This window comes from Sorex fumeus, unplaced genomic scaffold, assembly GCF_029834395.1.
Source record: "Sorex fumeus unplaced genomic scaffold, SorFum_2.1 ptg000008l, whole genome shotgun sequence".
NCBI lineage: Eukaryota > Metazoa > Chordata > Mammalia > Eulipotyphla > Soricidae > Sorex > Sorex fumeus.
Window position 1 is genome coordinate 27,159,883 of NW_026606065.1, and position 72,089 is coordinate 27,231,971.

The window sequence follows — 72,089 nt, forward strand, 5'->3', positions numbered from 1 at the left end:
TCCCATCTGCTACCTGCTTATGTCTGAAGGAAGACATCTCTCAGCTCCTGCATTTTAGTATATCTTCAAAACAAAACAAAAATGAACTTGCATTAATTTGCCTGCATTGTTTCCTCAGGTAAGGAAAACCCAGGCATGGCCCATGTTGTGTGTGTGTATGTGTGTGTGTGTGTGTCTGTGTCTTTGTGTGTGTGCTGCTGCTGCTGATGCTCTTCACAGCCTTTCCTGACTGGCCCAGTACAATCGTGGGAACAAGATGTGTATGTTGAAGGTCACATAAATCATGTCTATTTTAGATTATTCTCCATTCATTTTTTATTAGTGCCAGGGTTTGATATATCCCTAAGAATCTTTGGTGTTTTTCTATACAATAATGCAGCATCAACTTATTAAAATACATCTTAAACCTTTTAAATATACATACCCATAGTTAAAGTACACACACGCACACACATTTATGTAACACCACACCACATTCCAATACTCACATCCCTCTGCCATTATTCACAGGAACCTGCACTCCATTTTCACTTCATCCCCACTTGCTCCCTTGGTAACTTCAATGCTGTGGTCAGTCTAAGTATTTCTCCTCAATTAATATTATCTGCTTAATTTATCTCTTCTCCACATCCCATATATGAATGAGATTGCCTGGTATTCTTCCCCTATTTGCGTTTCACTTATCATCACCTCCATCCACTTGCATCTATGCTGTGACTGATAGATAAGGCAATGCAGGGATTCTCTCAGCTGACTAATATTCTGTTCTTCCTTACGCCACATTTTCTTTAGTCAGTCATCTGCCCCTGGGCACTCAGATTGATTCCATAGCTTAGCTATTGTGAATAGTTCTTAAATAAACATAAGTGTTCAGGTAATTTTACTTTGTATTTTTATGATCTTGGGATTAATTCCTAGGAGAGGAATTGTTGGATCACATGGTAGTTCTAATTTTAATATTTTGAGAAGTGTCTATACTGTTTTCCACAGAGACTGGGTCTATTTAAGTTCCTATCAACACTTAGAGAGGTGGGAATGCACATTCTCTTTTTCCACCCCTAACTTACAGCATATTCAATATGTCAAAAACAGCAACAACAAGTCTCACAATGGAGACGTTATTGGTGCCCTCTTGAGAAAATCAATGAGCAACAGGAGGACAGAGCTACAGTGCTACAAACTTTTTATACTGACCATTCTCATGGGAAAAGAGAATATACCATTGCTAGTTTCTTATTTTATATTTCTCTGGTGTCGAGTGATAATGATTATGATATACAAAACGTTCTTTTCCAGTCAGTGGAATATATACTGCTCCTTACTGTGATGCCTTTTCTCCCCACTTTGGAGTCTACTGTTGGAAATGTAAAGTAATTTACACCTTAACATAAATGTTTTTCATATGTGAGTCCTGGGTTCGATCCTCTTCCCTGAAAATAAAAAAGACACAGGAGAACAAGCCCAAGAGAACACACAATAGAAGGAAAGAGTGTGGCACAAGTATGAAATAAAATAAGGTCAAAGGGGAAAGGCATGAAAAGACTGGCAAAGGCTGTCCACCATAGCTTTCTCATTCTGCGGCCACCACACAGGCTCCTACAGAACAATGCAGGAGGTCTAGAGCCCTGTTTGGCTTCAAGTGTCTTCAAAGTGCCCACCTGTTTGGCTTCAAGAATGAACTAGTACAGCACAAGCAAAAAAAAAATCATATCTTAAAAAAATATCCTTCTGTACATGCAACAAAAAAATTCAGAATTCTCTCAATGATTACCAAATGTGAAGATAATCCTTAGTGAAGCAGATGGAATGAATTACAGTGGAATATTTAAATGTTTATTGGGGCTGCAGCGACTTTCCAGACAGCCCCCAAACTCCAGAGTAATATTCCTCAAGATATGGGAGCAATTTGGGGAGTGGTTACCACAGCTGAGATGTTCTGTTCTTTCTATTATGTCCTCGGGAACAAGGAAGGGTGTTCTGATGGATAATTTCCAAATCAATGAGATCTTCTGTTTGTTGAAATGAGATATGCCATAGGAAAATCAAGCCCATGTGTGAGTGAATAATGGCTCCTCCACGTCTATTTATGGGCATTGACAATCACTGATTTTTTTAAAGTATACGTTTAACCAGAACTCAAGCTTTCTTGCACAGTATCCTCACTCCTTAATTAGATTCAATTAGCATGTCCCAAATTGCCAACGGGGTTTGAAAATGGTGACAGCATTTAGTACAGTTAATGCATAAAAATTAAAATGTTTTCTCTCTGTTGCGTTCAATTATATGTTATATTCCTTCTTACTTCTCTAATGTTTCTTCGCAGGAACCTTGGAAATTATGGTTGGACCATGCATTTCTACATATTTTAAAGACAAGCTGACTGACCATTACACAGCAGAAAGGCCAGATAAAAGTGAGAAGTTTCTATACCCAAACTCTTCGTTTCTGTCAACTTTCTTGTTAAATTAGGCTTCCAGAACAAGATCATCTTTGAGGATAAAACTAATTTGAAATGTTGGCATGTAATATCTTTTGAGATATGCTCTATCAGCCTCCACTCTGTCGAAGAAGAAGGTAGATAGGATAAAATAAAACCTAAATAAGGCATGGCTCTAATGTGCAGTGACTACATGAATATGTTATAAGATACAATGATAAGGATGAAAGAGAAATAAGACATTCATAAACCTTAGTGTGAGCTTTGATTAGGTATTATTATAACCTACAGCCACATTGTTTTTTGAAGAAATTTTGTACATGGATTACCAATTCTAAAATGACTAATTCACTGACAGAAAAAAAGTCACCTATAAATATTTATCAAGGAAACAAAAGTACAAAAACAAGCAAAAAGTAAAGAAATACTTAACAATTCAAAGTTACCACCGAACAAGCAACTTTAATCCACATTCAAATGAAAGTGAAATAAGTGTTAGTATCTTCGGAAAGCCTATTTGAAGATGTGTCAGTTAATAAGATAAGAGGTTTAAAAAGTGCTGGGAACCACTCCCGCCCCGCCTCCATGTGCCTTGAAATTCTGGAAGAGAGAACGGAATGATGAATTCACAATTGGCAGACTTTTAAGAGTAGAAGACAGTGAATGGAGGCCACATAATACAAAATAATAGTAACTAAGATCAAGGTCATAATACAACCTAAATGAAATCCCATACAAGGGGGAAAACAAGGTAATGGAATCAGAACTAGCTAGTTCCAGATTGTGGAAAGAATTTTTTAAAAGAAGATTCTTACCTCTTTTTGTAAAGCAGCAAACAATACTTGATGGCTATCATCATAGAATTGAACAAAATAAAAATAACAAAAAATTCAGAAATTAAACAGTAACTAAGATTAGAAAGATATGAATCAATTTAACAGAAAAACAACTAATTGAAAAGAGAATTGATTGACTGGGAAATAGGGTAAGATAAAAGATTTAAAGTGAAGGATGAAGGAAATATTTTTTAATATGTAGGCATAAGTAACTGGGAAAAACACAATGAGAAGGCTCAAACATATATTTCATATACAAGAAGAAAATGGAATGCTTAAAAGTACAATGGCTGAAGACTTGACAAAAATGAAGAAAGATATTCTGCAACATATTTAAATGCATTAGTAAGCTCAAGCAAGACAATTTTTTTTCAATTTTATGAAACATATCATGTACCCAAGAGAAGGAAAAAATAGATGTAACAAGGTTCTCAAATCATCATCAATTTATTCTATAGAAGTAGACAATAACCTAAAATTGGTCAGTAATATTCTTAAATATAAGAATATTATATATTTTATATAATGTGAGTGTGAGCTTTGATAAGGTATTATTATAACCTACAGCCTTTTATTTTATTTTCCTCAGATATTTTAAAGAACACTTTTTCTATTTTGCATTTCAGTGACAACTAAAACACTAGTGTTGATTTTTAAGTTTTTGTCATACAAAATTACTGCATCTGCACCCCTTTCAAATGCCCAGGAATTCCTACTACTATTCTCATCTCAGTTTTAATCTGAACCTTATCTGGCTTCCACTAATGCTTGGTAATTTCAATTTCAGTTTTGTGCTCAAAAGTTTAAGTTTTATCATTATTTGACACTATTTGTTCCCTTGTTTGTTCTCTTTATGTCACAGAGGAAAGAAATTATCTGACATTTATCTACATGCTGACTTATTTTACTTAACACGATGACCTCCAATTCCGTGCAAGTTGAACCATGTTTCAAGATTCCAACTTTTCTTATACCTGTGTACTATTCTGTTGTGTATCGATGCCACATCTTTATCCATTCAGCTGTCAGGTTCTTCCCATATCCTGCCTACAGTATTTAGTGCTTTCATGAATATAAATTTTCATGCATCTTTTCAAGTTAATGTTTCTGTGTTCTGAGGCAGATAGATGCTAACAAGTGGAATTGTTGGGTGATGAGAAAGCTGTAGTCTTACTTGTTGATATGCCCTCCTAATATTTTCCATCAAAGAGCTCAGCAATAAGCCCATATATTTTTTGATAGCTCATCTATGACAAAAAGGTGGGTGCATAGAACAAGGCAAACTTCAACAACTGGTGTTAGGAAAACTGGACAGAAGGAAAAGAAGAAAGAAAGAAAGAAAGAAAGAAAGAAAGAAAGAAAGAAAGAAAGAAAGAGAGAGAGAGAGAAAGAGAGAGGAAGGAAGGAAGGAAGGAAGGAAGGAAGGAAGGAAGGAAGGAAGGAAGGAAGGAAGGAAGGAAGGAAGGAAAGAAAGAAAGAAAGAAAGAAAGAGGGAAGGAGAGAGGGGGAAGGAGAGGGAGAAGAGGAAAGGAGGTTAGAAAGGAAGGAAGGAAGGATCCATATTCCAGAAAATATGCAGAAGATGATTAAAGACCTCCTAATGAGACTTAAACTCAAAGAAAGTGCAGATATAGGAATTAAGGAACTTGCCTTGCGTGAAGTCAACCCCAGTTCAATCACTGGCACTACACTGTCCTCTGAGCATCTTTGAATGCAGCTCTGGGAACCCCAAGCCCCAGCATGGCAGAGTCTGAACAGCACCACTTCCATGGGCCTATGCATTGAACCCCTGACCCAGTTGGCCAAGAATCTCTGGGAGTGGGTGTTGGGTCTTCCGAGCATAGCTTGGGAGACCCAAGTAAACAAATAAGTTAAATAAATTGAGGGAAACTTGGGTAAAATCTAGATTTAAATTTCAGAGGTAGCTTCTATGATTCAACTCTTTTGACCAAAAAAATAAATAAATAAATGAACAAATGGAGCTGTATCAAACTGAAAAGTTTTTGCATGACAAAGAAAATTAAAAGACATCCTATTAAATATTTGCACCCCACAGTCTGATAAATGTCTCATATCCAAGATTTATAAATCATTCACAAAGCTCAGCACCCTAAAAGAAATAAAACCAATCACCCATCAAAAAATGGGAGAGGAGATGAATAGACACTTCTCCAAAGACATATGAAAGACTAATAGTCATACAACAGGCCTTTGTCACTTTCTTTTTCACTTATTCTCTGGGAAATGCAAATCAAAACAATTAGTTATCACTTCTCATCAGTGAGAATGGCACATAGCAAAGAAATGGGAAATAACCAGTGTTGGTGAGAATGTAGTGAAAAAGGAACCCTCATTCACTATTGATGAGAATGTCTTCAGATTTTCTAAATCAGTAACACAGAGAATATGAATTACGCAGCACTATGTCAGCATGTATACTTTAGAATATAAACTCTAAGTGTGCTGGAGAACAATCCAAACTTTGTTTTTTTTTTTTTTTTTTTTTGACAATTCGAAGTTGAAGGATAAAACGTGACTTCTTTAACAAGTAGAATAGATTCTGTCAAGGATTAGTCTGTATAATCTAAAAACTAAATAGAACTAAGGATTTTAATGTAGTAACAACAAAGTCTCCAATGGAGACGTTACTGGACCCGCTCGAGCAAATTGACGATCAACGGGAGGGCCTTTACCTTCAATAAATAAATAAAAAAAAAAATTTTAAAAAAAAGTCTTGAGGTTATCACAAGAAAAAAGTAGTAGAGAAGAGAGCAGAAAATAAATGGATGAGCCATAGATTTAGTCTAAATTAATCACTTAACTTCCCGTTAGTCGTCGATTTGCTCGAGCGGGCGCCAGATACCATTGGGCTAGTCTAAATTAAATAACTGAATTTCCTAAATATAGAAGTTAAAATGTGAAAACATGATGGTTATCCAGAGATTTCATTTCATTTCATTTCATCATCCTGTTATTCGTCGATTGCCTCGAGCAGGCCCCAGTAACGTCTCTTTCATCCTAGCCTTGAGATTATATTCAAGGCTCTTTAGGAGAATGAGACCCATCATTGTTACTGGTATTTGGCATATTGGGTACGCCACGGGGAGTTTGCCAGACTCTGCCCTGTGGGCAGGCTACATTCGATAGCCTGCAAGTTTGTCCAAAGTAGGAATGAGACAATAAGATGTCATAAAAAAAAAAGTTCTGATAAGATGTCTGATAAGTTCTGATAAGATGGTTCCGGGATCTGGATTTTATAGTCTCTGAGTCTTGGCCGCTGATGGGATTACACGGCACCAGGGGTCCAGGTGGTGGGTGTGACCCCCGCCTACTGGAATTTGGAGGATCTGGGTGGAAGATGCTCGGCTCCAATCCGAGTAGGCTTGGAGGTCTCGGCCCCGGAACCCGCGTGGCTTTGTCCCTCTGCCAGTACCTTCATGTGTGCGGAGAGTGGTCTCAGCATGGTGGTGGCTGGTCCTAGAGGTCTTCGGCTGCCAGAGCCCTGGTCGGGGCGGGGAGGAAAGCTCAACCCGCTCCCCTCCAAGGGGCCCCGGGAAGGAACACCCAGGCGCGGGGGCAGAAGACTGCACTGTTCTCGTCCAGAGATTAAATATGGTTTAAAAATCTAGATCAAAATAATAGAATGTCTGGGTCTAAACTTGAAGATCATAGTGTTCAAAGACATATGTCAGTATATAGCCAACCTAGAACTATACTCTCATTGTATTTCTAAACTTCAAAGACACTGAAAAATTCTTCAAGTATTGAGGCAGGAAAAGAGAAATTACTCCTGATAAGGAGGAAATAAATACCAATCTGAAACTCTGCCACAGCAACCTTCAGTACCAGGAAATGATACGGCGATGCCTGTAAATTTTGTGGTTAACATTATTGATAATAACAAGAAATTAATGTGAAATTAGAGTATTTTTACCTAACCAACCTATTCCAAAAGAAAGGCAAAAAGATATTCATTCTCATATAGAAAAGAATAAGAATCCAAGCACTGTAGGATAACACTGTTTTTGTCCTTCCTGCATAGCCTCAGATAGTTTAGGTTTATTGGGTTGCTCCCATCACAGTACTCCCATTTCTCTGTATTTATTTGTAACTTCTTTCTTTGTGTTCTGTTGACTTGTAAATATTGATTTTCTCTTTTCCCTAAATGCTTTGCATAGTTTATTCAGAGTAATGTCCTTTTCGTATGGACACAGTAAGAGATACACTGAAGCTTGTAGGGCACTCTCCTGGGAACATCTTGCCACAGACTCAGACTATAGTACTCAGGCCAGATTAATCATTCCTAACCCTAGCAGGGTCCGAGTCTTGTTATTACTTTTTGGATCATGACAGCATTTGTCCATGACCAAGCTCTTAACTTACAGTTAAGCATTATGGCACTTTGGCCAGGACCATCTCAATGCCAGAGTAGCACATAGCTTACTGCTTGCCCTAGTTCCATCCAGTCCCTCCTCAGGACCCTGCTTTGGGGGGGGGGGGTGCTAAGAAGTAAGGGCAGCTGAGGCTTAGGTTGAGAGAGCAGATGCCCAGGAGGAAAATATCACTGAGAGTCATGTTACAAAAGCATAGCATATACTGTCTCTTGTGTCAATATTGCTCTGAATAAAGTGTGCAAATGATTTAGGGAGAAGAGAAAAACAATATTTACAAGTCAACAGAACACAAAGACAGAAGTCACAAATAAACACAGAGGAATGGGAGTACTGTGATGGGAGCAACCCAACCAGCCTAAACTACCTGAGGCTATGCAGGAAGGACAAAAACAGTATTACAATACAAAGCACCATGAACCTTTCAAGATTAAATCAATGAATTTAAAAAGATAAATCAAAATACACAAATGGAGAAGTCAAAAATTTAAAAATGCTGGACCAATAGTACAACAGGTAAGGCTCTTGCCTTGCAAGAGACCAACCCAGATTTGATCACCATCACCAAATATGGTCCTACTGACAGGAGTGAATCCTAACAGAGTCAAAAGTAAGCTCTGAGCACTGTCAGGTGTGACCCAAAATTCCCCACCAAAGAGGGAGAGAGAGAGAGAGAGAGCGAGAGAGAGAGAGAGAGACCCAAAAATAGACTAGTCATCAGTAATGTACTATCTTAGAATTCAGTTTCCAAGACAGACTGTCACCATGAAGGTATTTCAGCAACAGTCAAAGGTGTGTTTTGCCATTTGGGGGTTCCTCAACCAGAAGAACCATGGAGGATAATGTTTTGGTATTGTTTGAATGGCATTTTTCCTTTTGGTGGGTGGGAATTGGACCATACCCAAAGATGCTCAGAGGTTACCCTTGGCTTCATGTTTGGGAAACTAACCAAGCAGTGCCAGAAATCAAAGCAGGATGCCCCATAGTCTAGTCCCTTAGACTATCTCCATGCTCCTATGCTGTTATTGGGGTGGGGGGGGGGGGGGTGGAGGAATCTTTTGTTTGTTTCTTGTTTGTTTTTTGATTTAGCATCACACTGGGCTATGCTCAGGGGTTATTCCTGGCCCTGAACTCAGGAATCATTACTGGTTGGTTTGCGGTTGCGGATACTATATGGGATGCAGGGAATTGAATCTTGGTCAATCACATGCAAGGCAAACACCCTACCCATCGTACTATCTCTCCAGTTTTCTGATATTGTTTTAAACCACTCTGCTTTGGAGTATTTTTCCATAACAGATTATAAAATACAATATTATTGTTGATGGTAAATGGTAAATTCACTTTTAGTGATTTAAAAAAAAATCTAGCAATGATGGCTCCATTTCACTTCTGGTATAAAATCCTTACAGTGACTCATAGGGCTATTCATAACTAGACCTTCTATCCTGTTCGAGGCTGTGCAACATCTTATTATCTCATTCTTGCTTTGGACAACCTGGCAGGCTACCGAATGTAACCTGCCCACATGGCAGAGTCTGGCAAACTCCCTGTGGCATACCCAATATGCCAAACATCAGTGACAATGATGGGTCTCATTCTCTTAACCATGAAAAAGCCTTGAATATGGCACTTTTTAAACTCTCAGGGCTAGGATGAAGGAGACATTACTGGTGCCTGCTCGAGGCAATAGACAAACAACAGGATGATCGTGATCGTGATTGTGATCCTGTTATCCTGTGTCCTATTTCTTCCCCCACTCACTCTATTCCAACCAGTACCCTCCTCAATGGCCATAGAAAGAGCAGGCATGCATGGAGATCTCATGCAACTTTCCTGGGCCTGGGACAGTTGATCTGGGTATCTGTCTCCTCTACTCTCTTTTTTACAGCCTTGCTTTTACAATGGACTGTTCAAGATACAACCTTCTTCTCACCCTCTACACATGCACCTTCTTGGTTTTGCCAATTTTCATTAACTGTCGTCCCCTGATTATTATCCTGTTGTCCTTCATGGTGATCTGTCTTGTCCAGACTATACCATCTGCTCCACAACAGTGAGAATCTGTCCTTTGTTCTCAATGACATGCCCCACAACCCAGTATGGCTCCTTAGCACAGAGTAATTACTTGACATTTCTGAATGAATACAACAAGTTGGATGGTGGAAGTCAGGGAAGAAATAAATGTGAGAATGCTGATTCTCCTATCTTTTATGATAAGGAGTCGACATTGCATGAAATTCAATTATGACAACTTTATTAAGTACAAAGGGAGATGAAAATAGATTAATGACATGGAGGAAAATATCAAAGCAGGCAATTTTCCCAGACCTTCAAAATTCTGAAGAGGGGTGGAGCCCAGGAAGACGCAGTGACAGTGTCTGTGGGAAGGACAGCTTTTGAAAAAGGCTCTTACACTGCCAGGAGGGGCCCCAAGAGTCCCACCAAAAAAAGAAGAAAAGTAAAACTACACTCTGGTGTGTACCATACTGCCCTCTCCATATTTTTCAGAAGCTCTCTAATTTCTCTTGTTATTTTCCTGTGAATTCATACTCAATTATTTTTAAGACACCTAAGTAATAAAAGATAATACAGTGCAAACATGATCACGGTTTTATAAATTGCCTTCTCTGTATCACCAGAAAAATTTCATTCTTCCTCCAGTTCTTGCATAGTGGACACCACTGAGTGGACATACCTTGTTGTGTCCATGTTTCAGATCCCCAATTGCAGAGATATCAAGTCCACACATGATAATGCAAAAGCAAAGGAACTTTACTACTAGCCTGAGCCAGCACAAGCTTGAGTGAGGGCCCAAGTCTCATCCAACGCAGTGGAGTCTTGACAAGGACCCCCACTCCAAGTTACAAGCAGTTTATATAGGGTTCAGAGTTAAGAAACAATTTATATACTGGTCTATTTTTAGCATTGGCCTTATTACAATGGTGGTCAGCAATTAGACAATGGTTAGCAACAGTTTCTAAGGAGGGTACAGTGACCCTTCATTACTGGCCACATCCAACTGCCCAATTTCTTATCTTGGTAAATTACTCAACTGGGAGTTTACCAGAAATTCCAAGTCCTATTCCGGGGAAACAGAAACTGAGGCCTAGCTGAGATTTCATGGCTTCAGTTTTGCCCTCACAACGTGCTGGTCACAAAGACTATTTTGGAGAGTCAGGATTGAGTTCTTTGATTTTCCCCTTCTTCTTGGAACCTCTTCGCAAGAACTGAATCATCTTTTACAATATTTATCAGTTTTAGATTTATGAAGTTAAATCTAAAAGACACCTGACTACTTAATGAGCTATTTTTACTCCAAGGTCCCTGAAAGTCTCTCATCTTCAACTTACAATAAAACTTCCTCATCTTATGCCCCATACTCGCTGTGTATCTCAATGTCTCACCAACTATGAGACTCACTTCTCAGACTGCAACTTGCAATCTGAATCTCTCTTTGACACCTTCTGTCTTAACAAGGCCACAAGTTAACAAACCATCTTGATTTCCAATTTTAATTAGGCTCTCAACTTCATTTCTGTTCCCCAATTCCATTTCCAGAAGCAAAAGGCCTGGGCAAGATGAAATGCACGTTCCTTCTAACAGGTCTCCAGGTAGGAGAATCTGCCTCTGACCTCTGACCTCCCTTTGTATCTCTTATTGAATAAAATTGACTCTGAAAACCCAACCTGTTTGTATGGGCTGTTTTTCCATTTTAATTTCCCCTGAAGTGAATGGTCTGAAAAGAGGAAGAGTGTGTGGGAGGTGAGGAGATGTGGAAGGTCTGCTACTCAAAGGGAATGGAAGAGAAGAAGCAAACCAAAGCAAGTGCAGGGGTCAGACAAGATAGCACAGCAGGGAGAGCACTTGTTTTGCACCTGGCTGACTGAAGTTTGATCCCCGGAATCCCATATACCACTGATGTATATGGGATGGATAGGAAAGCGCACCCCCCACCCCACCCCCCAAGGCAATGGAAAAAACTGACCTTGCAGAAAACAGGAAAAAAACAGGAACTATAATCTGATAAGACCCTCACCTATGTACAGCCACAGACCCAGAGAAGCTCCTGCAGAGACAAAAGGTCAGGAAAGGAATTTCAAAGAAGACCATCACCACTTCCAACCACCCTGGTAACCTCCTTAGCAACAGACTTTGACCTAGGTAGAAGCCCACCGTGGGGGCATGTTGGAAAAACCATATAGAGGCCACCTTGAACAAACGAAGGGCATGGATATGCTACCTAAGACCATGTGCTGCCAGCACCCACTTGGCCAAGCACATGTGGTGCCTGAGTATGTGTGTCGCCTGCATCTCCCCTCTTGGGATGTGGACTTTCATGCATTCATGTCTAATGCTGGAGTCTGTGTAGGGGCTCTCTCTGCCCTTGGAGAAGCTGAGGTTCTTTCTTGAACAAGTTACTCTCCACTCTCTCACTTTCTCTCCCTCCTTCCCTTCCAAACCTCCAAATAAAAACTGTAATTTCACTGCCTGTCTACTACTAAAACTACTTTCTGCGTGGCGAGACATGAACTCAGTAACCCTGGGTCCTGGGTGGCAGAGGTGAATCAGGAGAATGTGACCGTCATTCTCCTCCCTGCTTCACATGAGCCACTTGTGGGGCCCACCAACATTACCAACACCCCCAAACCTGCCAGGAGTAACTCCTAAGTGCAGAGCCATAAGTAAGCCCTGAGCACCACCCAAAGTACATCTGAAGGGCTGCTGTCTCCCTTCATTCAGCAGCCACTGGAGAGTCCTATTCCAGAAATGCAAAAAACCTTTTTCACAGGGTGTGTGTTTCACAGAGCAGGGAGTTCCCTGAGTCTCATCTCCCTGCCTGCCATTGGACTCAGGTCCAAGTGACACACAAGATGGACAATAGTTGGTGTTCAAAGATCAAACCCTTGACCTCCTGAAATCCCACCAACCAGGAAGCTGCTTACCTGGGCAACTCCCCATGCCTGAACTGTCTGGTTTTGTTGGACATAACCAGTTTCCCAAGGGTCCAGAGACACAGGGGGATGCAGGTGACATGCTCAGGGACCAGAAGTCAAGTCAAATGCAAGTCTCTGCCTTTGGGGATCCTCATAAGGCTGAGGTCAAGGCAGTGGGTTTGGAAGAACTTCCCTGAAGAGCCCTCGTCACCCGTCCCAGTCTCCTGGCAATGCCGGCAGGGCAGCTAGATGGGAGCGGACCACTCAAGGCAGAGGAAAAGAGCAGACCAGCGTCTCTCAGTCAGAGAAACCCATACCAAAGTTCTCACAGCCACATGACAGCAAGCTAAAGTCTAATGGAACACATACAGGAAGAGGATGTTCTCTTCAGTCAGCCAGTGAGGTTTTCCATGGGAGACCTTTGCAGAGTCAAACATGGAGTCGTGAGTAAGAGAGAACATTGCTAAGAATTAACTGCAGGGTTGGTGTTCTAGATCAAATTGTGCACCCACCCACACACCTACCCCACAACAAATTCATGTGTTGAAGCTCCAACTTCCAGAATTTCCAGAGGTGACCTTCTTTTCTGGTTTTGTTTTGTTGGTTTGTTTACTTTAATGGGACACATCTTTTTTTTTTTTTTTTGGCTTTTTTCAGGGTCACACCTGGAAATGCTCAAGGGTTCCTCCTCCTGACTCCTCACTCAGAAATTATTCCTGGCAGTGCTTAGGGGACCATATGGGATGCCGGGGATCAAACCCCTGTTGACCGCTTACAAGGCAAACCCCAACATGCTTTACTGTAACTCCAGTCCCTATGGGTCACATCTGCCTATGCTCAGGGCTCACTCCTGGCTCTGCACTCAGGAATCACTCCTGGGAGTTCTCAGGGGACCCTATGTGATGCCAGAGTTGGCCACATAGAACACAAGCACCCTACCCACTGTACTGTCTCCCCAGTCCCCAGAAGTGGCCTTCTTGATATAAAATCACGTCAAGTGGTCACATTAAGACAAAGCTATTAGGATGGACCCTAAGAGGATCACATCCTTCTAGAGGGGTGGGTGATAAAAGGAAGATCCAAGGAGACTTTGGATGATGCTTTTATAAGCTGAGGAATTTCAAAAATGGCTACCAAAACATCAATGCCAGCAGAGAGGCCTGAAATAGATGGTCCTTAATGGCCTCAGGGAAGCCAACTATATGGTTTCACAACTCTAAGTATCAAGTAGAGTTCCTTGTGATGGTAGAAGTAAGCAAACTAATGCAGGTGAACATTGACAATAAATCAGTGTACAAATGAACGCACAGTGAGTTTCCAAAGGGAGGAAGTCTTTAACTAGTAGCAGGATAAGAGACGGCTAACACAGAAGTGGAGGCATTGTCTGAACACAGGGTCGTCATAAAGAATTCTTTGAAGAAGCATATCTGAGGAATTATGCCTGAAGGGAGGAATTAATGAACTTATGATCAAGCAGACAGTATTCTGGGCAAAGTAACACAGAGGATTTTCTGGGCAAGGTGACAGAGGGAGGAGGAATGGGGTTTTTCTCCAAAGTGGCTGGGGCAAGGCATAAAAGAGAAAGGTAAAATGAGCAATGAGGGGCTAGAGCAATAGTACAGCAGGTAGGGAGCTTGCCTTGCATGCAGCTGACCCGGGTTCAATCCCTGGCATCCACTATTGTCCCTGAGCACCGCCAGAAACAATTCCTGAGTAAGCTCTGAGCACTGCCAGAAGTAATTCCTGAGTAAGCCCTGAGCCCTGAGTAATTCCTGAGTTTGTTTTCTTTGGTGTGGCCCCCAAAGAAAACAAAAAATACTCAGTAATGGTACAGGGTGATTATAACACACAATACGCCTTGCATGCAATGTGGATTCAATCCCTGGCACCACATATGGTCCCCCAAGACCCACTTAGAAATAATCCCTGAGCACAGAGCCAGGAGTAAGCTCAGAGCACTGTCAGGTGTGGCCTCAAAAAAAAAAACAATTTTTTTAAAGATGTGATATTTCAACGAGAGAATCAGGCAAACAGTAAGATCCCTATAGGTTACTTGCACTCTGTTTCTTGGGAAGTCTAATGCTGTCTTTTCACATGGAGCACCATTTTGAGAGCCCTTCATTCATTAAAGGAGTACATGAGTTGGCTTGAGCTGCTGTGAAGAAAAATAGCACAGGTTCTGGGATTGCTGAAAACCCTAACTATTTGGGGAGGCTGGGTGAACAGGATGAATATTTAGGGTTTAGGGTCCTTCTGAGGTCCTGAGCCTTCCTTAGCAGATGGCCTCTGTCCTCATTCTGTGACCTCTTTTGGTCTTATCCCTAATGGGGCATCCCTGGTTCCTTGCACCGTGTCCAGACACCCTCTTTTTGTAAGGACATCCCTCAATTTGCTTTGCGACTCACAATCAGAATCTTCTCCTAAAGAAATCTACACCTTACATCCTTGTCTCTTGGTATAGCTGAGTTTTGAATATGGGGCCAGGACTTCACCACAGATGTTGGAAGGGATGATGAGAAGTATGATTCAGCCCAGAAAAAGTCAATCCCATATAATCATTGGAAATGCTTATCTGACTGGCTGGAAAATTGATAGCAGGGACATCAGATCTTGTCCTGAATTGTCCTGTGAAACAGAAATAGTGTTAGCTTCTGACACAACAAGTCATTCTATTTTATTTTTTAATTGAATCACTGTGAGATACACAGTTACAAAGTTGTTCATGATTGAGTTTCATCGATAAAATGTCCCCACACCCATTCCTTCACCAGTGCACATTTTCCACCACCAATGTTCCAGTTCTCCCCTGCCCCCCACTCCCTGCAATCTGCCCCCAGCAGCCTGCCTCTACAGCAGACACGTCTCTCTTTCTCTCTCTTACTTTCTACAGGGAGTTTTTCTTATGCCCTCTGTCTGGACACAACTGCATCCCTGCCTCCATCCGGGAGCAAAGGAGCAACTTACTGCCAAGATTTGCCATTTTATTTCCAGAGCAAATGACTAAAGGGCAGCGTGCACAGGCATGCAAATGACCCTAATTTGATTTTCTGCTGGAAGTCCTGGAAGCACGGTTATCGTGAACATTTACTTGACGGAAGCAATTCACATGGCTTTGACACCCAAGCTGAATTGGGGAGCCCTCCATCTCACCCTGGGGATGCACTGCCAGTCTGTTTCAACAGATGTGGTGGCAAAAATCACACAAGCCCGGGAAATGGTTTGGTGAAAGCAATAATACAATCTACACGTGGGCAGATCATGGATTCACTGCAAACAACAATGCATTCAGATTCCAAGAGAAACTTAGGAAACGAAAGTTTGGATTTTTATTAATGGAGTTTTCGAGAGACCGCAAGAGATACTGGCAAAAATTATGAATCCACTCTTAAAGCTTTCTGCTTTTAGCTTATGGATTCCCTTGGAGCCGAAAAGGACAGAGTTGTTTTTTTTTTTTTCTCTCTTGGGAAGATTGGCTTGAAGATTATCATAACTGATTAACCAAAAAAAAAGTTTTATTTAAGGTTCACAGAGATTAATCTGTTTTTTAGACATTTTGAAAATGTTTAACTAGGGCTGGAGCAATAGTACAGTGGGTAGGGCAATTGCCTTGCATGCAGTCAACCTGGGTTCGATTCCCAGCATCCCATAGGGTCCCCTGAGAACCGCCAGGAGTGATTCCTGAGTTCAAAGCCAGGAGTAACCCCTGAGCATCACAGGGTGTGACCCAAAAAGAAAAAAAATAATGAAAATGTTTAACTGATAACAAAATTCCTAGGCCATCCTAGTGTTCACAGAAACCCTTATTACATTGACAAAGGCAAGATCTCCATCTTCTCCCTCCTTCTACTTCCCCCAGCTCTGCTTCTCCAGGAGACAGACATTTTCTCACATCTCTCAGCCTCTTCTGTTCTCTGCTCTATGTTTTGAACCCGAAGTCTGTTTTCCTGATGACCACTAGTGGCCCGTTCGTTGCCGTGCAGGGGCAAGTTGACTCCCCAGCTTCCTCTGCTTCTCTACATGTTTCTTCACAGCTGGCTTCTTTCCCTCCACTTCCACTTGATCAAGGGCCTCCCTTCCGCCAAGCTCAATTCTGCAGCTCCATTGTGGGACCTTATCACCCCGCACAGTTACCCCTTCTGCTCCAGATGAGAATGTGGATAGTTCCCAGTTTGGAATTATAAAGAGGTGTCTATGTATGCACCTTCTAGTTCAGGCCTTTTAGAGAGCTTGAATTGGGGCCGGTGAGATAGTACAGCAGGTGAGGTACATGGTTGACCTGGGTTCAATCCCCACTTGCCCTGTGGTCCCTTAAGCGCCACCAGAGATTGATTCCTGAGCACAGAGCAGAGCCAGGAGTTAGCTGTGAGCTTACCACTGGGTGTGGCTCAAAAAGAAAGAGTGTTCAAATTATGAACTGGGTGAGATCCACAGTTAGGTCACAGGGTATGTGGATATCTAGTTTTTATGGTTTTCAAAATGATTGACCACCACCAAGACTTTTAACGAGGCCTACACATCTAGCACTGGAATCCTCAATGTGTGCAGTGTTGTTCTGCCACTGGCCTTGATGGCCGCTGAGATGAGTGGACAGTTGATCTTACTTGCTCTGTTCTCTCCAGAGTCTGCTGGCTTCAAAGGATCGGTGGTGATAGCAAACCAGAGTGAATCCTGGGACATGCATAAGAGTTCAGTGCTGGGGTTGGAGTGATAGCACAGCTGGTAGGGCATTTTCCTTGCACACGGCTGACCTGGGTTCAATTCCCAGCATCCCATATAGTCCCCCAAGCACTGCCAAGAATAATTCCTGAGTGCATGAGCCAGGAGTAACCCCTGTGCATCGCCGGGTATAATGCACAGGCGTTACATAAAAGAAAAAAAAAAGAGTTCATTGCTCACGAAGGAAGAGAAATACAAAACCAGAAGGTAATTTTTGTCAAAGACAACTCTCCAACAGAACTGTTCCCCCTCTCATACGACAGCCTCTCTGGGCAGTCATCCCTGGCGAATGGCAGGAGGAAACGAAAAAGCTCTTCTTTCAGAATGTGAACGGACTTCAGGTCAGACCCCTTGGAAAGCTCATCAACTCTTGCTTTGCTAAGGTGACACCCAGGGACAAAGAGAAGCTTGGGCAGTAGGGCAGAGTCCCCCAGCCACCCACCGCATTCCCTCCACCAGGCAGGTCAGTGTCAGAATCCACTTGGCCGGAGAACTACCATGACAGGCTTTGTGGCCTTCTGAGTGACTTAGGCCTCTTCCAGGAACAAGAAAAGCAGGAAAACCAGATGCTTTTGTCAAAGATGACATCCCCGGAATGAGATTAGGTCTCTGGAATGTAACTGTCAGGGATTAGGCTGGATGTTGCGGACCAAAAGAACAACAACAAAAATATGTGTACTCTATAGGTAATGGAAATCTGCTGAGTAATGCTTACTTGCCAAAATAGAAGGTTAAGAACTTGCTGAATTTAATGCTCAGGGTCCTTGTTGAAACCCGCTGTGCTGGGTGGATACTTGGACCCCAGCTAGCTGAAGCAATAAATCTTGCTATGTGATTTGCATTATCGGCTCTCTTCTCTGTCCTTGAGGGGTGGTCAACTCCATACTCTTAATACCAGGAGAAGAAATCTGGGGTCCGTTTCTTGCGGGGTAAACTTGCGTGTACCTGGGCCCCGGCCTCAAGAGGCTGAGCAGAGGCTGAGAATGTGGCAGTGGAAATGTGCCCGCTCAGGTGTGGCTCCATTTCCAAGCCTGGGTTGATTGAAAGAGAATGATTTTTACATATTTCAATATTTCCCACTTCCCCTAATCGGATGCCTGAATTTGAATGCAGCTGAAGCTAAAGGTACTAATTAATTGAGAATCACTACGATCCTCGAATCGAAGGCCTCTCGAGCCCAATGTGCAAATTTATGTAAAAACAATGTGAAAATTAGAAATGCACTGCCACATTTTTTTTCTTTTGAAACCTGAACTGTAGCACTCTGTCTAGTCAAACAGACTGCTCATTTGCAAGTTGTCTATATGCAAAGCATTCTGCCCCTGGGAGCCCCAAGTCTCCTTAGCAAGTCTCAGAAATTGGAGATGCCCTCCCCTCTGTACCTGTTCTCCGTTCTCCTCCCCCCTGCTCCCAGCATGTGGACTCAGGCCAAGTACAGATGTCATGGGGCCGCAGCAGCAGCCTGGCCCACACCTGAGCGGGGTGGAGAAAGACACAGGAGCCCTTCAAAGGGAAGGGAATCACACACGTCTATTGGGGGCCCTGCCTGCCCCCCTTCCCAAGGGCTTCAGAGAGATTTCCAATTCCCAGTATGATTCCTTCTCCCTCTGAAGCAAAGAGGCTGTGTGTGCAGACATTAGCCTCTGGGTACCAGTGAGTTAGCTGCTTTGCAAATTGGCTAGCACCACCTCTGGGTCAGGCCTTACCGTTGCACCCTTGGCCTCTTCCAGGTCCTGGAGCACAGGCAGCAGGACAGGTGCCCAGATGCAGCAGCAGGGGGAGCATGCTGGCCTGCCTAGCGCAGTCCCAGGAGGTTCCAGAAGGCCAGGGCCAAGTGTGCTCTGAGAGAGGAAGGAGGGCCTGTAGGCTGTGGGGGTGGGGGCAGGGGGCGGGATGAGGGCAGAGAGGAACTGGCAGGCGGCCAGAGGCAGCTCCAGGCTCCCCACCCCTGGGGGTAATGGCTGCCAGGGGCTGCACAACCATGAGTGTCAATCACTTGTCAGCCAATAAGGACTGGGCTGTCCCCGAGCTCCTGTCACCCTGAGCCACCATAGAAAATGAAACTTGTTTTCTAGTAAGAAACCGGGTCCCAGAGCCGGGCATTCTGTAGAATCGGGGAGGAAAATATCTATCTGAGTTATGCCTGGGCCATGAAATCTTTTTTTTTTTAATGATCTTTCATTGAAAACCTTTCCTGCTTATTTTTATTCCAGTACATTCCTAATTAAGTCAGAATATTCTAGTCCTTGTTTGGTCTATGAAGCATGTTAGCAAACATGGGAATAAGACCATGATGACTGAAAATATCGTTCACTTGCTTGAATCATGCTCTGGATTTGATCTCCAGCTCCAAAATAAATAAAGGAGAGAGAATATAACCGAAGTTTTTGATCAGGGTGATGTGTATTGAGTAAGGAAGCACTACAGAATGGGTTCATCCCATTAAAAAAGAGAAATACATGACAATAAAGAAATTACATATTTTTTAATTTAGTTTTTTATTTTAATGAATCACCGTGAGATACAGTTACAGACTTACAAACTTTCATGATTGAGTTTCAGTCAAACAATGCTCGAGTACCCATCCCTCCACCAGTGCCCATTCTCTATCACCAATGTTCCCGGTATTCCTCCTGCCACCCCCATCCCTTCTCACCCCCTGCCTCTGTATCAGGTACTTTTCCTCTTACCCTTTCTCTCCTTTTGGGTGTTATGGTTTGCAAGAAATTATATTTTTGATGTTTCAACTGTAATATTGGTCCTTGGATCAGCATTGCCATCTGCAACCCTAAGCTTGTCTGAAATGCAGAGATCTCTGGTCCAGTCCAGACTTGCAGTACCAGAATTCACATTTGCTGGTACTGCAAGTACAGAAGAACCCCCAAGGATACTTTTCTGAAGTTCCTGACTAAGAAATTGTTTCAAATCCTACCTCCTGACTTCTCCCCACACCCCACACTCCCTCAAGCCACACAGAGTTGTAACATTTCCACATTCGGTAACCTTGAAATCAGCATTTCAACCCTTGACTTTCCCGTTCTCATCTATAAAATGGGAGTAATATGCCGACTTAATATGAGCAACTTGACTAGATGACTTAAAAAGAAATGTGTCCTGATAGATTGGGAATCATGACCAAAAGACTCCATTTTCATTCTTTCCTGTATCCTGAGTCAGTGATTGAATTACAATGACTGAAAGCAGAAATGGTTTCTTCCCTTCCCCCCTTTGGCTTTCCTACATACTGAATTCCATGTTCTGCCCATAACATGGTTGACTATTTGACATTTGAAAAATTTAACCTTTCTTGGAACCTCTGATCAACTCCCCGCCCCGCCCCAGCATACACACACACACACACACACACACACACACACACACACACACACTTCTAATTTCAATTCCTGACTCTAAGCACCAAAAGCTCCTGTCACTTTGACCCATCCTCTGAGGTTCATCCCGCTAAATAATTGTATTGTCTCTATCTAGAAAGTACTTTGTTGCTATGGCGACACATACTTAATTGTGTGTGTCAGTGATTGAGGGCAGGTCTGCTCATCAGACACCTTCCCATCAGCCAATGCAGAAAACACTCTGTCCTTCCTACCTTGGGATTCCTCAGGATGCCTGTGTTCCTAGAACCTAAACCAGCTTCATGTGCACAGAAGAACAAGAAAGCAGACAGGTCGATACGCCGGGAAAGGAAGCTGGAGATATGATTTTCAGTCTAGAGTCTGACACTTGTTTGCACTTTGTCTGACCTGAGGCGCACTCATCAAAACACAAGCCCCCCCCCCCCCATTCCTCCTTAAAGGGAGATGTTTCATTCCCACAGTTACCCCTTCCTGCGTGCTTTAATACTTTCGAGTTGTTTTTAAGCCTCACTTTCCTCCAATAATTTAACAAACCTTCCCAGCATTAAACATTAACACAACTTTTTTTTATAGGACTCTGTTCATTATCATGCCAATAAATGATTAATTACAACTCCGTCTGAGGACCAATAAGTGTACAGGATTTTTATGATTCATAATGCGTGCTGTGTTGTAATGCAGCCTCTTGTAGCTGACATTCTAGCATTTATTGTTTTTTATGGCCGCACAGAGATGACTTTTGAAAGAGACACCACAGTGACACATGTTTCTTCAGAAGGGTTTAAAAGTTTGACAGGTGTGGAGCAGCCATTCCTTCTCCAGCCCTGAAGGCAATCCAGAAGACGATCCTGAAGACGCTCAGGGCTGTCCGTGGATTCCTGCCAGCCAGCAATGACTAACCTGATGGAGTGTCCCGCGGAAGCTACCGTGTGCAAAGGAGACTCCTGTGTGCGCCCCCCCAGCAATTTCAATGAGATCCTCAGCGTGACCCTGAGCACTGTCCTCACTATCCTGCTGGCCATGGTGATGTTCTCCATGGGCTGCAATGTGGAAATCAAGAAGTTCCTCGGGCACATTAAGAGACCGTGGGGCATCTGTGTGGGCTTCCTCTGCCAGTTCGGGATCATGCCTCTCATGGGATTCATCCTGTCAGTGGCTTTCGACATCCTCCCTGTCCAAGCAGTGGTGGTGCTCATTATGGGTTGCTGTCCCGGAGGAACGTCCTCCAACATTTTGGCCTATTGGGTGGACGGTGACATGGACTTGAGGTAAGATAGCCAAGCCTCCAGGTACCGTAAGTGCATCCAGTTTCCCTTCCCAGCCAGACCGTGATATGGGGAGTGTTCCTCTGACCTGTCGGGTTGATCCTGGTTACACCTAAGGAGCTAGCAGAAAAGAGAAATGGACCCTTACCCCCGGTCTTCCCCTACAGTCCAGCTGTTTTGCCATTAGAAGTCGAGAGTTGCCTTTTGTATTTGGGCATTTTGGGAGTTGGATCCTTTTGCTTTTGATCTTAGGGAACAGATTCAAAGTTTTTCAATTAAGAATATCTTCCCAAGTCACAGACTGCAATTGAGGAAGTTTTCCTTTCTGGTATCAGAAGGGAGCAAAAATATTTAAATTTTTTGTTAAATCTTAGAACCTACAATGAGGCCGTGATCTCCACCAAGCTCAGCAAGTTCTCTGGACAAGCTTTTACTTGGTGTACATTTGCTTCACTTCTACCGCCATTAGAAAGAAAAAAAATCTTTTAATTATATGCTTACCTTAGTATAGAATAAACAGCAAATGGTTTCTCTGCTTCCCACAGAGCAATCTAAATTTCTGTGTTTGCCCAATTCATCCTGTGCCAGTCTGAACTAGTAGTGGAAAAAAACTAATAAAAGACCAAGTATTAATGGGACAAGGCTGAGAATGTTAATGCTACAAGTTGAATAGACTAATGTCTTTTTCCTTGCCTCACAATTTCTCATTTTCCCTTGAAAGATCTGCATTTCTGCAAGCCAGCCAGGTGCTAATGGAACATGTGCTTATTAAATACTGTACAGTAGGCAATTGGCTCAGTTAATCACCAACTCCTACACTCTAAAGAGAGAAGCTCCTGGCGTAGGAATAGAAGGGTTGCAAAATCTAAGTGTCTCCCAAGACTCTGGTATCAGGAGCCTGCCTGCCTCTTCTCCAGGAGCTGTATCATGGCCTATTTCTCACCTAAGAAAATATTATATGTGCCTTGCAGCGGGTTGTTTTTCTAAGGGAAGTCCTATAAAGAGCCAAGGATCACACGTGCTACTCAGATCTTGTTCATGTGTGAACACACAGGGCAAGCGAGTCACAGGAGATGCCCTTTGTGTTTGGCCTGGCCATGAGCACAGGAGGGGGTTCTAAATGTTCTCAGCACCTGCTGAGCTTGGGGACTTGATTTTCACTCACAGCTTTGGCGTGATCCTTGTGACTTTTGAACGTGACAGAAGGGCTGGGCCCTCCAACCAAGTGGACCTGCTTTATAGAACAGAAAAGTCTCCCAGAGTGAGATGAGGGACCATGCAAGGTTGGTGGACTGGTGGGACAGTTTCCTTCTGTAGGTCAAATCAGTGAAATCCCAAATTCATAATATGCAGGCTCCATCTCCTCCTTACTTTTAAGGAAGTCTTTTATCTCCTGAGATAGGAGGTATTTATGCAATCCTGTTTACATTGTATTACCATCTCTATAAACAAATTAAGACAGAATTTTTTTTTTTTGAGCCACACCTGGAGATGCTCAGAGGTTATTCCTGACTGCACTCAAGAATTGTTCTTGGTAGTGAACATGGTACTATATGGGGTGCCAGGGATGGAACCCAGGTTGGTTGCAAGCAAGAAAAGTATTATCACTCTGGACCAAGAGAGAAATATATTAAGAAAAAATTAGGGGGACCAGAGCCATAGTACAATAGGTAAGGCTTTTGCCTGGCACAGGGATAACCCAGGTTCAATTTCCAGCATCCCATATGGTCCCTGGAGCAGCACCAGAAATAATTCCAGAGTGTAGAGCCAGAAGTAACTTATAAGTATCACCGGATATAATCCAAAAATCAAAAATAAGTTGTTGTTTTTTAAGTCAATCCGCGGATTGGGGAGAGAAGTCAGAGGTCAGGGTATGAAAGTGTGGGCTGGAACTCAAGTTCAAACTCAGCACAGGAACCTCCACCCGCAGCTCCACTAGGTGTGGCTCATGAGTATCTAGTGGCTTGGGCCTGAGTATTAAACTGTCCAGCCTGATTGGCTGAATAGGTCAGGAGTGACCCTGGAGGACCCTCAGCATTGCTTGAGAGAGCAGGATAAGAAAACGATTCCCCAGAATACATATGATCCAAAACAAAGAAAAGGAAAGAAGACCCTTCCCCCCAAAAATTTTGCAGCCAAAGTAATAAGTATCCAGCCAAATCCTGATCAGGCCTCCGCTTACAAGTCAGGGTAGCTCAACAGTGAACAAGGACGCTGACCACCAGTCCCTCAGCAGCCCAGAGTCAGCTCTGCCCCCACCACTCAGCACTTCACTTCTCCAGGACTCCTGCAACACCCTATAAAAAACTCTGAACACCCAAAATAAATACCCCTTTACCTCCTAGACATTCACACACAGGACCTCTGTTACCCTAATTATAAGGCGCTACCACGTTATGTGCCAGCACAGGACAAGGGAAAGACTCTATGCCGGGCTAGAGCAGTAGTACAGCAGGGAGGGTGCCTTGCAGGCAGTCGACCCAGGTTCTATCCCCGGCATCCCATAGGGTCCCCTGAACACCACCAGAGGTAGTTCCTGAGTGCAGAGCCAGGAGTAACCCCTGAATATTGTCAGTGAACCCAGATGCACCCCTCCCCCCCAAAAAAAAAAACAAACACACTAAGCCTCAAATCCTGGCCTCGGACAGGAGACAGTCAGGGGTAAGCATCCCTGAGCTGCGTCTGACCCAGGGACCCAGGGACTGTTCCAAGCCAGACCCAAGCAGCATAACATCCCTTCCCTTCATTTTATTTTAACTTACAAAAAAAAAATTAAAGCCTGTCCATATGAAAGAAGAATGACACGCTCACAGAGCCAAGCCAAGCACTCCTGATATACTAGGTCTGCGTGTCACTTTTCCAGAGGGACACACAGCTGCTGACACAAGCTCCTGGGGTTACAGAGCAGAACTGAGAGTTATGCACTTGTGTCCCTGGATCTCTGAGGACCTCTTGGCAATGATAGGGAGCACTATGATAAATTCTGGGCTATGGAAGGTGATGGCTGTCTTGGGTGGAAGTTGGCCAAGCTCTTCCTTGAGTAAATATCCAGAACATTCAGCTCTCTGGACTACCATCACAAGGCTTCCACAGGAAAGAAGGAAGACAGCCTTATCCCCACCTTTATTTACAATCCTGTGCTCCTGGCCCCTGGCCTTCTTTTCCTTTGGGTCCCTCGCAATGGCAGTCTGGAGATGACTTTATATCAACAGTAACTGAGACAAATTGAATAGATACTCCCTGCCAACAGATTTTGCAACTAAATGCCTTGCAACTCTCCTTCAAGTGAGTCCTAGAAGTCGAGACCCAGTCATCCCCACCTCACCCGATCATCTACTCTGTGCAATGCGTAAGCTCTAGTGACTCAAAAGTGGGGAGACTGAGGCTGCAGAGAATAGGTTTCTATCTCAAGCAAAAATCACAAAGCTGGCTCATGGATGCCTTGTGCATTTGGAATGTCCCCTCAGCTCCTTCTCTGCTCACCTTGCCTAGAATGTTCTGGAGGGAAGCTGACATGAACAGCTGTGTCTAAGTCATTTTATATCCTGGGCAATAAGCACAAATTAAATGTTTGCAGGGAGATTGAAACTGTCCTCTGTGCTTCTAGTTCGGAGATCACGGAGTTCTGCTGTCACCTCCTGCCCTTTCGTCACAGAGAGCTCCCGGCTTCTTCTCTGCATTCTAAGCAAAGGGGTTTTCCTTCTCACTTTCCATTCTTTGGCCTCTTTGTTGGCCAAAGAGGCCCAAAAAAGGTCCTTTCCCTACTTTCTTCTCAATTCCTGCACTGCTGCACTTCCTTTTTTTGTTTTGTTTTGTTTTGTTTTGTTTTGTTTTGTTTTGTTTTGTTTTGTTGGGACCACGCCTAGAGATGCTCAGGGGTGACTCCTGGCTCTGCACTCAGGATCACTCCTGGTGGTTCTGGGGGAACCAAATGGATTGCTGAGGATCTAACCCATATTAACCATGTAAAGGAAAACACTCCACCCACTGTATTATTACTCTGGCCCCTGCTGTACTGCTGTACTTCCTTTTATTATTTTAAGGTTTTCAGGGTTATTTCCCTACCATATCCTTCATCCTGTGGTCCAATACTGATGCCATTTTTATCTCTGGTTCAGCATGCACTTATTTCAGTTGTTCAAGCTTCCTGACCCATCAACATCACTCAGATTCAAAGCAACCCTCTCATTTTGGCTATCCAAATGGCCGTCTCCTCTCCAAGAACAAACCCAACAGTATTTTTGACTTTCCTCTATTTTCCTTCAAGAAACCAATCTTTGTCTCTTTGCTGCAGCATTTGACTTTTTTTGAGACCAAATGTGCGCCTTGATAGAAGTATTCTGCATGCTTTTATTTTCATCCTCATGATAGTCCTCTGAGTTCAGTGCTGTTCTCTCCTGTACGTAACAAACGATTTAAGTCTCATCACCCTGACCATAGTCACAGAACCAATGTGGATTAGAGTCAGCATTTGCATCCAGACCGATTTATAGACTGAAAACTGACTATTCACCTATCTCTGTCTAGACTCTTAACCCTGGTTCAAGGTTTCTCCTATCTAGTTATCAAGTCTCACTTTCGAGCACCACCTACTTACACCTTTTTGGAGTCTCAAAGAGTGTTTTATTTCCAAGATTATTACCACTTTTTCCACTCCTTATCTCTGCCTTCACCAAATTCCTCAATGGCTATAGAATTCACATTTATTGGACTCTCTGTATTTCTATTATTGACTTCTGTACCCTGGTAGAATTTTTATGCCAAATGATTCCTTTCTCTTTTAAAATCATTTCCTTATGTTTCTCCTTAAACTATTTTATTTATGAATTGTCACTGCCTCTTAAGCAATAGGCTGTAGACTGTGCATTAGTCTAACTGGCCCCAGCTTCCAGTCAACCTCTCCAACTGCCACTCTGCCATACCTCCCTGGTCACTACACTGTCATTACCTTCCTCGATTCCTGTCCCAACCCTTTTCATGGTTCTTAAGAAACTATTCTTGCCAAACCCAAGAGCTTGATATATTTATATATGTATATGTATATATATATATGCAGTAATTCAGAATAGGAACTTGATACAAGAAATTTTTTTCTTCTTTTTTTATTTTTTTAGATTTTTATTAGTGAGACACCGTGAGGTACAGTTGTAGACTTACAAATTTTTGTGCTTGGGTTTCAATTATACAATGATCAAATACCCATCCCTCCACCAGTGCCCATTTCCCACCACCACGGATCCCAGTATCCCTCCCACCCCCCATCCCCCCCATCCCATCCTGCCTCTGTGGCAGGGCATTCCCTTTTGTTCTCTCTCTCCTATTGGGTTAGAGCGATAGCACAGTGGTAGGGCGTTTGCCTTGCACACAGCCAACATGGCCGACCCGAGTTCGATTCCTCCGCCCCTCTCGGAGAGCCCGGCAAGCTACCAAGAGGATCTCGCCCGCACGGCAGAGCCTGGCAAGCTCCCTGTGACGTATTCGATATGCCAGACACAGTAACAACAAAGTCTCCAATGGAGACATTACTGGGCCCGCTCGAGCAAATCAATGAACAACGGGAGGGCCTTTACTTACTTTTACTTTACTTACCTCCTATTGGGTGTTGTGCTCGGGGAAAAGGGAGCTCAGATAGAGAAGGGAGCACCAAATAAAGGGTGTTGGGAGGATCCTCCCAGGATGGGAGAAGCATGCTGAAAGTAGACTATAGACCAAACATGATTGCCACCCATTTCCTCTTTTGCAAACCACAACACCCAATAGATACAAGAAATTTTAAAGAAAATACAAAGAGACAATGCTTCCCACACCCCAGCCCTCACCCTATCTGCCCATTAGATAGCATGTTGAGATAAAACTGAGATTATTAGTGAACTTCAGATAGCATGTTGAGATAAAAGTGAAGTTATTAGTGAACTAACTTCGAACTCATTTGAACATTTTTTGTTGTTTTGGGGGCTACAGCCAGCGGTTCTCAGGGGCTACTTCTGGCTCTGCTCAGGCATCCCTCTTGGTGGGCTAGGGGGACCAAATGCAGTGTCAAGGGTCAAACCTGGATTCACTGTGTGCAAGGCAAGCACCCCACCTGCTACATTACCACTACAGTCTCATTCTATCTTTAACAAATAAAAGATTTTAAAATGAGAATGGCACAGGAGGGAAGGAAAGAAGAGGTTTGACAATCTCCAGCAGTTTATAAGTAGAGCAAAGCACTACTTATAGCTAAATAATTAGATAGCTAAATAACAAAATAACCTATTATTCTGGCATAGGACTGATGTAGCATCCCAGTGGATATGTAAGTTAACTGTCACTATCATAGACTGACTTTCTTGGGACATTGCACAGGAGACTCTGGCCCTTGCATTGTTACGCCTTATTTTATCTCTACAAAGTATTATTTTCTAAATCCTTAAACACATTTCAGTGATATCATATGTATATTTTAACTAATTAATTAATTTAATTAACTAAGTATGGCACTGTAGCACTGTCCTCCCCTTTGCTCGAGCAGGCACCAGTAATGTTTCCACCATGAGACTTGTTGTTACTGTTTTTGGTATATCAAACATGCCATGGGGAGCTTGCCAGGCATGGCCGTGCAGCTTAAACTAATTATTATAGGAAATAAATCCACTTATGAACTAAGCCCTTCACCCTTTACCAAAATTACCCTTTATAGATCTGTTTAAAGTAATTCTTCACCTCCAGGGTATTTTCCTGTACTGTGTAGGGCTGTTTGTTTGAGTTTTTGTTGGGGGAAGAAGGGCAGGTGGTACAAATAACTTAACATTTCCCTTCAAGCCCACACAGAAGACCCTAAAGAATTGTCATAGTCTCCATGCTACAGGCCTTGGAGCGAAGCTCTTCAGAAAATTCCCCCAGGGCTCCTGATTCCACACTGGACAGGAAGCAAAGCGTTGAAAGACCCCTGCACTATTCTCTTTGCCTGGACTCTTTGCCTAGTTTATTCTTCACTGCCTGGGAGGTGGCAGCAGTTGTCATCTTTATTGCACACATAAAGAAACTGACAAAGTCATGCTGTGAGTAGTCACACCTGCTCCTAAGGAGGCAGGTTGGAAAGCCAGGTATCCATCGGGCCCCTCCAATCCCCTCTAAAGGCTCCAGAAGTTCCAGGACCCGGACCCTTCTTCCATTCACCCTAAGTGCTGAAAACTATACCCTGCTGGTTTCACTCTGCCTCAATTCCAAGCCCACTGCTAGCTCAGGTCTCTCACTACGATGCAGGTGCCTCCCTGGAAGCCCAGAGCAGCTTTGCTCTTGGGAATACACACTTGGTGTATTTTTAAGTCTCTTGTTCTGTCCTGACACGTCCCTCCTGCCCACTGTCAGATTTCCTTCATTGTGATGGTAGTTGGGCATCACTTTTCTTTTTCCAAATCGTGCACATTTGGGCAATAATTCTTTTGTCTTTTTTTTTAGTCAAAAAAAATTTTATTCAATATCACTGTCACTGTCCACCCGTTGTTCATCTATTTTCTTGAGCGGGCCCAGTAACGTCTCCATTTTTTGAGACTTTGTTGTTACTGTGTTTGGCATATCGAATACATCACGGGGAACTTGCCAGTCTTTGCCGTGCAGGTGAGATACTCTCGGTAGTTTGCCGGGCTCTCCGAGAGGGCCAGAGGAATCTGGCCCGGCCAGGAAACCTGGCTCGGCCAGGCTGGCTGTGTGCAAGGCAAAGGCTCTACTGCTATGCTATCGCTCCAGCCCTTTATTCAATATAAATTAAATAAAACAAATAAAATACAATTTTATTTACATAACTGTGAGATACAGTTACAAAGCTTTCATGTTTGAGTTTCAATCATACAATGATCCAACATCCGTCTCTCCATCAGTGCACATTCTCCACCACCAATGTCCCCAGTATCCCCACCCGACCCCACCCCCTGTCTCTATGGCAGACAATTTCCCCCATACTCTCTCTCTACTTTGGGGCATTATGGTTTGCAATATAGTTACTGAGAGGCCATCACACTTGTTCTTTTATCTACTTTCAGCACACATCTCCCATCCCTTAGTTTTCTTCTGTCTTAAGGAAAGGCACTGAGGATTGATACCTGCTTCCTTTTCCAAGGGCCCTGAGAGGTGCAACTCATCCCAAACCACACACAGACACTGTGAAAACAGTGATGTCTGGATCAGAGCCCAGAGGTCTGCTGTTCTCTGATGAGTCTGACAGCCATTAAACAAAATGCCTTCCCTGGTGCAGTGTGAAGACCCCAGCCTGGGTCTCACCCTTTCCCCGAAGACTGGGCCCTGCTCAGTCACTTCTCTGTGCTGATGCAGATAAGTCCTCAGACACGTGGAAACTTCTGTGGCCTCAGCCATAGGATGCATGAGCTGAGTCCACTCTGGGACTTTCTGATCATGCCTTGAATATGAAGGCACCGGCTCCCTAAACATCCATGTGGACCTACAAACCGCCTCCTCTCCTTTCAGTGTCAGCATGACCACCTGCTCCACCCTGCTGGCCTTGGGCATGATGCCGCTATGTCTCCTGATCTACACCAAGATGTGGGCTGACGCTGGGACCATCGTCATCCCCTATGATAACATAGGTAAGTCCTGCCTCCGACAGCCTTCTGAGTTAGGCACCTCCTGTTCTCTTTTCTTCCTGGGAGGAGATACTCAGGACAAGCTCAAACTCAGTCACCCCCTGTCCTCCCACTCCCGGAAGCCCTATCTGTTCACCTAGGAGTTTATCACAAGCTATCCCTTCACTGGAATGAAGATTGGAAGAGTTAACATTCCAAACTTTGACCCCATGGGAGAACCGGCTTTTATCCTCCACTGAAGTCGCCAGGGAAAGGAGTGCCCAGAGCAGAGCTGTCTGTATCTCAAGAAGTCTATGTTTCTCATGGTCTCCTCTGTATGCAGCTCTTTTGTGGGACCAGGAGTTTGTCTCTAGTCTCTGAAATACTGAAGAAATGCAATGATGATTAGACTGAGTGCCTAGAAAGATCCATAAGTGTGGCAATAGGAAACCACTGGATGAAGCAGATCATTTATGTACTCAACTGCAAGCAACAGTCACTTTATACTCCAAGTAATGAGACTATGAGTTAAAACTGGACTCAAAAGTTGATTTCCTGGAACCAACTCTATGTCATGCCTTGACAGTCAAATTTGCTCATTAGGATGCTGTCCCCAATCATTTTTACTCTCTGATCTTCATCCTCATCCCCCACATGCTTTCATGGCTTCCTGGGAAACAAAACATGGTAGGAGATGAATTGGTTGGTGTAACATGCGATCAAGGGAAGAACTCAAAACATCCTGGCTTCCCTAAACTAGGCATTTCCCATGAAAGCTGAGCTATCAATCAAATCAGTGCCCAGCACAAGGTATGTTATATGGGAACTCATCTTTTCCAGCAGACCTTGGAGACAAAGGTCTCTCTTGTGAGATGCTTCAAAGGTGTATGGGCTTCCCACTGGAGGGAACTTGTAAGGCAAAGCTAAATGGTGACTAAAAAAAGTTTGCCTGAGGGACTCCAGGTGGACTTGGAAACTAAATTGTATGGCATGTAAAATCCCTCCCATTCCTAAGAAAAATTGTTTCTGTGATAAAATATGACTCAAGCTCTATACAACTGAATTAGGATAAGCTTTCCAAATTTGGGGGCATCTGTGTGGCAGCATCTTCTGATACTGTCTCCTCTCTCTCTTTCTCTCTCTCTCCCTTTTCTCTCTCTTTCCTTCTATAACAATCACAGCAAAAGATGAACCAAGTGTCCCTCCTGACACACCCCATTCAATACGGGATCTCCCTACACAAGGTCCTCCTCCTGGGCTGGGGAACTCCTTTGTATGAAGCATGACCTCATGTAAACAGGGTTTACGTGATACTTTATGATCACCTGCTCATTCCTCCTGCTGCCTAGCTCTCAGTTTGCTTTAAGGAGAGCTTCCTTAAGAACAAAGAGCACAGTTTGCTTGGCTGATGGATATTGTATAACTCAAAGTCTTCCTGCTCAAGGAAGTCTTAATCTGTATTTGTCACTTTTAAGAAAAGAATTGGAGTTATAAAATTTTTCTCTTGAAAATAGATAATTCTGACTATAATGTGAATTATTCATACCATACCCACTCACGTAAATTTTGAAGAGAAAGAAAAAGCTGGAAAAAAATATTTAACACCTCGGAATAAGGAAGGATCATCACTTAAGCAGTAAAAGGCAAAGGGACATTTGTAAGATTATACATTTTAAATGAGAGTTTGAAAAATAAATATTAGCCAGTTTACCACTTCTTTCAGATCTTATTTCTGATCTAACCTTCTTATACATGGTTTTCCTAATCCTTAAATGTAGAAAATAAATATCCTAATTGCTTCACAATCCTATTACCACTTTGTGGGTAGCGGAGAAGGCTGCAGGGGAGAGGTGCTGGCCACACTCAGTGCTCAGGGACTCTTCCTGGTCCTGTGCTTGTCAGTAATCTTTGGCTTTGTATGTGGTTCCAGAGATCAAACTGGGGCAAGCAGTTTACTTCCGGAGCTATCTCTCTGACTCAGGGAAAATTAGCTTGTTGATTTTTTCAAGATGAACAGGAAGCTGGACATGTGCCCTGGTCGGCTCTCAATTCTGCTCTAAGGACAGGCCTGCTTGATGCAGGTTACCCATGAGCATACCACACTCAGATGAGCTGATAAGCATCTGCTGGGCCCCCTCAGGGGAGAGCATCTAGATGGAGGAGGAGGCAGCCAGACAACTAAGAAAATCACAAGTTCCTGGTTGATCCTAATCCTCTCTACCATATCTTTGACAGTGTACCACAAGCTGGATGTCCATTCTACCCCCTAACTCTCTGTGACAGGAATGTAATTCTGCCCGGTGGATTCGGTGAGGTGTGCATTCTCTCCAAGCTCTCCAAAATATGTTTCCACTTCCAGCCTCTCAGATGGCAGGTTCTGCCATTTGCTTCAATCACGTTCACTCCCTCTTTTATTCTTCTTTCTTCCTTTCTTTTCCCCTATAACTTCTGTAAACTCGACTAATGATCAAGATGTGATTCCAATGGTCTCCCTGGATGCAGATGCTTTCTCATCCAAGTATACAATGTTTGACACCCAAAGGACAGAGATCTGGAGAATAAGAAAAATCAAAGAAAAGAAAAGGGGGCAGACTCATCCTTCTGAAGACTAGAGAGTTGCCCCAATTCTCCAAAATGGATCCATAGCCTCCAAATGGAAAAGAGAGCAACGTGTGTTCTGTCCGGGCAACTTCAAGCCCTGCAAATGCTCTATCAGGTCCCATCTGGTGAGAAGTTCAACTGTGCTGTATGTACCATTGCCCTACCAAAGAAAAACAAAAATTCTTAGCAAGAGGGACCAAACATGGAGATGAGGTGCCTTTACACAGATCCCCGCCCCCCCCCCCATTAATTATGTATTATCATCCAAGCACATTTTTTGCACCTAGGTATAAATCAGCATAGAGTCGTCAGTGTGACTCAGGGTGTGTTTAATATAAGGCTAGAAAGTTCTCACAATTGAAGGGATCATCTCCTGGGAAAAACATCTCCACCCGCAAAAGTAACAGCATATAAAAATAACCGAGAGAGATTTTGCTGGGGTTCTTACCAGAATGTCTATCAGACCCTTTTCCATATGCATTGTTTCACCAATTTCTTTTTCTCCCTCTTCATTTCATATATATATATATATATATACATATATATATGCATGTATTTACTCTTGGTACACTTAGTTATTAGGAAATGCCATTGAGCAGTTTCTGGAAAAATCGCTGGTCCTTACAGATTGATAGGAAGACCTAAAGGCTACCAAAACTATGTCCTCATCACTATTATATTCATTTCATGTTTATGTCACTACTAAGAAACCTAGAATCTACTTTTCAGTCCTTCTTCATTTCACTCCAAAAGTAAGGAATATCGATAGACTCTCAAAATTTCACTATGAATTCTACTTTTTGCCTCTATTTTTTAAAAGATGTGTGTAAAAAGATAAAGTAAATAAGCCATGAGAAGTTGGAAGTGGTTGATGTTCTAGAAAAGCAGCTATTGGACAAATGAATGTTAAATAATATAAACAATCCACAAGTCCTGAGAGCAGCAGTAAATTTAACACGGTGAAATTGAAGGATGACTCTTATCTGGCTGGGTGAGCACGTTCCTGCAAAGAATTATAATTACTTGAGAGGTCGCCAAGTATATTATCTCATGGAAAATTTAAGGCATGCTTTTTCAACCTATTCGCTCACCTCTCTGCTTGTACATTTGAATAACGGAAGTCAGTCTTAACTGGAATTCATTAACTTTCAGAAGGCCTGGAGAATTTCAACCTTTTTCCTATATTTCAACTACCACTAAGTTACAGACAAATGGGAAATATCAAGTAGGTGCTACACACAACACACACACACACACACACACACACACACACACACACACACTCCAGACCTTAAATATATTTTTTTCCTTGGCAATAGAAAGGCCCAAACCAAACAAAGTGATGCTGCAAAATTATTTTTAACAGCATTTTACTAATCTCTTTTATTTATTTATTAATTTTTTTAATTTTTATTAATGAAACACCATGAGGTACAGTTGTAGACTTACAAATTTTTGTGCTTGGTTTTCAATTATACAATGATCAAATATCCATCCTTCCACTGTGCCCATTTTCCACCACCACGGGTCCCAGTATCCCTCCCACCCCCCCATCCCCCCCATCCCACCCTGCCTCTGTGGCAGGGAATTCCCTTTTGTCCTCTCTCTCCTTTTGGGTGTGCTGTGGTTTGCAAAAGAGGCATTGAGTGGCAATCATGTTTGGTCTATAGTTTACTTTCAGCATGCTTCTCCCATCCTGGGAGGATCCTCCGAACACCCTTTATTTGGTGCTCCCTTCTCTATCTGAGCTCCCTTTTCCCCCAGATGCTGATAAATTAAACTAAAATACTTAGATGGGTACAGCAGGTAAGGTGATTGCCTTCATTAGCCCAACTCAGCTTTGATCCGTGGCATCCCATATGGTAGTCCAAGCACCACCAGGAATAATTCCTGAGTGCAGAGCCAGAAGTGACTCCTGAGCATTTCCAGGTGTGGCATGGAAAGTAAAAAAAAAATTAATTTAAATAAAATTTTTAAAAGACTTAGATTGGCCGTATAAGGAGCTTTTACAATTAACACAGGATTTAAGAAAAGGAATTGTAGCTTCAACCATATCAACTCTCCATCAGTACCAGCCAATTATTTACTGGTGAGAATAAATAAGGGGCGTTTGGGATTTTATCTATTTTAGGTGCCCAGGACGGAGTCTGGAGCACCACCCATGACTTTGCAGGATGCTCCTTCTTGCTTCCTGGTACTCGTCCCATCCTGGGTACTGTCTGCTGATCAAATTGCTCTTCTATCACCCTTAGGGACATCTTTGGTTGCTCTTGTTGTTCCTGTGTCCTTTGGGATATTTGTGAATCACAAATGGCCCCAGAAAGCCAAGATCATACTTAAGGTAAGTTTCTCATGAAGTCAGGAGCTCGGTCATGAGAACTGAGGTGATAAGGTTTATATCCATTCAACTGGTCTTTCTCACCATGTTATGACAGGTGGACCTCTATTCTAGAATCTTCTTCTCTATTCATGCACAGGAAACATTTCTCTCCCAGAAATTTAAGACACCCAGTGCAAATAACCCCACTTGGTTCTCTCAGTTCTTTCTACCACAACATTCTGCTCTTGACTCTGGCATGTGGGTTTAACATATATGAACAGCCATGGCAAGTGGGTTTAACATATATAAACAAATGTATGTTCTATATATTTCTGACATCTGTATCCTATTGACAAGTTCAATGCCTGGAAATTTAGATTATATAGATCACATCATTAGGAAAACATATACATAAAATATGTATCATAATATATAGAATACTAGACATATAATTAGTGATAATTTATTCCCCTCCACCAACTATATTCTAGCAAGAAAATGTGAATATAGATATAGGTATCAACACAGGCATGGGCAACAATGATAGAGATAGAAAAAATTCACCAATGAGGGAGTGAAATAAGCTAGGTTCTTTGTTTTTCTCCACATAAAATGATAGTTTCTCCACATTTTTAATGTGAGGAGAAAATGATAACAACAGTGACTTTGCACACGTGCCTTAAGTTTCATAGTAGACTTTTGGTGATGTACCAAAGCAGTTGAGAGGCTGGTGTCAAATCTGGGGCTTAAACCTAGAGAACTGGGTTTTCTTGTTCCCCAACAAGGATCATTTGCCACAAGAACATTTGCAGGTTAATTGATTATGAACGCAAAGCATCCTGTTGGGTTGTTAAAACTCCAAACATGAGACCAGCACTTCCATCTGTGGAGGGCACAGAGTTGAGAGAGAGACCAGTTCCGACTGGTTCCTTTGGATGTGCATGCACTCAGGCCCACCGATCTGCTTGTCTGTTCCAGATTGGGTCTATCGCAGGCGCCATCCTGATCGTGCTCATCGCCGTGATAGGGGGAGTGCTGTACCAGAGCGCCTGGATCATCCAGCCCAAGCTGTGGATCATAGGCACCCTCTTCCCAGTGGCCGGCTACTCCCTGGGGTTTTTTCTGGCTAGAATAGCCGGTCAGCCCTGGCACAGGTATGGTGTGAGGGGAAAATGAGACCGGACATTTTCCCCGGGGAAAGCTCTGTAGTTTTCCAGAGCTATTGTAGTGAAGGATTCCACAGAGGGTGATTGTAAATAATAAACGTCATCTCCCCAGTCTGGAAGCCACAAGTTCAGTACATCTGCAGGTGGGTCTCTTCCTGGGGTCTAAGGGCTCAGCAAGGCAATCTAAGGCAATCTGTCCCTGATCTCTCTCTCTCTCTCTCTTTCTCTCTCTCTCTCCCTATTTCTCATTCTCTCTAATTCTCTCATTCTCTCTCATTCTCTCTCTGTCTCTCTCTGTCTCTCTGTCTTCTGTCTCTCTTTATCTCTCTCCTCTCATTCTTTTTCTCACTCTCTAATTCTCTCTCTCATCTCATTCTCACTTTATCACTCTCTCATTCTCCCTCTTATCTCTCTCATTCTCTCTTTTCCACTCTCTCTTATTCTCTCTCATTCTCTCTTTCTCAATCTCTTTCTCTCCCTCCCTCCCTTTTATTCTCCCTCCTTCCCCTTGGTGGCTAAATGAGTATATTCTCCCTGTATATCTTTTCATATTGTCTACTGAGCTTGCTTCTCAAAATAAAAGTCCCCTTCACGCAGACACTAGTCCTATTGATTTCAGTCCTGGTTTAATAATCTCACCTTCACTAAATTCACCCAAATATGATAATATTCTGAGCCACTGGCAATAAGAACCTCAGCATATGTAAATGAGAAGACACAATCTACCACTAACAGCTCTAAATGCGTGGGGTTGGCACAACCTGGTCTTTCACCTGCAATAACATTTGCCCTATTTCTGGAGAAGGGAAAATTCAGCCATTCCTCAATTAAGTAAGTTCCCCAAAAAGAAAATTGTGACAGTCTCTCTTATGCTCAGATATTTCTGGAACCCCCTACAAGCACATTCTACTCTTCTATGGTTATGTATGTTATGTTCTGAGAAACTTTAGCAAAATTATTAAGGTGTGTCTTCTCCAGTGTGATTCCAGGGATCAGGCATGAGCTTACCTCCCAAAGATGCTGGATATGACAAGTGGGTTTAACGTGAATGTGTTAGGGCCCGGCAAAGAACCTTTCCTCTGCTACCAAACAATAAGCAGCAAGAAAAGCAGGGTGGGGGGCCTGCTGCATGAAAGAGTCTTCCTCAGACTGTCCTCAGGTGCAGAGTGGGTTCAGTAATGCCTACCTTACATGTTGATGTAAGGTCATACAAAATGCAAAAACAATTGCATGATAAAAGAGCAATAATATCATTTATGTGTGACCATGAGTGTTTTGTCACCCCGCTACCTGCTCTGCACTCTCACCAAGAAGATTACAATTGAAAACAGTGAGACTCACACCCTTCATCATTGATAGAACATAATACAGATGGAGCTCATGCTTTCATGTAATTTTATGCATATTATCTGTTTCTAAGATTTGTATGATATACTACATGCATAGAGGTAGACAGATGGATGATGGATGGATAAACAGACAGATGATAGATAATAGATGCAATGACACATTGATACATGAATCTAGAGATAGCAGCATCCCTGACAGTGTTGTAATGGGCGAAAGGGGTGCCAGAAGTCCCTCACGGTGGTGCTCAGTGCAGTAATGCAGGACTGAAAACTCCATCCAGTAATATGCGGCCACCACAAAAACCACACCTGGCAGGGTTGAGGGCACGTGGTGCCGGAATTTAACTCTCCCACTGAGCTCTCTCCCTGCCCTATATAATGTTTAGTCAATGTATCATTACTATATTTAATTATATAATAAATTCTAGATGTTAAAACAATGTTACATAGAAGATAGAGATAATAGAGAAACAGATTAGAAAGAGTAGAGATACTTCTACATCCTATATAGCTCTGGGATAAACTATGGCGGTGGATCATTTCTCCAGACAAAGATCAATGATAAATATCTGAATTTTAATGTAAAAACAAAACAGTAATAGCAATGGTTTGTGTTTGCCTTTTAAACTTTTATAGTTCTATGTCTATTCTCTTATGCTCCCATACCAGGTGACTAAGGAAAGATAAAGAGAGAAAGAATATTTATTCATAGTGTTCATAACATAACATGTGATTTAAGGTCATACAAAAAAACAAAAACAATTGCATGATAAAAGGCAATAATGTCTTTGTGGATATTTTATTCAGTATAAATACAAGTATGTTAAGTAAACAGGCATTAAATTAGAAACACATATATAATATAAAATGTACATTCACGAATAAATATCTACCATATTTAAATACATATATACCAGGAGCAGAGGTATAAGCACCCATATTTCTGCCATCCTTACTGCATCTCCTTTAATGGTGTAAACTCAGTCCAGGCACTTTGTTTGCAGGTGCCGGACAGTGGCCCTGGAGACGGGGATGCAGAATACACAGTTGTGCTCCACCATTGTGCAACTGTCCTTCACGACTGAGGAGCTCAACCATGTCTTCACCTTCCCACTCATCTACAGCATCTTCCAGCTGGCCTTCGCAGCGATCTTCCTGGGAAGTAAGGAATGGTCCTCCTCAGATGGGGTCCCCAGCCTCTCCTTTGACAATCCTGGGGTGGCTAACTCAGCAGGGATTATTCCCCTCTTTTTATTCAATTTTCCTTGTTCTGGTGGTGAATTACATAAAGAAAACAATACTCCAGAAATTAAGGATGTGGGTGGTAAAAGCTCTCCCGGGTATTATCATGACTTCCCAGCAGTTAGGGAAAAACATTATCATTCTTCCAGAAGGTTCAAGGGAAGAGAAAATTAGTGAGAGAAGTTGGTTAGAAGTTGATTCTCTCCACAAATTCCTTCTCTTGGTAATATTTGTCTTTGGTACCACTGAAGTATGTGCCTTTGTGGGTGCTCCCAAGAACCCTCTTATGTTATCAAAACATTATCTTGAAATGATTTGTCTGGAGTGAATACTTGTTTGAAAATGGGTATACAAAGTGTTTTTATCATGCTAAGCACGTTAGAAGACAAATACATGTGTGCTTGTGAGCATAAGAGTATACGTAGTATATAAGAAAGAGGGGAGAGAGAAGGAGAGGAGAGAAGAAAGTTGGAGAGGAGAGGGAAGGAGAGGAGAGGGAGATGGAGGGGCGGGGAGGAGAGGAGAGAGGAGGGGATAGTTTGGTTGACTAAAATCAGAGGTTTACATGAGGGAGTCTCAACTATATGTTTATAATACAAATGTTGGGACATTTTAATTAACCACTTGCTCAGCCTAATCCATTCAAGAACTCAGAGACTTCCCACCCACTAGTTCTCTCTGGGTGCAAAGAGAGTCCAAGGAGACGTTGCTTTGACAGAGTAAGATCTTCTAAGAAGGCTACAGTCTCCTGCAGTGTGAAATTTCACTGAACACTTTTTCTAAGGGCCCTGTCAGGCACTTTCCTGCCTTATCTCTCTTAAATCCAACAATTAATGCTGCAATGAGATTGACAATATTAATTTATACCAGTGTAAGGAACTAAAGTTTGAGGGTTCTGGTTAAAAAAAAAATTCAGTACCTCCCATGTCCTGTCAAGTTTGATACTTCTCATGTCCTGTCAAATTTGGAACCAACTGAGAGAGAGAAGAATACCCCAGATGTTTGTCAATTTAAAAAACATGACTCAGAACCACAACTGTGTTCCAAGCACTCACACCCTCTGGGTACAGTGCCCACAAGCAAAGAGATACTGCAGGTGACCTTTTGCAAGGCAGTCTACCATGGGAGCTGATCTCCAGAAACACTCAGAACACAGTTGCCCTCAAAATACACTAAAAAATGCTTGTCCCAGAGACTCACAGCTTACAGAAAAGAAGGCTAAATGCCTATTAGCCAAGACTCCCCTAATCCTGGGAAAGTGTAAGAGAGAACAAAGCATTTCCAGCTCCACTTCTTCCACTCTGACCATTAAAACAAGCGGGCAGCCGTTTCTCCTGAGCAGGGAGGTTCCTTATTGAAGGCCAGTGCACTGCTAGCTCATGGGAAGCAGGGAATAGATCTCGCTGCTGTGAATATTGACTGCAAGGATGGCTCTTCCTGAGATGCAGACTCTATCCAAGAGCCATCTCTGGAAGGAGCCCATGGGGAATCCACCATTGCTGAGAATCATCTTCCAAAGTAAGTTTGCTGCTTACTATAACAAGGAAAGGCACTTACCTCCTGTGTGTTGTTTTCCAGTATATGTGGCATACAAGAAATGCACTGGGAAAAACAGAGTCGAACTCCCAGAAAGCCAAGACAATGAAACAGTGCCAAAGGCGTCACTCTAACAGGTGAAGAATGGATTCCAACCAGACAAAAGGAGATACAGTGTGGACATCAAAGAACTCTAAAGAACATACTACCACTACTGTAATTATTTTCAAAAACCTACTTGCTTTCAAAGATATTTGGCAGGAAAAAGTTGAATGTCAACATTTAAATTTCAATTGGATCCATATGTGGGGTTTTAGAACCAAGTGACTGAAGGTGCAAGCTTTAAGTATTCCAAATATTTATATATGTGTATATAAATATATATTGTGTACATTTATACTACCTTTGAAATATACCTCCAAATCCTCAGACTAAGTATAGCATAGAAAACAACCAGTAATCTTGTATTTCCTAAAATTTGCCCAAAATCTCATAACCCAAAGAAGAGCACTTTTCACTTGTTAAACTTCATACAGTGAGTTATCATTGTAAAGTGGCCATGGTTTTCCCTATTATTTATAATTGTGAATGTCCCCCACAAATACTGAGATCTATTTTTTAATGTAACTTTGTAATATAATATGAGCTAAGTATCTGACTTCCTATCTTAAAATAAAAAGACCATCTTCTCCCGTGATGTTTTAAAAGCAAAATGAGAAGAAACGGGAGTGGGATGTTGGTCAGTGATAGAATGTGTGTCTTATGTGCAAAAGTCCATGGTTCGGTCCTTAGAACAGAAAGAGAAACAGAGAGACAGAGAAAGACAAATTACTAAATGGAGCCCTAACCATAGCTTCACATAAATATTGTACAAGAACTTCATCCAATGATACCCACGAGATTTGTAAGAGAAGCAGAATTCTCCCAAGTAGACTTGAATTTGACAAAGAAACCTCAAAGCCCTGGAATAGTACTTCTTCCAGAGGTGCCAGTAGGAGTTGGCCCACAACAGCTACTAGAACAACTACTTGCTTCTGAACAAGATCCAGAGTGGGGAACATGGAGCTAGAGCTGGCAGGAGAAATCAAGACACCAAAGCATTAGAAGGAACATCCACTGGTCCTTCCAGGAGGTGAATTGGATTCAGTGGAAGATGATGGACACTTGATGAAGACACACTCATAATAGAATCTCACCAAAAGGAGTATAACTAGAGGCAAAGAGAAAGACAAAAGTATCAGGAAGAGAAGAGTCAGGAAGAGATAGACAGAGGAAGTGTTCACAGAGTTTGAGAAAGGGGAGGAGTACACAATCCCAGCTCAGAGGCAACGAGAGTCTTCAGTGGATCAAACGTCATAAGTAGGTGTGATAGAGAATGTGAGGAGGGTTTGACAGATGACTGAAACCTTTTGGGGGTCAGGGGGATAGACCTGATCAGATGTTGGCTGTTCAAGAGGTCTAATCTAATTCCTCTTCTCCTCATTCTGCACCAAGAAATTACTAGAGACTTAATTCAGTTCACAATGATTATGTTTCTGTTTTTATCTGAACATTTTCCATGCCTCATAGGTGCCCTGAAATGTGTTATCTCCAAAATACCTTTTACAAGGACAGTGATAATACAGCATGTGGGGCACTTGCCTGGCATGTGGCCGACCCAGGTTCTATCCCCAGCATCCCATATGGTCCCCTGAAAACCACTAGGAGTAATTTCTGAGCACAGAGCCAGGAGGAACTCCTGAGCATCACCACGGTGTGGTCCAAAAGTAAAAACAAAAAAACCCTTTTTTTATTTGGGTACTCTGAGTTCAGGGATGGAGGGATAGCACAGCAGGCAGGGCGTTTGCCTTGCACGTGGTCGATCCAGAGACCCAGGTTTGATTCCTCCACCCCTCTCAGAGAGCCCGGCAAGCTACCAAGAGTATCGCACCTGCACAGTAAAGCCTGGCAAGCTCCCCATGACGTATTTGACATGCCAAACAAACAGTAACAACAAGTCTCACAATGGAGATGTTACTGGTGCCCACTCGAGCAAATCTATGAACAACGGGAAGTGCTACTCTGAGTTCAAATCCTACTGTGCACTCAATATTCCAGGAAGTTGAAGATCCACTCTCGGATTTCCGCTAAGGGTTAAAGGATTCTGCTTTAAATGTTGTCTTGTTTTATACCTTTCTGTACAAGGCTCACATTTACCTCTGGATGAGACCTCAAGAGTTTTCCATTTGACAGATCTATGGAAAGGGATTAGGGTTATTTTACAAAGAATGAGGGCATGTGGTGCAGATTTTTCCTATTAGATATCAATGATTATCTCTCCATTGATGTCAGACTCACAGTCTCTCTATTAAATACCAACTACACTCAACAAACAGAAGACGGCTGCAGCACAAAGACAGACTGGGAATTCGTAGCATGGTTTCAACTAGCTCTAAGTCAAAGGTTCAGGTGCCAGTAACTGCAGCAAGCATGTTTTCCCCCTTGTTAGTCAAGAGGTGTAAGTGAGAAAGGTTTTCCTACATGATCTGCTATGAGTCGTGTTTATTTTTCCCCTGATGTTCTAGAGAGGGAAAAGTTAGGATTTTTTTAAATGACAGCTATTTTTAAATGAGTTTGAAAAGCCCATTAAATTATGTATTTTGTTGTCTCTGTGAATATCATACCAAATGAATATTTTATTTTAGAGTCTTAAATAAATGAAACTAACTTTTGTAATGTTTGGTCTATTTGAGTCTTTGTGACAGCTGTCAAGGGATCTTCAGTCTTCAGTTTTTGAGATATAAATAAGAAACACTCTCTCAAATTGTCATTTGAAAAGTACCTGAGTGAAACTTTTAAATATCTAATAATTAGGTGTCCCATTGAAACAGATAGAAGTTGAAAAGTGTGTGACTATGATCATTGATATAAAATAATATGTATTGTGTCTACTTGTTCAAAGACTACCACCATCTTTTATGAGAAAGGTAGGGCTATATTTCCTCTGGGGAAACACTCACTTTCTTCTAAGAGGAAACAGGTTTCACTCTTGGAATGGTTAATGGCCCATTTCCTCTCAATACTCTACCCCTTCAAAAACAGGTTTGTTTAGAGCGAGCATCTTTAGACAGTGCCATGAAGTTTTCCAAGGGCTGTGCAGGCATCAAAAAGAGTCAAGTTCTTTTTCTCAGCTTCCACTTGTGTAATTTTCCTCAAACTTCCTGCTGAGTTATTCCTCAGCTGGAGCTGCCCTGAGCTCTCTCTCCACCTCCTCTTTCATGGTCCTGCTCTCCTCTTGCAATCACTGTTCCCATCCTCATCCCAGAGCATTGGCTCAGGGCAGGAAGAGTTACTAACTCAAGGAACAAGTCAGAATATCAATGTCCAAGAATGGTTTTAACATCCCGTTAATTATTAATTTAAGGTTTTAGAAACAAAGCTTATTTAGCTCGGGGTTTTTTTTTTTTTGGAAAAAAATGGGGAGTATTCCAGCAGCTATCATGGTCTATTCCCAGTTCCATGCTCAGGGGTCACTCCTGGTGGTGCTCAGGAGAGCATGGGCCCCTTTTTCCTGTGTGTACAAATGCAAATATGTACTCCAAACCCTTGAGTTTTCTTTCTGGCCCAGAATGGTGTGCTTTGAACTGCTTGAGGATATTTTGAATATAGAAATACTGAAAAGGGAGTGAAAATGAAAACAATTATCTGTTAACATAAGAACACATCCATCCCCAACTGTTATTCCCCCCCCAAAAATCATCTTAACCATGATTTCATAAAAGCAAATAATGCAATAATAAGAAACAAAGAAGAATTGTTCTTAAACAAAGAAATCTCTTAAACAAAGAGCAAGTTTTAAAGAGTCATAAACAATTACTCTCATAAATTGCTGCTTCCTCTAAGACTAAAATTATTTGACAACCTTTTTTGCGGTGCTTATCACTTTCCAGGCTGTCTTTGAGTTCTGTACTTAACATGACTTAGTGCCATGTTTTTGTGAGTTTTGTACTGTTTGCATCTTTGGAATAAGAGCACATTCACATTCAAAAATACAGTAAAATACAGTCATAAAATAAAAATACAGTCACATTCAAAAATAGTTTACAGTTTTTTAGAAAGTACAGCATATCCTAACCAGTCAATATATTGATCTCACTCCTTGTTATCTATCCAACCACTACAAGAAAAACAGAATAACAGACAGATCTGAGACCAGAAAGTGACGACATGAGCCATGAGGGAACATTTTAGGGTGATGGGAAAGTTCTATATGATGACTTTGGTTGTGATGTTACAACCACAAACGTTTGTCAAAATTAAGAGTGGTACACTTCAAGTTGGTGAATGTTATTCTTATTGATTGTTTTGTAATAAAGCTTAATAAAAAATATATTGGACAAACCATAGCAAGGACATTTGTTCTATTTCCTCTCACCTTTTCTGAGAGTATTTTGTTAAATTTGCAGGCACTAAATGAAGGAGTAATGGTTTCTCAGAGCACTTTGACAAGCCTAATAAAGCTGGTTATAGTAGATCTCATACGTAGGAACTGAAGCATTGAATGAATCCAGCTTCAGAAATATTTTTAAAAATAGATATTTCCAATAATTTTCTTTGGCATAAATAAAGGAAGGTCCCTTCAAGTGGTTAAAAAAAACTGGGTTTTTTTTCAGTCAGTTGATAATTTTAAAATTGTCTTTACTCACTGTATGAATGTAATCAATATATTGTTGTCCCCTGATTGGTATTAGAATTAACAAATAGATCTAAGTAATAAAATATTGTCATTTTACAGAGTGAAAAATGTTTTGTTGATAGACTACTGTGATTTCAAATTTCAAATTTAAGGAAAAATATAAATCAAAAATCCTCCCATGAGCACCTGCCATTATGTAAATCTGTAGATTTTTAAAAAGAGAAATACAATAAATGCTGCTTCCTCTAAGACTAAAATTATTTGACAACCTTTTTTGCGGTGCTTATCACTTTCCAGGCTGTCTTTGAGTTCTATACTTAACATGACTTAGTGCCATGTTTTTGTGAGTTTTGTACTGTTTGCGTCTTTGGAATAAGAGCAAATAGGCACATTTAAATAACTTTCCTGCTATCTTAGGAAAAATTGAAAAACTTAAGTTTTTAGTCAAAGAATCTGGCTCTGCCTTCTATATGATGGACCAGAAGGTTAAATCATGTAATATTTACCCACAGATCATGAAATTTCAAAACTTTCATCATAACATTACATTCAAATAAAATTTTATTGTGAAAATAAAATGGATTAAAATAGAAATGAAACTAAGAGAAAAATACACAAATTTTAGAAATATGAAAGCAGAACATTCATAACCTTTTCTTAATTTACATTTGGTATCAGACCCATAAAACGTGTAGAATCTGATAGATGCATTTAAAAGTACTAAAAAAATACTGATTTTAATTTCTCAGTATTTATACCAAAATAGCAAAGGCTATTATTGATAGCACATTTTATTTGCAAATATTGTTAGAAAATATTTTGCAATTACTCAAATTTTTTGTGTTTGACTATCCCCAACAGAGCTTGGGTTTTATATCTAGCTCTGCACTCAGCTGAGACTCACTTCCGGCCTTACCTGTAATGTATGCAGAGCAGAGAATCAAACCAGAATCAAGTCACACACAAGGCAAGCACCTTAACCTCTGTGCTATCTCTCCTGCCCAGTTCTTCAATATAATGATGGAAAATGGCAAATATCACCTAAAATTCACTGTCCTCCCATTGTTCATCGATTTTGCTCGAGCGGGCCCAGTAACGTCTCCATTTTGAGACTTCTTGTTACTGTGTTTGGCATATCGAATATGTCACGTATCGATAGCTTGCCAGGCTTTGCCGTGCAGGCTAGATACTCTCAGTCGCTTGCTGGGCTCTCAGAGAGGGGCAGAGGAATCGAACCCAGCTCAGCCGGGCTGGCTGCATGCAAGGCAAATGCCCTACCGCTGTGCTATCGCTCTGGAGCTCCATCACCTAAATATTTCCAATAAAAAAATGGTTTTTTCATCCCCACCATGTTAGTTTCTGAAAGCAGACTAAAGGAGATATGTACATGCATGTTCATCACCATCCTATTTATAATAACAAAGATCTGGCAGCAATTCAAGTACCCAACAATAGGTAAGTGTATAAAAAAGACTTTGACATACATATATAATGATTATACCCTTCAGTTGTGAGAAAAGATGAAAATTCTCCTCTCCAACCTGATTGTAATTGGAGGATGTCATGCTGAGTGAAGTGAGTCAGAATGTAAGAGGTTAATGCCATATGATCTCTATCATATGTGGAGTACAAAGAAACAGAGTAGACAATCCCAACGGAAATAATCCAAGACATGACCTAGAACTGAGATGGGAGGAAGAGATCTTGGGGTAGTGGTGGAAGGTCTGGGAATCCCTGGCAGAGGGATTGATGTCATGTTCTGCATCTATAAAATAATGAGCCTCACATCATATAAATTATGATACCTCAGATGAAAATAAAAGCATTAAGAGTGGTAGGTTCACCAACCTATTTGACAGGATAAGAGTTACTTTAAATTATAATTTGTGGGCTGGAGCAATAGCACAGTGGGTAGGGCGTTTGCCTTGCACACAGCCAACATGGCTGACACAGGTTCGATTCCCAGCACCTCATATGGTCCCCTTAGCACTGCCAGGAGCAATTCCTGAGTGCATGAGCCAGCAGTAACCCCTGAACATCGCCGGGTGTGACCCAAAAAGCAAAAAAATAAATAAATAAATAAATAAAAAATAAAAAATTATAATTTGTTTTTTTTAATTGGGGGAGAGAGTAAATACACAAGTTTTTTTTTTAATTTTCAGTCTTCCATTCAAACTTTTTGTGTGGGGGGAGAGGGGGATTGGACCACACCTGTAGGTGCTCAGGGGATACTCCTGGCTCTACGCTCATGGCTCAAGGGTTACTCCTGGCTCTGTTATTCCTGGCAGCCCTCAGGGGACCATAGGGTATGGCAGGGATTGAACCCAGGTTGGGTGTGTGCGAAGCAAACACCCTATCCTACTTACTATTACTCTAACCCCAAACTTTTTGTAAAATTTCAGCATTAAGGTTTTTCATTAACATACAAGGCATTTGAATTTAAAAGCCTGGCCCATGTTATAAAGAAGGTAGAGAAATGCTAAAGAATGATGGTCTTTGCTACAATTCAAATTCATGTGAACAAAACATATAATATAAAGATAGTTTTAAGAGTAATAATATTGTATCAGTGTTGAGGATTGAAAACAGTATCTGAGATGTTTAAACAAACATCACTTGCATATTAAACCAACAGGGCATTCAGTTGAGTTGCTGATCCGTAGCCATATACAAGCTCTTAAGTTTTAGTGATTATCTCATTCTAAAACCAGGAGAATCTAAACAATAACCTTAAAAACTAATAACCCTGATCATTCCTTTTGCTACTGCAGATTTAATGATTCTGTTGGACATAATTTCATAGAACTTAGTGACATAATGACAATAAGTACAAAGCTAGTCTCCCAAAAATTGATCCTTTAGAAGAATCCATGAAGATGATAGAATGGAGCCTGTGTTGATCACTGCAACCAGGCATGAAGATCCTGAATATTCCAAAGAACACATCAACAAGGAGAAGAGAAGGGAGAAAGGAGCATAAAAATAGTTGCTTAAGGAAACCGAGCTGTAATATCATTTTTCAATATTTTTCTTCATAGTTGCATGACCTATATATATCAAATAAAAGCAAAAGAAAATCAAAAGGAACATAAAAGAACCACTATTGTGAGCTAGGGGACACTTCTGTCAATAGATTGATGTGCATGAATATGACAGGCAAGGGAAATATGCCTCTCCCATGGTTCTAACAGCTTCTGCCATCTGCATCTTCTCTCTTCCCAACTGGCCAGGAGCACCTGCTTCTAACTAGCAAAGTTCAGATTCCCCCCAAGTAGAAACCTTTATTATCTGGTTAATCCAACACACATTTTTTTTCTTCCTTTCTCTCATTCCCAGCTCAAGGACAAGCTCATAGTCCCACCTTCACTTTTAACTAGGTGTCCATATGGTATCATTGCAGACAATTACACACCTGCAGAAATCTCCAGAGAAATTTCATGAAAGCCTGTGATTAGTTGTGAATATTACTATAAAGTCATGAAATTCAGCATATTGTTTCTTCCTCCACATCTTAGTTCCTCCAAGACAAATGTTGCCTAATACTTTAATTTTGACTCCGATGAAGCAAATATCAACTAGACACCAGTTTTCTCAGAGACAGCTAAACCACTAAAAAAACACGGTCAGCATTTGCCTGTGTCTACAATTGACAAGTAAGAAAAATGATCAACTATTTATTTAAGCTTATGTTGCCCATATATATTATTACTTGTAAGCAGAACTGTTCCAACTTAATGAAGATCACTTGAGTTGTCTTGGATGTAAGACTCTCGTACAAATATCTAAGAAAGCAGTGATGGTGACCAAGAGAAAGCTGAAAGTGTTCAGTAACATTGAAATCTTAACATTTCACTTGTGATAGCTCTCAAGTTAAAACAAAAGTTCAATGCATATGTGCGAAATTGAAATTATTCAAACTATAAAACACATTGCTTATTTTCAAGCCAAAGAATCTTCCAAGTAAACACATAAGTTGCAAATATAAATAATAATATATTTTTAAATCCTGAGTAATTTCAGCCAAGCCTGTGTGGAAGTCATTCAGTTTGTACACAGTGTGGATTGTCCAAACCATAAGAATTTCTTTAAGGTATAATTACACCATTTATTTGCCATAATGAAAATGAAATCCTGCGAATAGCAATTAAGAGGGAGTGGAAGTACAGAAAACAAAAATTTTAATCATATCATCCTAATATATATAGTTTTTAAAACTTTCAAATATAAATTTATTGCATTGGGTATCCAATTGCACATAGAGTCATTGCTCAAATTATTGAGTAAATATGCATTAAGCACAGTTTTAAAACTCATTAATTCAGTCAACCAGAACAAACCCATTAACTGTAAGCTTATCTGGTTTATCAAGTGAATCTAGGCTAGGTTCTTTGGAATGTGCTTAAATGTTATATTTATTCATTAGCTAGAATACCAAAGTAATACATTCATTATGCCAGGAACTTTTAATGTACTCTGCCAAATGATGTTCTCCAAAATGCTGAAGTGATATAATATAATTAACTTTATAACCCAGGTGCTAATTCTTATAATATAAAGGGCCATGAATGAATCACCAACATTATAGAGTTTTGCTACCTTTGGTCTCTCAATCCCCATATGTTGACTTCCATAACTTTCCCACCCTGAATTTTCCATTCATTATGGAAACATGCTGTCTTTTCCTTTCCTCTGGAGATACTACTATTGAACCTGAGAATTCCCACTTTGAACTACTGAAGGAGTGCGAGTGTGAGTGTGAAGGAGTCCAGCAGATAGAGTGATGGCATTGCATGCAGCTGACTATAGTTTGATCCCCAGCACCACATGTGGTCTCCCAAGCCTGCAGGAGTGATTCCTGAATGCAGACCACTGAACCAGGTTCAATTCTTGAAACTTGTCCTAATATCAGCCTCTCTTTGACATAATTCTTTAGCCACTTAAAGCCCATGGAGATTAGAATCAAATCACTTACTCAGTATAAATTGGTATCTTTAATTTTTTTTAATTTTTATTAGTGAGACACCATGAGGTACAGTTGTAGACTTACAAATTTTTGTGCTTGGGTTTCAATTATACAATGATCAAACACCCATCCCTCCAACAGTGCCCATTTTCCACCAACATGGGTCCCAGTATCCCTCCCACCCCCCCATCCCCCCATTCCACCCCGCTTCTGTGGCAGGGCATTCCCTTTTGTTCTCTCTCTCCTTTTGGGTGTTGTGGTTTGCAAAAGAGGCAATGAGTGGCAATCATGTTTGGTCTATAGTCTACTTTTAGCATGCTTCTCCCATCCTGGGAGGATCTTCTGAACATAAATTGGTATCTTTAAAGGAATCACTTTTCTCTTGAATTATATCAGCCTAATGCTGGAAATTATTTAATTTTCACATATGGTCACTTCAAATTATTCTCTAGTTCCATGGTTGGATTATCGGCACTATCATCTGCACTCTCCAAAGTCTTGTTCATATTTCTTCTAAAAAAGAGTGAGGATTTGAGGGCCAGAGGGCCAGAGATAGTTCAGGAGTTAAGGTCTTTGCCTTGCAGGTGACTAACCCCAGTTTGATTCCCAGCACCCATGGTCCCTGAGCACTACCATGATACCTGAGCACAAAACCAGGAATAAACCCTGAGAACTACCAAGTGTGCACCCAACCATCACCACCACCCCCAATAAGAGTTAGGGTTTGATAAAAATTTGTGATAGCTATTTTAGAGCAATTCTAGATTGAAAGACAAAGTGAATTGGGGGCTGGGGAAATGGAACAAGGGTAAAGGTGTTTGCCTTGCATGTGGCCAACTTCACTTCAATCTTCAGCCCCTCAGATGGTTTCCTGAGCACTGCCAGGAATGATTCCTGAGCAGAAAGCCATGAGTAAGCCCTGAGCACTGCCAGGTGTGGTCCAAAAATAAAACCAAACAAACAGAAGTGTTTTGATTTGCTTTCCATACCACCTGTCGATGATTTCTTATTCTTATCTCCTTTTGAAAAAAACCATCAGCACTACAAAGATATCACTTTACAACTCTCAGAATATGTATTCCTCCACACTCAAGAATCAGCAGGCCACCGGCAATTGCTGTCTACTGATGTCTCCTGGATAAACAAATAAGCATTTATCTGTGGCTCATACTTCACACTTAACCTAGTTACAAAATCCTTTTGAAAGACCTACAAGCTATGACGAGAGTTACCAAAGGGCAAACTCTGATTGCACCCCTGAGCTTGTGCGTATGTGTGGGCGCATGCATCCCCTACATCTGACTAGTAAAGTGGGAACCGGAGTTTATGGAAAAAAGTGTTTACCATGAGCAACAATACCGTCCTTGCAAACTCGACACTTGTAAATGAGAGACCTTTTTACTTATGTCATTAGTATGTGGGTTCATCTTACTGAAGCTTGTTTACCTTTGTCTTAATGACTCTTCTCTGACAGTGCAGAAAAGGCCATGTCTCTTGTTTTAAATCTACTCAGCAACTTCTTTTCCCAAGGTAATAGACTTAAGTACCCAGTCCCTGCCCCACCTCCTCTGCAACTCCCTTTTTCCAAGGACTTGAGCATTTTATAGACTTGTAAAGAGACTGGATTATATCTGATGATGATGATGTCCCTCAGTTACACACCTAAAGTTCTCCACACTCCATCTTATCTCTTTTTTATGGCTCATTTTTTTATTATCATTGGGATTACTGTATCATAAACCTAAAGGGAAATAAATGCTCTCTTTAAAAAGATATTCTTTACACTGTTGGGGGTTGTTCCCATATCATGAATCTTCAAAGTATTGCTTGTCAATTCATTAAAATTTTTGTGTGTGTTACACACCATTATAGTAATTCAACTGTTTACATTTCCTCCATCTATAAATAATCTTCATGATTTTAGGGACTTTCATGCTCAATCCCATAACATTAGTACCTGAAATAGCACCTAGCCCTTGATGCTCAATACCTATGCTCAAAAAAATGTTCATTAAATAAGCATTTATAAAAATCTTTTATTGAAAATATCTATATCTACAACATCTCAATTTTCTCTCATTTATCTGTTTCCACTATTTATTCCTATTTTCTGTGATATTCATCTAAACATATTGTTTCTATGATTAAATTAGATTCAAAGTCTTTGACTTTACATTCTTTCTTTGTTTGTTTTTATTTTCCAGAGCAGATTTTATTTTTTTATTTTTTATTTTTTTAATGAATCACCATGAGGCAGTTACAATCCTACAAACTTTCGTGCTTACCTTTCAGTCATACAATGATCGAGTACCCGTCCCTCCACCAGTGCCCATTCTCTACCACCAGAGTTCCCAGTATCCCTCCCACCACCACCACCCTATTTCCCCTATCCCCTGCCTCTGTGGCAGGTGCATTCCCTTTTACTCTCCCTCTCCTTTAGGATGTTGTTGTTTGCAATACAGGTATAAAGTGGCCATCATGTTGGGTCTATAGTCTACTTTCAGCATGCATCTCCCATCCTGAATGGGCCCTCCAAGCATTCTTTATTTGGTGATCCATTCTCTATCTGAGCTGCCTTTTACCCTAGCATGTGAGACCGGCTTCCAAGCTGTGGAGCAATCCTCCTGGTCCTTATCTCTACTATCGTTGGGTGTTAGTCTTCCATTCTGTTAGTTTATATTCCACAAATGAGTGCAGTCCTTCTGTGTCTGTCCCTCTCTTTCTGACTCATTTGACTTAGCATGATACTCTCCATGTTGATTCACTTACATGCAAATTTCATTACTTCATCTTTTCTAACAGCAGCATAGTAATCCGTTCATTGCAGCACTATTTTCTATAGCCAGGATCTGGAAAAATACCCGCGTACCCGAGAACAGATGACTGGTTAATGACTTTACACTCTTAATGATTTTCTAATATCTAATATCTAGGCTCAACCCTGATCTCTCTTGTAAGCCTATTCTGTATTTCTAATTGTAAAACACTGTTACTTTAAGGTAACACCTGTCTTTACACCAAAACTGTACCCACTTACCTGTTTTTTGTTCTTCCTATTGAAAACATTCTCCAAGTGAATCTAGCTTGAAAATCTGGAACCATCCTCTAGAGTCAATGAGTCAAAATTCAGAATCCATTCAATGGAGTCCCTCTTCTTTATTTCTGTCACAATAGTCTAAAATACTGGCCTTCATTTTCTCATATCAGAGCAAACAGTCAGCCTTTGAATTTCCTTTCCTTCATAATTAAGCAGGACCCCTGACATAATGCCCCATCATATTTGTTTAAGGAGCAAGAAAATGCAAATATGGGGGAGGAAGAGAGGGAGAGAATGGACAAATGTGTTGCTAGGTAACATGATTCACGATAGGTCTAGTTCATGATAACCTCATCAAATGTATTTCAGTCTAGGTCAGAGAGATACTACAGAGGGTAAGACACTTGCCTTGCATGCAACTGAGCCAGGTTTAATTCCTGGCTTCACATATGGTTTCCTGAGCACCTCCAGGAGGGATTCCCTGAGTACAGAAAAAAAGCAGTGAGTCCTAAGCACTACCATGGATGGAGCAACCCTCTTCCTCCCCACATAATAATAATAATAATAATAATAATAATAATAAGGTCTCAGTCTGCAATCTGACTGCAACTTTACTCACCATTTTCAAACAATGGCACTATTTCTGGGAATTTTCTCCAAACAGGCCAAACTCAAGTTTCTGCAACTTAGAAAAGCATCCCTTCCCCTTTTTCACATAACTTGTATCTCCTTTTGCTCCTCCAGGAAGAGATGTCCAGAATGACTTGTGCAGCCTTGCTAGCCATCCGTCTTCCCCAAATGCCAATAGCATCTCCTGCCTAATAGTAATAAATTTAGGCATCCTGACTCACAGTTTCTTTGCCATTTCTTGCACAGTTCTGTTCTCTTGAGCTGGATTCCCAAAATCCAGGAAGACCAAGAATATATGTCAGGATCTGGACTTGAACAACTCTGAAGATTTTAAGAAACAGATCTTTCCCTGACACTCTATATACTTTATTTTACCTCCGTATACTTCTTGGGAAGAATGAAGAAGAAATACACTTTAGAGCAGAAATAAATCCACCCATAATAGGCTCCCAAAAGGAGAGAAAAATACACAATCTATACCAATTAGTTAACATGAAGCTTATAACTCAAGAAGACATCTTTAAATGGAACTTTTAAATGCTTACATCTATAACCATGAAATAAGGGGGAAAAACCAAAACATTGGAATTAGAAACATAGCATTTTACTCTTTATTATTATTGTTTTCTAAAATGTCAAAATGACTTACTATTTATTAGCAGTCAGTTGAAATGAGAAAAAAATATTTTTTTACTCCTGTGCTTGTTTTAGACATATCTAGAAAATTTTATTTAATTTGACAGTTTTCTGTGTACTTAAGAATAAAAAATCCATGCAACCTGTTTTTTTTTCAAATCCAATAATAGTAATGTCAAAAGTAAGACAACAAACAGAGATAGAAATAAGATATCAAATAATGTACCTTATAATTTTGTTAAGGATGCTTGTTCCTGCAACTCAAAAGTTGAAAATGCTCTTATACTCTTATCGAATAAGTTTCAAAGATAAGAGTGTCTAAAGATAAGAGTTTGTTTTTGACTAGCAGGCATTTAGTAAAGTAATAAAAATGATATAGGAAATAATTCACCTTGGGGGTTCTCAGGAAATACCCCGGTATTTATGGAAACAATTCCCCAAACTTTATACTCTGTTTCTTCAGGTAATTATTTCAGTACCCATTTGACTTTGGTGCATAATAATAAAAGAGTTTGGGGAGAAAGTTCTCGGACACCAACACTAGCATGCGAGCCAAGCTTCCGCTGGTCCTTCTGAGAGGTGAATTGAGTGTCTTCTCCTTCCCCTGTCTTCTGTTTCCCTCTTTCTGACATGTGCTGCTGACTCTGGGTACTCTAAGTTTCTAATCTTACTTTGATTCCCTTCCCCCAAAAAACTTACTCTCCAAAAGGATTTGCTTAGTATTTCACCATCACTCCTCAGACCTGCTCAACTCCACACCTTCACAAGAACCACTCATGTGACCTCCAGCATGTGCCTCTGGTCCCCTACTTCTGTGATCCACATCTCCCCAATAGATCCCACTCAAGCCCAGTCCTGTGGGGTGTCCTCCATCACTCCCTCGGAGCTTCTGAAGACCCAAGAGACTGTGTCATTCACGCAGATGCCATGTCCTCTCTCCTTCCTTGAAGAGATACAAGAGTTGTCATCAAAGGATGTTGCATATAACATTTCAGAAGACAAGTGGCTGGGATCACCACATGACCCTCTCTGCTTGAAAGCCTGCCTGATTTCATTTCATTTTCCTCTCTCTTGCCTGGAGTTTCTGTGAAGACTTCATGTCTTGCTTTGTGCCTCCTATTTGGGGCCAGTTTTGTGGAAGTCATTCCAGTCTCCTGACAAGAAGCTAAAGAGCAGAGATCTGTGGGCATAAGTAGTAGGTCAGATATACTACTCAGCTGCCCAGAGCAGCAGCAGTGCAAACCTGGAGCTCAGGAAATACATGGCAGATAATGCAATCTCCAGGTGGAGGGCCTGGAATCAGAGTATAGGTTTGTCCTTTCCTGAAGTAGCAATGGAACATGGGCCATGGGAGTTTTCCAGAGCCCGCCTCAGGTGCTACACCTAGGAAAGGTAAGACTCCTCAGCTATTTTCAGGGTTGCGGCTGGCATTTCAGGATAGTGTTGTGGCTGGCAGCCTGCTTCCTTCCCGCACGTGTTTAATTGTGAGAGACAATTCTTGATTTAAGAAATCTTAACTGTACCATTAAACTCTCTGCAAAGAATTCACTGACTCCTATCTCTGTAACTTTGCATAGCTATTTTTCCCCAGACTCATAAAAGAAAAGTATTGGAAAGAAAAATAAAGGAAACATTTATAATATATGGTTTCACTCTTAAAAACCCAAACAAATGGGATCACAAAAGTCTGTGCTGGCAGATATCACTTTGTAATCCTCGAAGTGTATCCAGCCATGCTGAGGACCAAGATGCTGAGTTCTGGAGATGGTTTTCTGGTTCGCTGCAGTCTTGGTCAAAGTCTTTAACCCATGACATTTGTTCAGTGAAAAAGCTCAAAACCACCCTCACTCATTTCAGACATAACAACATTTATTTGATTTGTGCTCTTGGGGTCTTTGCGACAGCATGGAGGTATACCAAAAAGGGGATGTGAACTGCCAAGTGGCAGTCTTCTGGGATGCTAAAATTTACATGCCTGAGTGACTCTCTGATTCTCACATGCCAAAACAATTAAAGACACAGGAGTAGGTTAAAAGTTGTCAAATGTTTTTCTAAGCCGTTGCATTCAGTTCCGATGCATAATTTGTTTTCCATTATGCAAAATTTAACATCTTGTTTACCACTGCTCAGATGGAGGGTTTCTATTTTGAAAAGTTTCCGAGCTTCCCTGAATTAATTAAGAATGAGATTTCCAAATATAAAGGGGATGGCAGTCATTCTTCAGTGAGGGAGGAATTGCTGATCAACTAAGCTTGTGGGATGAATGTTCATGCCCAGGAGGTGAACGAACTTAGAGCTTCTCATTCATCTAAACATTATTTATTTCTTTGAGAAAGCATTATATTTCCGACATTGTATGAGGCATTAGGAATTGGCAGGATTCCTATCTTTTATCCTTGAGATACTTAACTCTGATTGGTAAATCAAAGAGGAAAACTGAAAGATTGATCTGAGTAAGGGGGTAAAAACATTCAAGGTCAACCTCTCCACAATTTGAAAGGCTCAAATTCACTTCCTAGTCATGGTCTTTAGAGATGACAGCCCCACGTAAACAGCATTACCTAACCCTCACCATTTTTCAAGATATAAAAGTGATTATTTTATTAAAATCAGATACCCATCAGGTAGCTTCTACTGCTATCAGGTAGCTTCTACTGCCATCAATGCGTATTTGACTCAACCCTTTTGAGGGTACTCCCAAGCTGTGCTCAGGCATCCCAGGGACCACTCCCAGTGATTTCTTGGCTAACTGGGCAGGGCAGTTCAACGTGAGAGTCCATAGATATGGTACTGCTTGGGCACACACACAGTGCTCAGGGATTCCCAAGGCTACACTGAGTTGTACTCAAGCCCGTTGGAGATACATTCAGCAGGGGTGGGTGGAAGGGGCCACGTGGCTCTAGGAGTTTTATACCACAGGGGCAAGTGCCTTTGAGCCTTAACTCCAGTAATGTTTCCCCAACCCTGATGCAGTTTTCATAATTTCTATTTCACCAGTTATCTTCTTCACCTTGTAAAATGTTCTTTCCCTTCTATCTCTACTAAATCAAGACTGCTCTTTTCAAAGTCCAACAAAAAATTCCTTTCAAAAAAACCCTTGACACGCATGATCATGCTAATAAAGGCTCTTCCAACCCATCTCATACAAAATTAGATCGCTCTAAAATATACATATCAATATTCATTTCCTATGTACCTAGTACAGAGCAGCTATGTCACTAATATCTGATGAATGTATATAGTTTCCATTAATTTCTCATTTCTCTACATGGAGTCTTTCCAATAACCATCATCCTCTGGTAGTATATTTTGGACACCCACTGTTTTGTGATGAAAAGAAACCAATTGCCAAGACATAAAGCCCATTAGTGATACACAGAAAAAAAAAGTGTGGGGTTTGTGGAAAGAGAAATGGTTTAATCATTTACTAGCATGCGTCACTTCAAAGGTGTCTTTGATTTTTCGAAGTGATTCCTAGGGAATATAGATCAACTCTAGTAAAACCTAACCTTAGCAAAGCTAGCCACAGTTTTCTAAGGAAAAAAAAATGCATGCAAAGGAAAGCAACAAAAAACAATGACTTGCAAAAACAAAAGCAGTGCCCTTAGTCTAGGAATTTCAGAAATAGATAGATCCAGGAAATCTGCACAGAGCAAAGTAGATGTCCAAGTTGGGCATCTGGCAGATAGGGATCAGGAAAGCTGTTCCATTTATAAATTTCCTGCCAGAGGTCTCCTTGGCCAAAGATAGTGGAGACCAACAGAAGCTCCTCAAATTATGCCAGAGTCTGGGGACTGACATGGAATGGAACCAGAGGGAAGCTGGAATAGAAGCCATTTGTTCATTTGCCAACATATACCTCAGCATTGAACTGCCAACTCAAAAGTGCCTACAAATTTTTAAGAGCATTATCCTTAACAGCACAGCAGCTGGAGAAGGGGGCCAAGATCAAGAGGCACATTTTCCTAATGCCCTCACTGGGCCCCGTGTTGACTCTTGCCCGATAACTGGTAGTAGGACAATATCACTTCAACAATTTTATGTCTAAACCCCTAAAAAAAGACCTTAAATCAGAACATGAATAGCAATTGAGACTCTTTCTCACATAGGCACAGAAATGCTGAGAAATATTCATGTTGAAAAGAAAGAAGAGCAACTGGCAGGACCCAAATTGAGAAAACACACGAGTACATCTACATCTTAACTTATTTAACTTTATGCTCCTTTCAAATGAAAGACTTGTTAAAAAAAAAAAAAGAATGGTAAAGTATAATGACTTGGTTATAGACCCAAAAAATAAAGTGCAGTTTTCTATATGGAAGTATCTCAATTCAAGGTCACCATGGAGAGTGACTCAGAATTGGGTGCTTAAAGAATTTCAGTAGAGATGCCTTCTTTATTGCATCACGATAAAAATTTACAAGCTAATCAAATGGCACGAAATTTTTCCCTGATAATCTATGCAGCCAACACTGCATCTGGGAATAGCTGTTTAAATTTACAGCTTCAAAGCAGGGAAAGTTGGCTGACGAGTGTGACAGAGAACATCTTAGTTGGAAAACACCCTTGAAAGAAATTTCTTCATCGCATTCTCAACATCCTTGTTCCCACCTCGGCACAGCCCCAGGAACTGCCAGCTCTTCAGTAATGACACACTAGCTAATGACTTCGAACAAGGAGACAATGAGACCAGACCTGTCTTTGGCCCTGACTACATTATCTGTGGATGTGTATCTCCCAGCACAACGATTCCAAGGCCCACATACTCAGCTGTTCCCATTTAGCAACTTGCTTCTGAGTCCACTGGCTGACCTAGAATCCTTTTGGGAATTCCCCAAGGCAGCTTCATGGTGGATCTTACCCAGTATTGTGCAACTCAACCCTCCAGTGCAAAGTAGAACAGAAAGAAAGAGATGTGTTCTTGGTCGGTCGATTGTGTTGTGTTTTTAGCACATTCTGTGCCTTTTCCTATTTTATTTCTTTCACTCATATTACAGGTAGTTGTGTACCAGCATATCTGATTTTTTTCATTATATGTATATAATAAAAAGTCAGATATTTATGTATATACATATATGTTGAGAAGAGTTGAGAAGGGAGGTCAGACACATGAAAGTGTGATATCTCTAGCCAGGGCCAAATTCCTAAAGGGTTCGCCTGTGAAATGGCCAAGCAAAATAAGACACAATTGGTGCTAACTATATTTTCAAAAGTTCCCACATGTAGTTTTTATAAGTGCCTAGAGGGATGAGTTACCTCCAATTGTGTCTTGTTGAATTTGGCTATTTAAAAGGTAACCCTTTTCTAGCTTGGCTCTACTTACAGATCTCACACCTCCAGAAGCCTGAACTTGATTCTTAGCTTGGCTTTTTCAGCGCACATTAAATGTTTCTGATCGGGCATCACTCTAAAGGAATTTGAAAGTGGTTTCTTTGCACTAATGTCTGGACAGATTGGGGTCAGGTGTGATTGGGAGGGGCTTCCACTACTAAGCTCTTTCACACGCCTTCATCCCACCAAGTGACAGTGACCTCCAAGTTCATCTTGACCGTGAGACACAGAAGCATTGTGAGAGACTAGCTCTGGGCAGGTGAGAAATGTTCATTGCAACGACAGCACAACCCAAACAGTCTGCTGTTCTGTTGAATAAATGTGTTATCTTTTCCAAGACCTTCTCATTAACACTTTTACATGGAAAACAAAGAGAAATTGCCCAATCTGGTAGATTGAATGCATAAATTAAAACCTTGTTCCTGTCAGTAGCCTCACTTATCTAATAAAGAGACTACTATTTACCTCAGAATTCCCTGGTTTATGAGCTCATGGGGGGAAAACCCAGTGGGATATAAACTCTGAACTCCTTCTGAGAAATTCATTGTATTAGTTTTTTTTTCCAAAACATAAAAGATCATTAAATTCAGTCTACAGAGATACATAAAATAGAAGGTAGAACAGGCAAGAAAGTAGAAACTCTTATAAAAGTCATAAACAATGAAGAGATGGACCATGAGCTTTAAGTCCAAAGCCAGCATTTGAATCATGACTTGCCAGTTTTATAACCAGTGGCAAATCACTTAACCTTACTGGGCCCCAATTTTTGTAATTGTAAGGTAGAAATTTGAATAGTTTATACCTCACTGGGTTTGGAAGAGAATCACCAGAAACTATAGAGGTGAAAGTTCAGAGCAGACTATTAACTCCAGTAAGATATTTCACTGTATTTTAGAAGCAGAGTTTTAAATGCTAAATTAAGATGGGCTGGAGATGTAAGGTTTCACACAAAGGGGATGTTGGCATGGATTGGAGAAGACCAGAAAGTGTTCTCTGGAGCCGATGCTGTTTGCACTATCTATGCAAGATAAGAAAGCATGTGCAAAGAGGAAAGGTTTGTGCATGAGAGAAGTAGGGACGGCAGCCAGTGAAGGGGAGCTGGGCATTAGATGCAAGAGGACCAAGGTGGAAAGCTCTAGGTCTGGAGGGAACCTGAAGAGGAGGCACATGCCCAGAGATCACAGAAATAAGACAGGAGAAATAGTCAGGTGCTAAAATCACCTTCCTCTGCCACCCTCCTAGACACTATTTCTATATTGAAGCCCCAATTCCCAATGTATTACTTGAAGATGGATTCTTTTGTAAAGATTAAACAAGGTCAATGAAGGGAAGGACAATGGACTGATAGAATCAGCTTCCTTCGATGAAGAGACCCCGGTGTAGAGCTGGATGGAGTGTCCAAGGAGTTAGGTGCTTGCCAGGCATAATCTCTGAGAAAAGCCAGGTATGGTCTAAAAGGCAAAGAAGAAACACCTGCAGAGTCCAGAAATTTGCCCCCCCACACACACACATACACAGGGACAAGAAGGAGATCTCTGGGCCCACAAGGAAAGAGGGAGCACCGCCTCCCAGTCACAAATAGCCTCGGGAGAACATGGGTCTCTACTCCCTGCTCTGTCCTTCTGTCTGCAGAGCTGCAGTAAAGACACGGTTCTGCTTTAAGTTCCCAGAATCAGAGGTTTTGTTCTGACAGCCGAGGCCAACTCAGACAAGCTCCAAGGATGGAAAATTCTCTAAACAGCAAAATCTATAGAACTCAGCTTCCCGTGATGGGGAAACATGCAAGTGGGCTGGAGGGGGGTGGGAGGGTGGTTTGAAGAGTGATTCTGAGTTTGAGGGATCAATATGGGACGCCAGAGATTCAGCCTAGGATGGCTACACACAGGCCTTACTAGCTGCACTATCTCTCCATTTCCCCCTACGTCCCCCCTTGAATGTAGAAAATGTTACTGGAAAATGTTTCTCCCACCAGGACTCGTGGGATAAACAGGAGGAAGTGCAGGTCACTCCCAGAGCTGACGGCACCTTCTAAGGACATTTGATGGGATTGAAGTTTCTGAGTGCTACTTGCCTTCTGCCCTCATAGAACTATCAGCAAGTTCTTAAGATGATCCTTCCAGCATGTAAAACAAGCCTCCAAGTCTCAATGGAGCAATCCTCCTGACCCTTATCTCTGCTACCCTTAGTTTAGTCTGCTGGGATAGAGAAGGGATCACTAAGTAAATGATGGTTGGAGGGCTTACTTGGGATGGGAGATGTATGCTGAAAGTAGGCTATGGACCAAACATGATGGCTGCTTGGTACCTGTATTGCAAACCATAACACCAGAGAGAGAGAGAGAGAGAGAGAAGGAGGGAATGTGCCTGCCACAGAGGCAGGGAGTGGAAAGGGGTCGGGGTGGTGGGAGGGATACTCAGAACATTGGTGGTGGAGAATGGGCACTGGCAGAAAGATGAGTACTGAAACATTGTGTGACTGAAACATAATCATGAAAGTTTGTAAATCTGTAAAATAAAAATAATCCAAAATTTTTTAAAAAACTTAAATATCTGTTACATGCTGTTTATTTTATATGCAGGTTTGTACTATATTCTTCATATGAAAGACTATGAGATTGATATATTTACCGACAAAACACAAAAAATTACTAAAGTTAACATTCATAATAAACAAGTATGACTTTAAAAAAAATATATTCTCCCTCCAGGCACCATCCCCTTGGGTTAAGGTATATTTATTAAAGTTTATTGTGTGGGTCAGTGATAGTACAGTACGTAAGGTATTTGCCTTGCATGTGGCTGACCCAAGTTCAATACCTGGCATCCCATATGGTCCCCCAAGCACTCCAGGAGTAATTCCTGAGTGCAGAGCCAGGAGAAACCCCTAAGCATCTCTGGATGTGACCCAAAATCAAATAAATAAATAAATAAAGTTTATTGTGCAAATGCAGTAGCTGGCACAGGCAGTTCATTTATCTAATTGCAGTTATAAAGACTTTAATGCAAATTTTCTTAAAATGCATTTTCCAGAATACAATTTCTTAGAAACAAAATAAAGGGTATTGTGGGAAATTAGACTGGCAAGCATTGGATCAATAGAAATACATTCTCTCTCTACCCTCCACGTGCTCCTTCTCTTTCTCCTCTTTCTTTGGCTAGGAATGAATTTCTTCAAGATACTAGAGCATGTATAAATTTCCAAGAAGAAAATATAGTCAACAAAGTGCCCAGGAAATATTCTAACATGAAAAGCTTTTCTATTTGTGCTTTCAGAGAAATATCCCTTTGAAAATCCTGTCTCTGTATGCCAAAAGGTGGTCACAGCTGGAACTTGAAAGAGACATCCAACTCCGATTCTGATTTGAAGAGAGGATGCTGAGAGCGAAGGGTAGAGGGGAGGTGTGTCCGGAACTGGGTGTCCTGGGGACCAGGAATGACTCGTAGTACAGTTCAGAGGACAAAAAGACAAGTCTTCATTAACTCTCAATTTCACCTTCTGAGAAAGGCCAGGAGAAGGAGTAGATCCCAGAAAACAGGGCGATGTGTCTGCTCTGGACTCATTTCAGAACTGGTTTGGGGCTGAACTCAGGAACTGTGCAGGCCATTTCACCTGAGAACACCTGGCCCAAGAACAGTTTGTATCTTGTCCAAGTTTCTCTTCGATTAAGAGCACTGGTCCTCTCGCAAAGCTGCCAAGTGTCATGGGCTGTCTTTAGCTTCTAACCCAGCCTTAGGCAGCTCTTCTGGCATGTGTCATCTGACATCGGAAAGACAACATTCATGCTGCCATTAGAAAAGATAGGTCCTGAATCCCTGACATGGGTTTCACTGGAGCTCTGCAACTTAGTCAAGAGTTGACCTTGCTAAATTACTTCAATTTTCTTGCCTCAGTTCTTAGGTGAAATATGTAAGCTCAGGTCTCAGCGGTTGCATTTGTCAAATAAAAGCATTGTACTAGAAGACCTGTAAAATCATTTCAAGTTCTAGTGTCTGAGTTGGATTTTAAATACCTCTATCTTCTTCTCTATCTCTTCAGATATGTGTGCATATGTTCATCTATGTAAATAAATATCCCATCAAATGATATTTTAGTAATTAAGAAATTTTAAAATAGTTTGTTTTCTCTGAGGAGATGTAGCATTTTCTTCCTGCCTACTTCTCAGGTATATTTTGAGTGTCTGTATCATAAACAGACTCTCAGAAAGAAAGAAGGTGCTATCAAAATTTAAGCAAGATTTGTTATATAAATTTTAATTCAAGTCAATTCTTTGAATAACTAATGCCTAGCCCAATAATGAAATTTAAAGTGATGATTTCTAAAGTTCCTGATATAAAATGTTTAATTTTTAAAGGTTAGTAGCTCCCCTGGCCAGGAATACTTATTAATAATGACTATGTGTCTTGGCATACTAATTTTAATGTCTGCATGACTGTATTTTTGCAGTAGTCAAATTATTCATAAATACTATCTCACTTATTCACAAATAAACATAAAAGATAGGCAGAAGTGTTTGGCTATTTGACTATTTGGCTAAATAGAAACAGGATATGGAGTAGGAACTTTTGAAACCTTGAAGTTATTGATAGGACTTGGAATAAAGCCAAAGTGAGCATAGTTCTTTCTTCTTTATCTTTGATTGATCAACCCATGAGTAATGGTTTAGTGCTTTCAATTAATAATGAAGATGGTGATTATAATAATACTTGAGTTTCCTGTTTTGAGCAATTCAACCTGCTTATTCCAAATCCCTCATTCCCCTCCCCTGACCTTTTTTTTAAATATACAAATTCAAGAGCCAAATTCTTAATTCAGTCTGATTCCCTCCCCTCCTTAATTGTCAATCACTGACTGCTTACTGGTGTATGAATCTTTGAAATGTCTGTTTGATTAGCTGTGCCCTTCCCAGCATAGCCAACAGTGACTGTTCATGCTCTCCAGATATGCCTACTTTGTCTCTCTGTTGTTCTGTTGCCAGCCTCGTTGTTTCTTTCCATTTCACCCTTCCACCAGTACACCAAGACAAGATTTTCATGGCACTTCTTTTATTTGGCTCTTGTTCTCAGAAACCAGAGTCTTATGCCTAAACCCTCCTAATTTTTTTTAATTATACTTTACTCACTGTGATTACAGTACTTTCAATGTTAGGGTTTCATGCATACAACACTCCAACACCACCCCACAGACACACTAGGATGTCCATTTCCCTCCATCATTTTCGTCATATGAGCCCACCGAGAATGATTCCTGAGCACAGAGCCAGAAGAAAGTCCTGGACATTGACAGGTGTGGCCCTCTCCAATCCAAAAAAAAAAAAAAGTGAAGCATATGGATAGAAAATCTCCGAGGAAAATACTGAAACAGCATAGTTTATCACACAGTTTTCTATCTAATGGGTCATTGAAAAAGGTATTATCACATGGAATCCTTTTGAATTGCACTCTGATTTTGTTGTTCTGTTCATTCATTGTTTTCTGTTATCAGGGTTTTGTGAGAGCTTCAGATTCTATTTCAGCCCCACCTGATAGTGTTTGAAAAGATCTTTGAAAGCAGAGACCACCATGTGGATTTCCTGTGCTGCCACTGCTTGAGAAAATGGCAGCTAGAGCTTTTTAACAGGGAACTACAACTCACCCCACAGCAGCATTCTCCCAGTAAGCCCCCCAGAGCCTGACTGACACATGCAGGAAGATCTAGGTCCTTCCTCCCTTGGTCTATGCTCACCCACCTCCAAGGAAGGAGAGGGCGCCAATGTCCTCTTAAGGTCAAAGCATCTACTAGCATCTACTAACAGTTCTTTGCCTTCCACTCCTTCTATGTTTCCTGTGTTTGCTCTCTACTGCCTTAGCCTCCTGTTGGCTCCATCTACCACTTTCTGTTCTATGGTAGTGGCCAGGACACGTGCTAACGAACAAGAGGTAAAATTCCTTTCTAAGGCAACCTCCTTTTATGCAACGAGAGAGGAAATTAAGTCACAGCCCATGCTTCCTGCCCACATAGACTTAGAGTGTAGTTAGTGTAGTTATGAAGGCAACCTTCCCAAAAAGAAATGCTGCAAAGACATATTAAACAGCAAGTCAAACAATATCTACAGATGGGGTTTCCTGTCATATAGTTCCTTTTCAAGCAAACTATTGGCTCCTCTTGTGTACCAGGCAATATACTGGTGAATAGAAATGAATCGGTGATATTCTCTAAAGAAGAGAAAAAGAAAGGGGGGAGAAATAGAGAGAGAGAGAGAGATCAGTTCCTACAAGACAGTGATATAACTACTTTGGAAGAAGTTCAAGGGTTCTATAGGAAAATAGAAATTTTGGTTAAATAAAATCTGGAAAGCAATAGAGACCTTGACATAGATTTTGGAGACAAGAAGTAACTAATGATGGAGATAAAAAATGAAAATATCCTTGGGTGTCAGCCTCATGTTATGTTGTTTTATACTCCACAAATCAATGCAGTCCTTCTTTATCTGTCCCTCTCTTTCTGACTCATTTCACTTAGCATGATACATGGGACAGGAAGATTGCTCCATAGCTGGAAGCCTGCCTCATGAGCAAAGGTGAGAAGGCAGCTGGAATAGCAAAGGGATCACTAAGAAAACGATGGCTTGAGGAGCCTGTCGGGATAGGAAATGTGTGCTGAAAGTAGATAAAGGACCAAACATGGTAACCTCTCAGTGTCTGTATTGCAAACCATAATGCCCAAAAGTAGAGAGGGAGTATAGGGAATATTGTCTGCCATGGAGGCAGGGGGAGGGTGGGAAAGGGGAGGTATACCGGGGATATTGGTGGTGGGGAATGTACACTGGTGGAGGGATGGGTGTGTGATCATTGTGTGATTGTAACCCAAACATGAAAGCTTGTAACTATCTCACGGTGATTCAATAACATTTTTTTTAAAAGTGAAAATATTTAAGTCAGAGAAATAGTGTGGGGAATAGGGAGAGATCTAGAAGTAGGAGAGAAAATACTGAGACCATAGACCTATGTTCATGGTCAATAGAGCATTTGCTGCATGCAGGGGTGTTAGAGAGCCACTGCAAGAAAAGAGCAAAGAGTCCAAGTATAGAGGTTGTGATGTCTTACAAATAAATGCAGATTTAAGGCTAGAGGAGAGCCTAGATTTGCTTCATAAGAAGCCACGTCACTCAACTGTGAACTAAAATTACTTGCTGTCACCATGTGGGAGGATCTGGCCCGGGACAGAAGCAGTGAGGAGTGTTTGATGATTTCAGATTTGGTTGGGGGCTCGGAGAGAGACAGGCTCTACTTATCATAAGAGAATGAGATTGAGAAGGACTGAGTCAGGAGTGACTCAGGCTTCCTATGGCACATTGAAGAGGAGCCCAGTAGACCTAAAGACTAGAAACAAAAGGTGATTAAAAAAAAGGTTTGAGTCTTCAAAAGGCACGCGGGAGCCAAGAAGAGGCTGAGCCATCAAATGATGGGACAACATTCAAAGGAGATGGAGCAGAGAGCGGAGCACAGGGAACGCAAGAGGACTCCCAGGCAATGCTGAGCCTGCGAGACAGGGACACCGCAGCATAGTCTCTCTTCATTCCCAGCCTCTTTGCGTCATGTGGATCCCACCAGAAGCTGCCACAGAGGATAGTGGTATCAGAGCTTACAGCATCTAGGTTTGTGTAATTACAGTCAACAGTGCTCACGCAACCATGAATTTCTGAGAAATTGTCCCACATTAAGCCATGCATGTCTATTCAAAGCAGTGTAGAAGAGAGCTACAGAGCTTTTTATTTTTGTAGGCCCAGAACAACCAACGGGCAAAATCAAATAGATCCAATTCCACATTTTTTGTACCCTAAATGTCACCTGTAGTCTTTGCTGTTTTCGCTAGTTAGGTAGCAAAAACAATATGGAAGGCACTCAATTCATTAATTATCCTTCTCTACCCAAGAAACTCAGAAACATTTCTATCATCAGTCAGGAACACCTTATTTTCACTTTCAATTTACAGATCAGGTGAAGGAGGCTGAGATTGAAACATAGCTAATCAGAGTAGTAATGGCTAGCCCTAGGATTAAACTCTCACCTGGCTTCAAACAGAATCATTTTTCACAAGATCTCACACATTCTGAGGATATTCCTTTATTTGGATGCTTTTTGTTCTGCCAATTTCTTCCAAGCAAACCTGAATCAACCTTGCATATTTCGCATACATGTTATCTTATTAAACATCCTGAAAAGCAGTCTCTTAAAACTATCAACTCAGTAAAGAGCTTTAGGTGTCGTTGTTATGTGACTTCTCCATGTCCTTGCACTACGTTCCCATCCCCCGCTATTTGGAGAACAAAACATTAAAAACACAGGAATAAATGAAAACTTCCAAAAATTTTAATCATTAATTTATTAGTAGCCTAATAATACCGTTTCTCACACTTTTACTTGAAATTGACCTGAGTGAGTTAAGAGTTTTCATGACTAGGTAACATATCTGTGAATAATTCCCTGGAACAACCCCAATTAAAAAACCCCTTTAGACAATTAATCTAAAGGTTATTGTGAGAGTCAAGATAATAATGATTTTCAGTAAAAAAAAAAAAGTAAAAATAAAAAAATTTAAAAATCCTGTGATAATGGGATGCTGTGTAAGATTAGGTTGGATGAAGGAGGCTATTTTCATTTAATCAGGAGAAAAACTTTTTTTAAGGCTTTTGAATGTGTCCCCAGTGATTGAAATTATTATGCTACTATGAGAAAAAAAAGTGGGTCAAAACTCATTATCAAGTGATATTTCCACAAGTAGCAAGGGAATACGCTGTTTCCTATCAGACGTTACACCCAGAGTCTAGGCAGTTTTTCTTTCCTGAACTTGAGCCCAAAAAACTACTCATTTCCTTACCTTTTCCCAGCATTTGTAAGTACCTGAGTTTCAACTAGAACTGTGAATGGTAGACAAACTACCTCAAGTCCCTGTATTATAAAATTTATTTTTAAGAAGCAACTTGTAAATTCAGCAGTTTGCTGCTGCTTCTTCCTCTCAGCCCTTAATGACCAACCATCTCCATTCTTGGGGAGAGACAGAGAAAGGCTATCACAGTCAAAAGAAATTTTCTTTTTTCCTTTAGAATAAATCATTTTTGGCCTAATTTTGCTTCCATTTCTTCCTCCCTTGAGGACCATTATGGAATTTAGTTTTTGCTTTGAGGCCGTAAATGTAAGTTAGTGAGAACATTTATTTGTGGGGCTGTTTGTTTCACTGACATTTTTCTTTAGAGAAATCTGAGCGACTCTATTCAATATTTTATTTCTTCAATCCTCACAGAAGTCCTGGAAGGTAGACATAGTACCACCGTGTACCTTGTCCTTTTACACTACACATGAGTTCACAAAAAGGACAGACCTCAAGTTATGTTTCCTTGAAAAGAGGAAATGAAGAGCTATGTTAGATTACAATGAACATGATAGGAGCAAGAAATTTTCAGGCAAAGAAAACATATATGGGAGAAGGGTTATGGTGCTTTTATGGGGCTGAATACTGTTCAATCTAAGGCACCACATATGTTCCCCCAAAACATGTCCCAGAGCGACCCCTGAGCACAAAGCTAGGAGTAAGTTCTGAGCATTGCTGAATGTGGGCTAAAAAAATATGAAGAGGAGTTTACCAAAACGTGTTCTTTCTAAACTAGGACTACCAAAAACGTTAAAACAAATAATTTTTGGTAAAAATATTTTTAAATAAGAACTTATAAGTATAAAGTGTTATGAAATTTATAAGAAATAGAAAAAGATCTGGCATTGAAAATACCTGATGATAAACAAACAAAAATAATCTAACACAAATAAAAATTCTGGGCTTCTGGAAGGAGACACAATACACTAGCTGAGCAGGGGGAAATTGGTATTTGGGTGGGGCCAGATGTTGATGGCCTCATTTCCCTTGCAAAGAAATTAGGACCTGATTTCAGAGACTGCGAATTTATAAGAGAGGAATATTGCCTCCAAATTTGCTTATAAGGAGTTGGGAGGCCTCATTTGATTTGTTATTGGCTGTTAAAAGATAAGATAGGAAATATGAACATACTTACGTAATTTGTCCTCCTGCCAACTCACCTACCACCACCACCACCACTCCCTCAGTTCATGTGCTGCATCCTAATGCCCAGTGTGACGGGGTTTAGAGACAGATGCCTTGGGATGTGATCACAACCCAAGAAAATTGTTGTCTACATCATCAGAGACTGCAGGCCACATGGGTTTTCTCCCTGCAGGTACAGATAACCAAGGCATTCATGTGGTCTTCTTAAACACAAAGTCTGGATGAAGAACACAAATGATCTAAGGAAAAAATCTTTCCCAATGTTTTACTAATTTTTTTGGCACTTGCCACTTGTAGGGTGTGAGAAAGAGCTAAGAAAAAAAAATAGTCATGGTTGAACTCACACGATGAGCCCAATGACCTAAGATTCTCAAGTGGAGATCCACAGTTGTGTACTTAACGTTAGCCCTATCTTCCCGGTGGGCCCATTTTACTCAAAACCTTTATGGCAAATGACAAGTAGAGGGATCTAGAAACACTGGTGGAAGGATTGGTGGAGTAACATTGCAGTCATAAAACAATGATTCCTCAATAAAAAATGAATTATAAAAAAGCATATTGCAAAAATAAACATGAGACTTTTTAAAGCTGTTGGGGGATTTAAACGATATGACTTCTATGATGGTATACTGTGTCATAATCTGCAATTCAAACCTCTAACACCCGCCTCAACCCTTTCTAGGGCTACTCCTTCTTTCCAACTTGGGAGCACCAGTAGCAATGGCTGAGTGTCCAGAATTCCATCAATTCGTTAGGAAAGAATAATCTCCTTTGGGAGAAACATGTTCCAGGGGCAGATACATATTTTATACTTGGCTGCGATTGAATGTTAGTTCATACATAAGTTAACAACATGCATTTCACGGCAGGAATAGCAGCATACTGGACTGTGCCTTCCACTGATTATTAGCCTCTTTCAACAGCGCTGCTGTTTTCACAAGGTTGTGTTAAGAATTAAATGAGGAAATGAAAGCACTTTGTAAACTGTAAAGTGCCACCCTGATGTAATGTTTTATTAACGAATTAATTTGCAAATGCCTAAGACAAGGTGCCTTTTGAATGATGGTCTTTGTTTTGGTATGAATTGGGGTTGGGGGGGTGGGAAAGAGAGAGAATGTTCTAGGGTGGTCTTTTGAGCAAAATGAAGAGCCAGGGCACTCCCAGATGTCAAGGCACAGATGTGCAGAATTCTGATTGTCTGTCTCCCAGTAGCAGTCAGACGACGTGTGCAAATCCATCTGGTTCTCATATCGTCTGAATGAGGTGCTGAAGTGGAGGGTTTTAACAGCGCTGAATTTGAACAAATCCTCCTGAGCTTTCACCAAATGATTAAAGACAGAGCAAACTGTCCTCAACCTGGTCACCCATCTTTGATGTACTCTGTCAGCAAGCCCCAAGCTATCACTTAAGACAAAAGCTGAAGTGGTGGGTGTCAGAGCCCTAATTCCCTAGCTCTTGAGTGATTTTGCTGAATTGTCACTAGTTCACTCAACTGAGAAGTGATACGTACAGTGTTCAGAGGTGAAGCAAACATAAACCAGACCTACCCAATTTTTAATGTTCTCAGCTGTGTCTTTGTGGGAACTATATTTATTGGAGGTTTGCCACTTCTTTGTTGAATGCCTTGGCTGGGATTTCTGCTTAATAGTGGCGGGGGTGGGGCAACACTGGGTGGGTGGGGAGTTGGGGGGGGACATCTTTCTGATGACAGAAAATATTCAGACAAACACAGAAGTTGGGATTAAAACAAACAAACTTTCAAGTAGATCCTCAGTTAGCCCCATATGTCAAGAGGAGACATTGAATCCTTTAGTCTGCATGTGTCAGAAGCAAAGTACAAGGCTTTAACCCCTTCTCAGACCATTGTATATTCTCATGCATTGATGAGTCTGTGAAAATAAAAACGTTGATAGCTGATGGTTAATGGTGGTAGCGCAGGGTACACTGATGCTTGAAGAGATGAATCCCCATTCTCAATATCTAAGGGGTTTCCAAACTGAACTCTGCTTCTTAATCGGAATAAATAAAAAATGTTT

At 41.2% G+C, this 72,089-nt stretch overlaps 1 protein-coding gene across 1 annotated transcript; it reads left to right on the forward strand.

Annotated features, from left to right (window-relative positions):
- Positions 1-21,582: 21,582 nt before the first annotated feature.
- Positions 21,583-40,862, forward strand: SLC10A2 (solute carrier family 10 member 2). Its single transcript, XM_056110013.1, has 6 exons — positions 21,583-21,959; positions 30,420-30,538; positions 35,368-35,456; positions 36,414-36,589; positions 38,955-39,112; positions 40,771-40,862. The coding sequence occupies exons 1-6, from the start codon at positions 21,583-21,585 to the stop codon at positions 40,860-40,862; spliced, it is 1,011 nt and encodes a 336-aa protein (XP_055965988.1).
- Positions 40,863-72,089: the final 31,227 nt, after the last annotated feature.

Coding starts and splice junctions, on each gene's coding strand:
- SLC10A2 (XM_056110013.1), top strand. CDS start 21,583: ATGACTAACCTGATGGAGTGTCCCGCGGAAGCTACCGTGTGCAAAGGA. Junction 35,457..36,413: donor AAGCCAAGATCATACTTAAG/GTAAGTTTCTCA, acceptor TGTCTGTTCCAG/ATTGGGTCTATCGCAGGCGC. Junction 39,113..40,770: donor CGCAGCGATCTTCCTGGGAA/GTAAGGAATGGT, acceptor GTTGTTTTCCAG/TATATGTGGCATACAAGAAA.